The sequence below is a fragment of the Ovis aries genome, chromosome 10, assembly GCF_016772045.2.
Source record: "Ovis aries strain OAR_USU_Benz2616 breed Rambouillet chromosome 10, ARS-UI_Ramb_v3.0, whole genome shotgun sequence".
Lineage (NCBI taxonomy): Eukaryota > Metazoa > Chordata > Mammalia > Artiodactyla > Bovidae > Ovis > Ovis aries.
The window spans coordinates 63,633,219-63,705,307 of record NC_056063.1 but is presented as its reverse complement, the minus strand read 5'-3'; positions in this window follow the sequence as shown (position 1 = coordinate 63,705,307).

Sequence of the window (72,089 nt, the reverse complement as noted above, 5' to 3'; positions counted from 1 at the left end):
CAGCCGCTGTGCTTTGCTGGAGCAGCCGTGAAGATACCCCATGTCCAAGGTAAGTGAAACCCAAGTAAAATGGTAGGTGTTGCAAGAGGGCATCAGAGGGCAGACACACTGAAACCATAATCACAGAAAATGAGTCAATCTAATCACACTAGACCACAGCCTTGTCTAATTCAACAAAACTAAGCCATGCCTGTGGGGCCACCCAAGACAGGTGGGTCATGGTGGAGAGGTCTGACAGAATCTGGTCCACTGGAGAAAGGAATGGCAAGCCACTTCAGTATTCTTGCCTTGAGAACCCCATGAACAGTATGATATTATGGGTAGTTAACATGAATATGGACACAGATAAAACATAAAGAACATTTTAACTTTACTTTTATGGTTTTTTTCACATGATTTTACATTTTTATGTTAACCAAAAATGATATCCTATTAAATTTATATAACCCACTAAGTTTTTTTAATCAGAAAAAAAACTCACAAATAACATTTGTATGGCATTCATTTGTAAGTTTTAATCTCAATCTGTCAGTTCAGTTGCTCAGTCATGTCCGACTCTGTGACCCCATGAACTGCAGCACACCAGGCTTCCCTGTCCAACACCAATTCCTAGAGTTTGCTCAGATTTGCTGATGCCATCCAACCATCTCATCCTCTGTCATCCACTTCTCCTCCTGCCTTCAGTCTTTCCCAGAATCAGAGTTTTTTCCAATGAGTCAGTTCTTCACATCAGGTGGCCAAAGTATTGGAGTTTAAGCATCAGTCCTTCTAATGAATATTCAGGACTGATTTATTTTAAGATTGACTGGTTTGATCTCCTAACAGTCCAAGGGACTCTCAAGTGTCTTCTCCAACACCACAGTTCAAGAGCATCAATCCTTCAGTGCTCAGCTTTCTTTAAAGTCCAACTGTCACATCCATACACGACTACTGGAAAAACCATACTTTTGACTAGATGGACCTTTGTTTGCAATGTAATGCCTCTGTTTTTTATATGCTCTCCAGGTTGGTCATAGCTTTTCTTCCAAGGAGCAAGCATCTTTTAATTTCATGGCTGCAGTCACCATCTGCAGTGATTTGGGAGCCCAAAATAAAAATGTCTGTCACTGTTTCTATTGTTTCCCCATCTATTTCCCATGAAGTGATGGGGCTGGATGCCATGTTCTTAGTTTTTTAAATGTTTAGTTTTAAGCCAGTTTTTTCACTCTTCTCTTTCACATTCATCAAGAAGCTCTTCAGTACCTCATCACTTTCTGCCATAAGGGAGGCATCATCTGCTTGTCTGAGCTTATTGATATTTCTCTTGGCAATCTTGATCCCAGTTTCTGCTTCATCCAGCCTGGCATTTCGCATGATGTACTCTGCATATAAGCTAAATAAGCAGGGTGACAATACACAGCCTTGGTGTACTCCTTTCCCTATTTAGAACCAGTCTGTTGATCCTAATTCAGTTCTAACTGTTGCTTCTTGACCTGCATACAGATTTCTCTGGAGGCAGGTAAGATGTTCTGATATTTCCATCTCTTGAAGAGTTTTCCACAGTTTGTTGTGATCTACAGAGTCAAAGGCTTTGGCATAATCAATAAAGCAAGTAAGTACTAGTTGATGGAAAACTAAAAACTATTTTATATTTTCAAACACGAAAAGACAGACTGGTTTAGCATGAATGAATAGACATGAGTGTATGAAAATATCTGCATATATGGCAGAAAGAATCACTGTGTGGAGGTCCCCATGTAACATTTAGGTCAAATTTTTACATTTTTTTTTCTAGGCTTTCCACTGTGTTTATCACCCCTCTCACCACAAATATACTTAGATACAATATACTAGCATTGTAAATATGCAAACTATTATTTTAAGTAGTGAAACATAAAGTTACCTCAACCTCAAAATCTATTAAATCAGCAGTTAGAAACATTCTCACAATTGAGGTAAAGGGGAAGTGCCATTTAGAATGACACAATTGCTATGTTCTTCCTTTCTTATGATTTCACACATTAAAGCCAACTTCAGTCTTTTGTTGCCACACATTTTCTTTTGAAGTCTGACTTTATGCTACACATTCCTACACTGACTCCGAGAAGATTTTTCATATTAAGTCAGGCACATCTATTTGTTTCCAGAGTAAGTTTGAAAAGACAATTTTACTATATTTTCAAATGTTAGACATCAAGTTAAAAACAATGGCCAAAAACCACATCTGACTGCACACAAATATTTTTTCCCCAATTTGAAATTACAGTTTCTATCAAGGATGGGTTTGTTTCACCTGAGTTTTGAAATTCATCTTTTAGACAATTTTAGAAATAATCATTTACCTGGGTATCAGTCTTACTTCACTCTGACCACAATTGTAATACAAAACATTAATTTCTATTCTATTCAATTTACTACCCTGGCTGATAACAAAGCACTGATTTTCAGCAGGATAATATTTGCCACATTAGCTGATCATTTTCCTTTGAATGTCCTTTTCATTTCCTCTTCCATATAGAGTTTGCTTTTATCTTCTCTCTCTCAATAGATCAGTAAATGGATAACATGCTAGACTACAAAAGGATTCATTCTTAATTTCTTTTACTGATAGAAACCTTTGGTTTAAAATGGTTTCTCAATATTGAATCCAACATACTGAACTACAAGTAAATAATTCATGCTGTACTTAAACAGGGGGTGTATCACAGGCTGGAAGAAAATTAGAGGAATGTTCCAGTGGGAAACTGGAGTATGTTCCTGATGAAGAGAGAGAAATCTTCCCTGATCTGTCCCAGCCTATGGGATGCAGAGAGGAGTCTGGGAAAAATATGTATATCAGGCTAAAACAAAATAAGAAATGGGGGGATGCATATTGAAATACAACAGTGTCACCTGTACTCCTGGAAGCATCCTGGGGAAACAGCATGATTGAGCACTCATTATGTCTCAAACAACAGAAGTAGTAGAGTTGAAAGTGTATAAATATCCTCATATGTGTGCAGCTATTCCCCACATATCCCAGGGACTAGAGCAAATGCATGTGGATAGGACTGGGAGTGGGGAGGATGTGAAGTCTGCAAGTGAAGTGAAGATTATCTAGAAAAGAATTTCCCACCAATGTCACTAGATAACAAACAAGTACAAAGACTCACATCCTCACACCTTCCAAAAAGAAAAAAATAAAACATGCAACTTGATTCTTATTAATGGGTCCACTGGTTATTATATCTCAAGGAGATGAGGAAAGATTCTGGATTCATTGAGACTAAATTTCTAAGAGGAGCCTCTAAGTAGAATTCAGATTAATTTATTAAAAAACAAAGTAATATTTCTTCCATATCCATGTTCATGAATATGATTTTAACTGCTAGATGTACAAATTTAGGATTTTGATCTCTAAATGCTATAATGACAATATTTATATATTTATAAAATACTCTGATAAATACATTTGAGTACTGCATAAGTATGGCATGATGTATGAGGCATACAAAGCCAAGTGTTATAGATACATTAACTTTTTTCTGTTTTATCCTTGCTTACTATACAATGCTAAGAATAATTTCAAGCTCACTCTTTTTTATCTTAAAAACAAAATATTTTAAACTATAAATTTAAATTCTTACTCATTTCCATTTATAGTTTTGTTTTTACCAAGCAAGCAGATCCAAGTAACTATGACTATGTATACTATGGAATGTGTTAAAAATAACTAACACCCACTGAATTCACTGATGTTTACAGAATATATAAATAAAATGTCAGTTGTAATAAACCTAAAAAAATTAAAATGCTATATTTGCATATTTTATTTCACTATCTGTTCATGTGGGCTCCCCTTGTGGCTCAGCTCGTAAAGAATCTGTGTGTAAGCAGGAGGCCTAAGTTCCATCCCTGGGTTGAGAAGATCCCCTGGAGAAGGGAAAGGCTACCCACTCCAGTATTCTGGCCTGGAGAATTCCATGGACTGTATAGTTGCAAAGAGTTGGACATGACTGAGCAACTTTCACTTTTCACGTGGGTTAGTATAAGTTTCATATACACTTCAACTACATATTATTCAGGTTCTAGTCTAGGCTTTGTTGCTGTCAGCCACTAAGTCATGTCAGACTCTTTATGACTCTTCATGGACTGCATGTAGCCTGCCAGGCTTCCCTGTCCTTCATTATCTCCCAGAGTTTGCTCAGACATATGTCTGTTGAGTTGGTGTTGCTATCCAACCATCTTGTCCTCTGTTGCCCCCTTCTCTTCCTGCCTTCAATCCTTCCCAGCATCATGGCCTTTTCCAATGAGTTGGCTCTTCACATCAGGTGACCAAAGTATTGGAGCTCCAGCTTCAGCATCAGTCCTTCCAATGAATATTCAGGATTGATTTCCCTTAGGATTGACTGGTTTGATCTATGCTGGTATATTTTAATTAGGAAAAAAACACCTTATTACAATATATTTTTACCAAAATTATCCTTTAAAGATTTTGTCTGTGAACTAATTGTTTGGTTCACTGTTCTAGTTGGATTTACCCTAGAATTGTGATGAGGAAACAGAGTAGAGTTAATATCCTAAAATTGTACCTAAACAAATACCTATATCTTATCAATGTCCATACCTACCGTCAACAAACATCTCTACTTATAAGACATGGGTACTTTGAAAAGATGCATATTCTGGTGTTATGATTTATTCTATCTATATTCTAAGACTGAAACAAATGAACAATAAGTTATCTAAAATATAAAAATCTATATAATAATGTCCATTTCCTTATTGAATGGAATATTACCACTGCTGGCTTTTCAGCCTCCACCACTGAGTTTAAAGTCTTGAACTAAATATACTTTAACAGACTCATGTATAATTTGCATCCATATATAATCTAGGACAACATTCTTGAAATATTCATTGAGGTTATTATCTAACAATTGTCATATTTCAATATGTCATTTTGTCCTAAAAATCAGTTGTTTTTATTTGCTTTTAAAACCTGTATATCATTTTGCCTCATCTCCAAAATTTTAACCCTAAGTATTAGGAAGAAATATTATTACTTTTCTAAGTAGCTAAAATGACTGTAGTTTATAAGCCTTAGATTACCTTTCAACCAAAATGTCTGATGTTATCTTGGGAAAGCAGTTTAAGCATGGGTGTTAACAGTATCCTCTCCACACTCAAACTACCCAAGGACAAAACCAGACCATCCACCCTTGTGTTTGTCAGTGTGTTAGTGGTCTCCTCTCTAAGCTGTTTACACTAATAGTACCTGCCTCCTAGCACTGTTGTAAAGATTAAATGGGTGATGTATGTCAAAATACTGCCTGGAACATAAGAAATACAAATATGTCAGCTACTTTTTCATTTGTGGTATGAAATGACATCATTGTCATACGTAGCAAATATGGGCTTAGCTTTTAGAAACTTGTCTCTTGTTTGAAATATGTCTGAAAGCCATGCACACTGAGTATATATGACTAATTTATAGCTATGTATATACATAAATGAGAAAGAAAACAAACCACACTCTCCACTTACCACTGTATGCATACTATTTATGCACAGTAGTTCACCTAAGCTATGACAAATATGTTCCAAGACTCCCCTGTGGATGCCTGAAATCATGGAGAGTACCGAACCCTATAAATACAGGTATGTGTGTGTTTTCTATACCTACATACTACATAAATTCAGTAACTTAGTTAATTCTTGTTTAAAAATTAGACAGTAAGGTATTAAAATAATAACAAATAGTACAATTATAACAACATGTTTTAAACAAAGTTTTATGAACTGTTGTGTTTCTACTCATCAACTTCTTTAGCTCTGAAACGTGGCAGCAGACTCTTCCTTTGTAGATACAGCCTCTTAGGTAATTTATATATACTTATAGTCTAAACCTATTCCTGAATATGTGTAACCATCCCTTGTGTGGTTTAGTCACTAAGTTTTGTCACTAAGTTGAGCCTAGGTTGCTAGGCTCCTTTGTCCATGGGATTCTCCAGGCAAGAGTACTGGAATGGGTTGTCATTTCCTCCTCCAGGGGATCTTCCCAACTCAGGAATCAAACCCAGGTCTCCTGCATTGCAGGCAGATTCTTTACTGACTGAGCTATGAGGGAAGCCCATATGTGCATTAACCATCCTTTACATGCAGCAAATTGCTTAGTGTCACTCCATTTAGGAGATCCTTTTCTGAATCCTTCGCATTGGTTCCAGGCTTTCTGGTGCAACAATTGCTGTCAATGTTTAGAACATGTTTTCCACCTCAAAGATTAAAGACTTTTCCATCTCAACTCAGCACTTATCAAACACTGTGGCTCTAAGTTTGGCAGCTTGAGGTGCAGCAGCAAAACCAGCATGGATTTCTTTTCTCTTCTTCACAATTCTAGGATGAGAAGATTCATACTGTAGATCTTAGCAACGTCAGCATACAATATTGTTTGTTTGTTTGTTTCTTTCCTTAGAGCTTTCCTGGTGGCTCAGATGGTAAAGAATCTGCCTGCAATGCAGGAGACCCAGGTTCAATCCTCGGATTGGGAAGATCCCTGTAAAAGGGAATGGCTACCCATTCCAGTATTCTTGCTTGAAGAATTCTGAGGACAGAGGAGCCTGGCTGGCTGCAGACCATGGGATCACAAAGAATCAGACATGACTGAGTGACTTTCATTTTCACTCTATCTTTTAAATTTAAAGGAAACACTTCAAGGCTTCTCTTTGGCATATCTGTATTGCCAGCCTCACTACTCTTATGCTTTGCAGCCATTATTAAATAAAAGGAAGGTTATTTGAACACAAGCACTGTGATACCACAACACACAACAGTACATCTGATAACCCAAGAATATAGGAGTAGGTCACCTTTCCCTTCTCCAGAGGATCTTCCCGACCCAGGAATTCAACCGGGGTCTCCTGCATTGCAGGTGGATTCTTTACCAGCTGAGCAACCAGTGAAGCCCCTCTGATAATCCAAGCCACTACTAAGTGACTAAAGGTTGGGATCAGCTGAGCAGCGATGATTCACATCCCAGGTGGCACCAAAAGGGACAGTGTGAAATTTCATCACTCTCTAAGAATGGCAGGGAATTTAGTCTCCAAATTATGTTCCACGAATTTTCCATTTACTGTTCTCAGACCACAGTTGGCCATGGGTAACTGAATCTGTGGAAAGTAAAACCATGGATAAGAGGGTACTACCATGGATAATGTGTCTGATTTTCAGAAGGGTAAGCTGTACTCTCAGGGTATAAATTAGTCATGTTTAAGATTACTTAAAATTTTACAGTTTCAGTAAGGTTTGTAGTTGTTGTGTGTATGTAAAGTTTACTTGTATTACAGTATTCCTTTTACAGACAAACTTATTAGATACTTAAAAAGCTTTTCGTGCATTTATTCCAATCAGTGTTTGTATACTGACAGACTAAAACCTTGAATTAGTTAATGGTTAACTTGCATCATGTCTGTTATTTCCTTAATAAAAAATAGTCTTTGAACCTCTTTTTCATATCTGTCCTTCTTGTTTTGAATAATAATTGTTCGTCATTTTATACCCAGTTTCACCATTTCTCAATATCCATCTAAAGGTGAACTTTTTCGTAGAGTCACTGGCTCCTTCATCTCATATAGAGTGATGAAATCTACTGCACCTTCAGCGTGTGGTCTGCACAACACGGAAGACAATACAAAAATTACAGTAATATTTTGCAAAATTTATCTACAAAAATATGAGTAATACAAGTATTTTGGTTGCCAATAATGAAAAGGAAAGAACTGAGACTCATTGGTTTAAGTACATGATCTGTCAAAAATGAATCATAGGCAATTAAACCTGACACTTAGGGAAATGTCCTTTTAACATTTCTCAAAAAGCAGAATGAGTCCAAATTGTTTATTTTTTTTTAACTTAAAAGACAACAATTTGGACTCTAAGGTATAAAGACAGCTTATAAATATGTATGGTATAAAAATGTATTTAAGTTTTGCACATTTTAAAATGTTCATATTATAACACTCAAATACAAACTACATTTGTCATGAGTTACCACAAACCATACTCATATTTACTACAACACACTGATAAAATACTGATTAATAAAGAAGCTGTTTCTATATTACACATGTCTGAGCACATAAAATACCCTTCTGTTAAATGGATATTGATAAGAAGGACAATATAAAAGCTACCTATCTTCAATTTGCTGCACCACTACTCAAAGGGACTAAGACCAGATTTTTTTTTTAAAGAAGTTATAGAATAATAAAAGATTAGAGTTGACTTAGCCGCTGTTTTTTAATCTAATATAACCTTGGCATTTCACAACTGAATCCAATACCCCTAACTTACTGCCTGTCAGAGATTAGGAAGGTGAAAAATGTTTGTTGAATGAAGTGGGTTGTTCTTCGCAGTAACACAAAAGTACTGACTGGAAGATAAAAACAACACAGGTCTCTGGAATGCTAAACATTTTCAGGAAGGGTATACAACACTACAGTCAAATAGTCTCTGATAATAACTAATTTGTGCATGTGGTTACTAGGACTATATTTAAAAACACACATACATATACAATATGTACCTAACTCCAAGGAGACGAAAATAATTTTAAAAGTTTTCTGATCAAGGTTTAACCTCAACCAATATGCAATATATTTTACTACTTGAGCCAACTTCCAATTGTACTTAGTCACTGCTTTTGAAAGACAGCAGTGAGCAGAATTTTTTTTTCTGAGTGTTGCATATCACATGTATAATTTTAAAACGTTTTTCAAAAAGTATACTTGATTTACATCAACTTTACATCTATGTAAGTTGACTTACATCATTAGTTTCTGCTGTACAGAAAAGTGAATCAGTTATATATACTCATATACCCACTCTTTCTTAGACTATTTTCACAAATAGGTCAATTATAATTCTTTGCTTTTTTATTTCATCTCTGAAATGTATCTTCTCTATCATTTCAACTATACTTCACCATAAGTATATATATGCATATATATTCATCATATATATGTCTCTATCTACAGCTAACATTTATATCCATAGGCAGTTATTAATGTGATTTTATAAAAAGGGAAATATTATAAGTTATATCTCCATATGGAATTTTTACTCTATGATCAGTTTAAGAACAAATAGTTTTTAACTTTAAAAAATATATATTTTTGCATTCTTCTTAAATTTATACTATTTTTTTAAATTACTTATTTTGCTCTGTCAATTTATAATGTTTTATGGGCTTAATCAGGAAATTATCTCTAAGATCCCTTTTAAAAGTGATGAATATTAAGGAACAATCTCTTATTGATTCTTTAAGACAGATGTATTGATTAAGCACCACAGTCATTTTTCACCCTTTTCTACTTACTTATAGCAGATATGACAATCATAAAAAAGCAGTTATAGAATACAAATGCATGGAAAAAACAGAGAACATCAGGAAAAATAAAAAGTATATGTTGGGGCTGTAAGTATAAAGAGACAGAAAAGGGGGAAAGGGAGAGACAGAGAAAGGGAGAGAAGGAGGAGGAAGGGAAGGAGAGAGGAGAGGACATGAGAGAGAAGGGGAGAGACGGAGGGAGGGGAGTTTTTCTTAAATTCCATTTCTAACTAGTACAACTGCTTCCCTTCCATTATGAAGTTTTACCACTGACATGTGTTATGTGAAAGTTGCTCAGTCACATCTGAATCTTTGCAACCCCATAGACTATACATACAGTCCATAGAATTCTCCAGGCCAGACATAATGGAGTGGGTAGTCTATCGCCTCTCCAGGGGATTTTCCTGACCCAGGAATCGAATGGAGGTCTCCTGCATTGCAGGCAGATTCTTTACCAACTGAGCTCTCAGGGAAGCCCAGTCCTTCACTTTTCTTACCACTTTTAAGTGTTGTAGAACATACTAAAAAAGAGTTAAATGTGATTACACAATATATAACTATCTTTCTAAATTGTACTACTGATTATATGAAATTAGATGTCCAACATATAAAATTAGAATTTGCATAATATTTCATGCCAGTAAATTATCTCAAAGAGGAAAATCTCATGTTCTTAGCATTTTCATATAAAAAAGTTATAATAACATATTTATCTCAATCACATGTGAAAAAATCAGATTGAATAACAAAATTCCAGTATTCAGATATCTTCAGGGATAAATGAATATGGAGCATTTGGTTTGCAACAAAGCTATCTAACTTGGATATAAGTTTAAAATACTGATTTGTAAAAGAAAGTTAATCAAATACACTTGTTTCTCTTTTTTATGAATTATAAGTCATTGCATATTCATTTGCTCAGGACTTACACTTAAAAATTTGAACTCTCACTTGATACTTTAAGAAACTATAGTTTAAGCTTAAAGTGTACTAATGTTGCTATGTTTATGTTTTGAAGAGAATATTTTTACCAATATATATTAAATTTTCTATAGATGAAGTCAGACCAGAGGGAAGATGGGTGAGAATATAGGTAAAGCAAGATCAGCCATGCATGGATAGTTTTTAAAGCTAGGTGATTCATATATAAAGTTTTATTATATGTGTTTCTAGATACTTTTATATACATTTGACTTTTTATAATTAAAAGTTTTTTAAAATTAAGCTGTTTAATTGTTTTTAATTCCAAGTTCTTTTGAAGCATATTGTATAAGAAGTAGATGACAATCTAATCCTGACTTTCTTTTTTTTTTAATCCTGGGGGATTTGTGTTACTAATTGCCTGGATCCATCCCTGCCTAGTGGATGGATCTTCCATTAAAGTTCTCAATCAATTTTGATATGACAGCTCTTCCATCAGAAAAAGAGGTAAAAATTATTCTATAAACTGGAACTGTAAGGAACTATAGGAAGCAGGGATATAAACTTGTGCCTACACAGGAATCAAGCATATCTGGTCACAAAGGATGGAATGCAGGTCCATCCTGTAAGTAGTAAATTTTCAAGAGTAATTTGAATGCTTCTGTATCACTCAGCTTTGGCTGCCATAACAAAATACAATAGACTTGGTGGCTTAAACTGCAGAAATATATTTGTTCATAGTTCTGGAGTTTGGAAGTCTGAGTGTTAGGTTTTGAGGAGGATTATCTTTCTGACTTGTCAATAGCAACCTTCTCCTTGTGCCCTTGGAGAGGGCAGAAAAGGCTCTCTCCATTGCCACTCTAACCGACCCCCCCCCCCGGCTCCCCCCGTCCCACCCCGCCACCCTTTCCTCCTCTTCTTAGGGAGCTGACTAATCTCATCATGAAAGTTCAGCCCTCAGGATCTCATCTAACCCTAATCAGCTCTCAAAGTCTCCACATTCAGATATCATTGCATTAGGACTTCAACAAATGAATTTCAAGGGAATACGTTCAGTCCATAGAGCTGTTCTAGGTTTAAAAGGGAGGAGAAGTTTGAAAGTATTTTCTGCGAGAAACACAACATATTGTATATCTTAGGAGTGTTCTCAGGATCTGTTTTCTCAACTCAGATCAGAGCCAAAAGTTTGTTGGCAAAAGTGTAAGAGCTTCTACAAAATAATAACAGAGACCAAGGAAGACCAACATATCTTCTAAAATGGCAAAATAAAGATAGACAGTGATAAATTTTCTCTACTTCTACTTAAAATTCAGTATGTGTTTAGTCACTTCAGTCATCTCTGATTCTGTGGGACCCCATGGACTGTCACCCTCCAGGCTCCTCTGGCCAGGGGATTCTCCAGGCAAGAATACTGGAGTGGGCTGCCATTTCCATTTCCAAAATTCAGTATATGTTGACTAAAATGAGAGGTCTGTTGCAGCTTGGACGTTAGATATTCCACAGCTTATAACCTTGGCAAGACATCTTTCCCAGTGACTGCCCCAACATTAGGGGCAGAATCTGCTTAAAAACGCCAAGGGAACTAGGAGTTGCAACTGGAAATCTGTTCATGAGATTCATAAGGGTGGATCTCTCGTCCACAAAGATGGAGGAAGACTGAGATCGTATTAGATAGATACTCCCAGCCACTAAATGAGCCTTTGGAGCAGGGCTACAATTCTTGAATTGCATAGCTGGAGGCATAGTACCAGGATTGTCAGTTACCCCTGTGATTGTGATCACACTAGTACAAATGCCTGTTTAGCTCTGGGAGAGTTCTGTTACATACAGTGTATGAAGTGCAGAAAAAATAAATAAATCGCAACCTGGCTATACTAATGCAAATCAAACATACACAAAACACTTTAAACATATTTTATATATTGAATACAGTACATGTCACTGATGTATCCTCACAAAGAGCATCATATAAAATATTTTAAAATAAAGTTGTGATAGAATATTAATAGACAGAATATCCAGGTTATATGCCATCTCTTGCCCAACCCCATCATCGCCTTCAGCCTCTGCTCAGGACAAGGATTGAGCTTGGTCATGGGCAACATGACACCTATTAAGGCAGCAGCTACAATAATACTAGCACCCATGGTTAGTTCAGTTATAACCATGAAGTCTATGCTTTCCCCAGCAGTGGCCAGACAGAGCCAGTTAACACAGTGCAGACATGTAGGGGTATTGAGCCCTATACATTAATTTTGAGCAATGAAAGACACATGAACTGAGAGAAAGCCAAGATAAATTTTGACTTTCCTTTTTTCTCACCCTGATAGACAATTCTGGGCTTCCTTGGTAGCTCAGATGGTAAAGAATCTGCCTGCAATGTGGGAGACCTGTGTTCAATCCCTAGGTTGGAAGATCCCCTGGAGGAGATCTGGTTACCCACTCCAGTATTCTTATCTGGAGAATCCCCATGGACAGAGGAGTCTGGCGGGCTACAGTCCAGGGGGTCACTGAGCTGGACATGACTGAGCAACTAAGCACAGCACACCACAATATACAATTCCAGACAAAGTAATTCCATATACCCTCTTCAGAGAAGCATTTTTGCCTGTATTCCCTTGTGAATTTGTGGTAAGCATGGTTATCCACAAACTTCTAGGTCTTTCTCTCCTTCCCTAGAGCAGCCCTCATACTGTTCTCTCAGTCATGTTGCCCTAGTAACACAGCAACCCTGCCACCACCCCTCTAACCTCCAAAAAAATCTATGAAAGATTTACCATATAAGCTAGACCTCTGGCTGAATTTTCAAAAAAATTTGGACTAAGACCATTGGTTACAACACTGGTCCTATAATTAAACCTCCAGAATGAGAATTCAGACTTGCATTCTCACTGATCTGACATCAATACAGATACAATATTTTTGTGGATAATTAGGGTGAGTAATAATCCTTGGCATGCACAGGTATCATACTTACTAAGGCTTTTAGAAATGTTTAATTAGGAAAAAACTTGGACGGAAGATGAAGAGTAGGGAGGTAACTGCTGCACTTAATTAGTATAGAGGTGATAATAATTATAAGAAATTTTATGTGAGATTTCTGCTTTGGCCAAATATGGGGACTTTACATGCATGCACAGATACATGTAGGCTCAGGACTAACTGATCCTAACCTTAAGCATGCTGTGAAAAACCTCAGAAATTCTCAGGTCATATTAGATGCCATTCTTAAATATTTTCAGCTACAAGGAAGAGTACTGAAAACCAAGTCCACTAAAAGGATATAAGGTTGTAAATGCTACAACCAACAGCAAATATGCAGCCTTGATACATCTTGACCCTGATAAGGAAAAGTGGGGCCCTGAGATTCATGGCGATAGGTGTATGAATGAGAATAAAATATATTGAAAATCTATGCTTTCCTGAACCCTGCGGGATAGAAGAAGGAGCCACTTTCTGTTTTGCTAAGAATGGCTTCATTCAATGATCTGGTCCCTAGCAAGTGCCTCCAAAGATGATGCTGTTCTCCTCCATAATTACCACCGGTGTATGTTAGCCTCCAAATTTACATTTTTTTTTCTTCATGTGAGCCATTTTTAAAGTCATTATTGAATTTTATATAATATTGCTTCTGTTTTATGTTTTGATTTTTGGGCTGCAAGCAATGTAGAATCTTAGCTCCCTGTCCAGGGGCTGAATCCATGACTGCACTGGAAGGCAAAGTCTTAACCACTGGACTTCCAGGAAAGACACGAGCCTCCAGATTTCAAAGGGTCAGATCTCTGTCAGATCAAGTGAGAATGTAGAATCCCAGCTTACAAAAAAGAAAATTGTCTACAAATCATGAAATTTCATGAGCGAGGTAATAAATAGTGGCAGACAAAAGGGGATCTGCAGAGTTCAGCCTGGAGTAGTTCAGTTCAGTTCAGTCGTTCAGTGGTGTCCAACTATTTGCAACCCCTATTTGCACGCCAGGACTCCCTGTCCATCACCAGCTCCCAGAGTTCACTCACACTCATGTCCATCCAGCCATCTCATCCTCTGTCATCCCATTCTCCTCTTGCCCCCAATCCCTCCAAGCATCAGAGTCTTTTCCAATGAGTCAAATCTTCACATGAGGTGGCCAGAGTATTGCAGTTTCAGCTTTAGCATCAGTCCTTCCAAAGAACACCCAGGACTGATCTCCTTTAGAATGGACTAGTTGGATCTCCTTGCAGTCCAAGGGACTCTCAAGAGTCCTCTCCAACACCACAGTTCAAAAGCATCAATTTTTCAGTGCTCAGCTTTCTCCACAGTCCAACTCTCACATCCATACATGACCACTGGAAAAACCATAGCCTTGACTAGATGGACCTTTGTTGGCAAAGTCATGTTTCTGCTTTGGAATATCCTATCTAGGTTGGTCATAACTTTCCTTCCAAGGAATAAGTGTCTTTTAATTTCATGGCTGCAATCACCATTTGCAGTGATTTTGGAGCCCCCCCAAAAAAGTCTGACACTGTTTCCACTATTTCCCTAACTATTTCCCATGAAGTGATGGGACCAGATGCCATGATCTTTGTTTTCTGAATGTTGAGCTTTAAGCCAACTTTTTCACTCTCCTCTTTCACTTTCATCAAGAGGCTTTTTAGTTCCTCTTCACTTTCTGCCATAAGGGTGGTATCATCTGCATATCTGAGGTTCTTGATATTTCTCCCGGCAATCTTGATTCTATCTTGTGTTCCTTCCAGTCCAGTGTTTCTCATGATGTACTCTGCATATAAGTTAAATAAGCAGGGTGACAATATACAGCCTTGACGTTCTACTTTTCCTATTTGGAACGAGTCTGTTGTTCCATGTCCAGTTCTAATTGTTGTTTCCTGACCTGCATATAGGTTTCTCAGGAGGCAGGTCAGGTGGTCTGGTATGCCCATCTCTTTCAGAATTTTCCACAGTTTATTGTGATCCACACAGTCAAAGGCTTTGGCATAGTCAATAAAGCAGAAATAGATGTTTTTCTGGAACTCTCTTGCTTTTTCCATGATCCAGTGGATGTTGGCAATTTGATCTCTGGTTCCTCTGCCTTTTCTAAAACCAGCTTGAACATCTGGAAGTTCACAGTTCATGTATTGCTGACGCCTGGCTTGGAGAATTTTGAGCATTACTTTACTAGCATGTGAGATGAGCGCAATTGTTTGGTAGTTTGAGCATTCTTTGGCATTGCCTTTCTTGGGGATTGGAACGAAAATGGACCTTTTCCAGTCCTGTGGTCACTGCTGAGTTTTCCAAACTTGCTGGCATATTGAGTGCAGCACTTTCACAGCATCATCTTTCAGGATTTGAAACAAGTCAACTGGAATTCCATCACCTCCACTAGCTTTGTTCGTAGTAATGCTTTCTAAGGCCCACTTGACTTCACATTCCAGGATGTCTGGCTCTAGGTGAGTGATCACACCATCGTGATTATCTGGGTCATGAAAATCTTTTTTGTACAATTCTTTTGTGTATTCTTGCCACCTCATCTAATATCTTCTGCTTCTGTTAGGTCCATACCATTTCTGTCCTTTATTGAGCCCATCTTTGCATGAAATCTTCCCTTGGTATCTCTAATTTTCTTGAAGAGACCTCTAGTCTTTCCTATTCTGTTGTTTTCATCTATTAGCCCTGAGTAATAGGATGTTAAAAAAGAAGGCTGAGGTTCAAGTTGCTATACAGTTAGGTGCATACCTCAGGAAACTGGATGGTACTCTAGGTATCCAGGAAGGATAAGGATACTGATCAATGACTCCGGAAATGTCCAGCAAGAAGTGGAAGATGCCTAAGGTCCTGCATCAAAGCCAAACATTACAAGAGTGAGTTTTCTAGGGAACAGAGAGTAAGACATACTTTGCACATGACTTTTGTTTTCTCTGGATTAAATTATCCACTCTGGCATTGCCTTTCACAACCATCAGTCTTATTGTAAGACTTCTGCAACCAATCCTTCAACAAAATTTTTAGGAAGTTCATTAACTACAGTTTCAATTATTTAATAATATATTTTATAATTTATTGATAATATCTATGCCTCAGCCAAGTAAATTATTTAAGTCTTTAGATAAATGTGATAAATTAATAAAATTAGTTTTTGTCAAAACCTTGCTTGCTAACTTTCAACTTAGAGCATGTGATGGCATCATAATTATCACATTGTACCTAATTTAAAGAAAAAAATATCTTTTCAGAAACTCTCTTACTCATTCATTCATATTTGTGACTTATTAGGTATCTATACATATGACTTACTAGGTATCTGCACAGACCAAAGCCTTAATATTTGGGGAGGGATAGAAGACAGACCTTGTTACTTCCATTTGGAAGAACTCACAGTGCACACTGCCAAGGTGCACAATTCCCATTTAAAATAACATGAAAATATTTCATCCTAGAGCTATACAATGATCCCTGCATCTTGGATATTAACGTTTGTATCATGTCAAAATAAATGAAAGTGTTAGTTGTTAAGTTATGCCCTACTCTTTGCAACCCCATGGACTGTAGTCCATGAGGCTCCTCTCTCCATGGGATTCTCCAGGCAACCGGAGTGGGTAGTCATTCCCTTTTCCAAGGGATCTTCCCATCCCAAGAACCTAGGTCTCCTGAATTGCAGGCAGATTCTTTACCATTAGAGCCATCAGAGAAGCCCATCAAACATACAATAAACAAGTGAGATGACTTTAGAGAACAACCAGCTTGATGAAAAAGGAAATTAAAAAGCCAATGGAAGACTAGTGAGTATGTGGAAAGAAGTGTGCTTTATCTAGAGAAAATATCCTGTGATCCAATTCAGCTCATTTGAGAAGATCTAGCAAAAGGGAGATCTAGGGAAGAGCGTTGTGAACATAACTAATTTCCAGTGTAAAGTTTACAACAAGTTTGGAAGGTTTGGAGATGAAAAAAATAATAATAATGCTATTGAAGATTGGGAACCAGGTGACAGTATTGCCACATGAAGACAGACAAGTAGGTAAGGCCTTATATGTCACAGAAGGGATCTGACTTTTATTTCAATTGTGTGAAAATTCATTGATGTATTTAAAGCATGTTACTGACATGATCTGATCCATACTATAAAATGTTACCCTGCATGCAATGAGGAGAAGAAACTCTGAGGAGTATAAGAACTGAGAGTGTTCAGGAGTTCTCAATTCTGAGCAACTGGATGATTACAGTCATTAAATGAGGTGAAAATGGCTGAAGAGAGATACAAAAGGTAAGAATTTGGTTTTCCTTTTAGAGCCTCGAAGTAACGTAGCCTTGCCAACACTTTGATTTTAGCTCAGTGAGACATCAGACTTCTGATGTGAAGTTTAATATAATGCATTTGCTTTAAGTCACTATTTTTTTTTTTGAGGTATAACTGTCATGGGCTTCCCTGGTGGCCCAGTCAGTAAAGAATCCACCGGCAATGCAGAAGACCTGGGTTTGATCCCTGGGTTGGGAAGATTCCCTAGAGGAGGGCATGGCAACCCACTCCAATATTCTTGCCTGGAGAATCCTCATGGAAAGAGGAGCCTGGAGGACTGTAGTTCATGGGGTCGCAAAGAGTTGGACATGACTGAGTGAGCATCCACCTCCCCCTGACTAAAGCATTGTATTAGTTTCAGTTGTACAATATAATGATTTGATAGTTAAGTCACTAGCTTGTCAGAGCAGCAATAGAAAACTATTACAGTCATGCTATCCAAAATTACAATGTCCCCATAAAACTTTATATTCATTAAAAAAATAAAAAAGCTTTTATTTTTTCATAGCACTTGTAAACATCTGAGGCTATGTTTACTTATTTAACTTATTCGTCTAGAATTCTTCTTTTTATTTATTAAACATATTTGAATATAATATACATAAGGCTACAATTTAGGCCTTCATTTGTTTCTGAAGTGTGAAGTGTTAGTCACTCGGTAGTGTCTGACGCTTCGGGACTCTATGGACTGTAGGCTGCCAGGCTCCTCTGTTCATGGAATTCTCCAGGCAAGAATACTGGAGTGGGTTGCCATGCCCTTCTCCAGGGATATTCCTGACCCAGGATCAAATCCAGGTCTCCTGCATTGCAGGCAGATTCTTTACCATTTGGGCCTACAGTATTCATTTTAGCTAACTGCTAACTTCATCAATTCCCAGTTTAACTTCATCAATTTCCCACCTACACACTAACCACTAAACATACCTCTGCAGCTAAGAGACCTGTTTTCTGATCTCCAGACCACTGTTCAAATAATTTCTAAACATTCCTTTGGTCCCACAAATGCATGTAAAAGGTTCTTGCCCATTGGGAACAGGAGAGTCTGGACACGATTCTATCCTGCTAGTCAGATGGAGAGAATGCTTTTACATTATTTAGTCCAAAATTTATAAACCAATGAAGTTTTGGAGTCAATGCAGGCATTTTACGCTTGCACTATACTAAGATAATTTTCACAGAAAATGAAAACCTTGTGCTGTGCTAAAGTCAGGGCTTTCCCATGTGATTCAATAGTAAAAAATCTGCCTGCCAATACAGGAGACTCAGGAGCTGCCTGTTTGATCCCTGGGTCAAAAAGAGCCTCTGGAGAAGGGAATGGCAACCCACTCCAATATTCTTGCCTGGAGAATTCCATGAACAGAAGAGCCTGGCAGGCTACAGTCCATGGAGTCGAGAAGCATCGGACACAACTGAGTAACTAACACACATGCATGAACACGCATGCTAAAGTCAACTGGGTTTAACACCAGTCTGATAAGGGAGTAATAAAGTCATCCCTTTCTCCAAACACACTTTCCTCTCTAACATGCAGACCAGAGATCATTTTACCGTTCTCACTCTCAGCATATTCACTGTTAATGGAGATTAAGAGAAAGGAAAGAAGTTTCAGTTCAACTAATCTCTTCCATGTGAGGCATATACGTTTATTGAAACTGCCAGTTGAGGTGATTTTTCTCCTTGGCTGTCAGATCTCTTTCCTTGGCTTTATGTCTCTGGGTTAAATGACCATTAGTTCTTTGGATGCAACCTGTCACTAATGTCAGGTTATGCAGTGAACTACTAACTCAGGCACCCTGCTGGTGGATATCTCGCAGTACTAGACCCATTTAGAGGAGGAATTAACAGCACTCCTTAATGTAAAGGAAGTGGCATGGGAAGAAAAGCAACACTGAAATACAATAAAACAGTTTATAAATTAGAAAGCACAAATTAAAAGCTTCTGCACAACAAAGGAAACTATAAGCAAGGTGAAAAGACAGCCTTCAGAATGAGAGAAAATAATAGCAAATGAAGCAACTGACAAACAACTAATCTCAAAAATATACAAGCAACTCCTGCAGCTCAATTCCAGAAAAATAAACGACCCAATCAAAAAATAGGCCAAAGAACTAAATAGACATGTCTCCAAAGAAGACATACAGATAGCTAACAAACACATGAAAAGATGCTCAACATCACTCATTATTAGAGAAATGCAAATCAAGACCACAATGAGGTACCATTCACACCAGTCAGAATGGCTGCAATCCAAAAGTCTACAAGCAATAAATGCTGGAGAGGGTGTGGAGAAAAGGGAACCCTCTTACACTGTTGGTGGGAATGCAAACTAGTATAGCCACTATGGAGAACAGTGTGGAGATCCCTTAAATAACTGGAAATAGGACTGCCTTATGACCCAGCAATCCCACTGCTGGGCATACACACTGAGGAAACCAGAATTGAAAGAGACACATGTACTCCAATATTCATCGCAGCACTGTTTGTAATAGCCAGGACATGGAAGCAACCTAGATGTACAATGGATAAGAAAGCGGTGGTACATATACACAATGGAGTATTATTCAGCCATTAAAAAGAATACATTTGAATCAGTTCTAATGAGGTGGAAGAAACTGGAGCCGATTATACAGAGGGAAGTAAGCCACAAAGAAAAACACCAATACAGTATACTAACACATATATATGGAATTTAGAAAGATGGTAATGATAACCCTGTATGTGAGACAACAAAAGTGACAGAGATGTATAGAACAGACTTTTAGAGTCTGTGGGAGAGGGAGAGGGTGGGATGATTTGGGAGAATGGAATTGAAACATGTATACTATCATGTAAGAAATGAATCAGGAGTCTAGGTTCGATACAGGGTACAGGATGCTTGAGGCTGGTGCACTGGGATGACCCAGAGAGATGATATAGGGAGGGTGGTGGGAGGGGGGGTTCAGGATTGGGAACTCATGTACACCCGTGGCGGATTCATGTCAATGTATGGCAAAACCAATACAGTATTGTAAAGTAAAATAAAGAAATAAATAAATAAAATAAAGAGAAAAATAAATAAAGAGAAAAAAAATAAAACACATTAGATACTATACACTATCTCCTGCTTCTCAGTTTTGGATGAGATGACTGAAACTTAAATTGGTAAACAGTTTTCTTTAGGAGACATTGTTTGATAAGTAGAATTTCAATTGAATTTTTTTTTTTTTCTAAGTGGAATGATCCCTCAGTATTTTGGAGCAGTGAGGAAAGAACTCACTCCTACATGAGCATGTGAATACTGGGGTTGTAATAACAATCATAAGACTTATTAAGCACACTGTGCCAGGCTTGGTGCTATACAGTCTCTCTGTTTGTTCTTATTTAAATTCTGTAAAACAAAAACAATAGATACATTCATATTACTCTTTCAGAGATGAGAAAAAAGGAGGCATGAAGAGATGAAATAACTTTTTAACGATTGCACTGTAGTTAATGAGTGAGATATGTCCTGGAAGTAGGGAAACATTCTCAAAAAGGGCAGGTCATGTGGGCACTATGGTCATTAGGGCTGTTCTGTTGGTTACTGGAATTTCAAGAGGAGATGCAGAGACTTCACTTCAGTGTCTTCACCTTTCAAAGTGAGTCATAAATACCTATAACCCAGACATTTCCTCTGGGGATAATTAAGGGTTGCATCAATGCATACTTGCCTGTCTGAGAATGCAAGCAATACTTCTAGAGGGGAAATGACAGGTATAGGAGAAGTATGAGTGTGTGTCTGTGTGTAGGTATGTGTATTGGGGTGTGTAACTTGGACCTAGTAGGAAGTGCCCAGGCTTTTCCTACCATCTTCTGTGAGGGAGCTTTTCTTTCTCCATATTAAGACATGTCTGGAAGTGCGGCCATGTTTCCTCTTTACTCTCCTTGACACAACATGGCAGGTCACATAGAGCCTAGTAAACAAACCTCCTTCTACTCCAAGGTGACTCAGGAGAGGCATTAAAAATATCTACCTCCCCTCATTTTAAATCCTCTTAATTGAAGCTTGGCCAGTGAAAAGTAAAAATCTGAGACTGAAATTCTCAGACTAGATGATAGCAACTGGGGTATTAAAACCAAGAGTAACCAGAAGACTGTAAAATCTGTTAAGGTGACACTGAAACACTGTTTATCATGTTGTGATTCACAAAACAATAGTGAGTGGTAAAGAGAAGAGCAGCTGAAGCCAGAATGTAAATAAATATGTTGTTTTATTTTTAATATTTTGGTTAATGTAAAATATTAAAATGATTTAAAAATTCAGTATAACAGGCATTAATGGTAAAAAAAATAGTTATGCCCATACATCTGCATAATAGAATGCTCCAGAGGTCATTAAGTACACTGGTTTATCCTGTGCAATTCTGGTGGTTACTTTAATGCTTTTACATATAATGCATGTGTTTAATGTACATGTATATTTATAAATATATGTGTACATCTATGTGTTTGTAATGTGACAGAACCTTTAATGAAAAGATATATATATTTTAATGGGAGCCACAGTGTAGAAAACAAGCAACTTGAAAACATTAAAATACATTGTCAATTATTTCCATTTCGAATCTCCTAGATTGAGTCTCTTTTTATACATATTTTATTATTTCTATATATTTTGAAATATTATACCAAATCTGTTTTTCAACAAAATCTATTATATTCTAATTTGGGAAATTATGTTTTAATATTTCTAAAGCCATCTCCTCTTACATTACTCTGTTTTCATATGTTAGGTATTTAGAATAGGAAAAAGGAATTCAGAATGGCAGTGGCTAAAAGACAAGGAAGGAAAAAGCCTGTGAAAATAGAACAAAGGAAGATCCGAGGACAGAAGTGAGGATCTCAGGTAAAACAAATAGCACTCCTGGCTAGCCCAATTTACATAGGGCAGGCCCACGGGGAGGACAAAAAACATAAAAAGAGGAGCCAAAGGGCCAGGGCTCTCTATCCCACACGCGGGCACACATGCATTCTTTTTCTTTCTCTCTCTCTCTCCTCTTCGTGTCTTTTGGGTCAGCATGCCCCCAAGCCTCAAGTATGTATTTTCCTCTATTTTCTAAATACTGATCTGTCTGAGAACTATAACACAGACTGTCTGAGAGCTGTGATGCACCGAAGTCTTTAACATCCGTACCTTCAAACTTGTTGTGACAATACAGAACCGAGGAAATTACACTCAAGGCTATGGTTTTTCCAGTCGTCATGTATGGATGTGAGAGTTGGATTGTCAAGAAAGCTAAGCACCGAAGAAGTGATGCTTTTGAACTGTGGTGTTGAAGACTCTTGAGAGTCCCTTGGACTGCAAGGAGATCCAACCAGTCCATCCTAAAGGAGATCAGTCCTGGGTGTTCTTTGGAAGGAATGATGCTAAAGCTGAAACTCCAGTACTTTGGCCACTTCATGTGAAAAGTTGACTCATTGGAAAAGACTCTAATGCTGGGAGGGATTGGGGGCAGGAGGAAAAGGGGACAACAGAGGATGAGATGGCTGGATGGCATCACCGACTTGATGGATGTGAGTTTGAGTGAACTCCAGGAATCGGTGATGGATAGGGAGGCCTGGTGTGCTGCAATTTATGGGGTTGCAAAGAATCGGACACAACTGAGCGAATGAACTGAACTGAACACATACAATTATTTTCACTATGAATATAAGTTCAGTTCAGTCACTCAGTCATGTTCAACTCTTTGCAACCCTGTGGACTGCAGCATGTCAGGATTCCCTGTCCATCACCAACTCCCCAAGCTTGCTCAAACTTGTGTCCATCAAGTCAGTGATGCCATCCAACTGTCTCATCTTCTGTTGTCCCTTCTCCTCCCATCTTCAAAATTTCATAGCAGCAGGGTTTTTTTCCAATGAGTCAATTCTTCACATCAGGTGGCCAAAATATTGGAGCTTTAGCTTCAGCAACTGTCCTTCCATTGAATATTCAGGATTGACTGGTTTGATCTCCTTGCAGTCCAAGGGACTCTTAAGAGTCTTCTCCAACAAACACTACAGTTCAAAAGCATCAATCAATATGATATAAGCTTATTGTAAATTTTAATATTTGACATTTTTAATTGAAACTTCTCGTTCATCAACACCTACTTTTTATTTTAAGCCAGTATTTTTGCCTTTTTAATATTGATATTTTGCTTTTAATTTCTATATTTTTTCAAATAGCTGATGACTGTTTTGTCTTTTCATGGCTCTTGCCTTTGATAAGTACTTGTACCTAGTAAGCAGTAAACACGGAGTCCTTTAATATTATTATGTTTCTTGCAATAATAAGAAAAGCTTAGTTGCATCAAGATTTTTCTTTACAGTGAGCATGAGATGAACTAACCTGTGTATTAGGGATTATCCAAAGTCAGAATAAGGAAGCCTATTCTTGAGTCAACTTCATCCATACTAACTGCCCATTATTTCCTTGGAGAGATTATATAATGCATCAGAAAAGAATCCTACATCTTTTTCCCCCTTGTGGCAGGCTCCTAGCTGCCCTGAAATCTCTAAATAAAGTCAGGGGTGGGAAGTGTGAATGCATAATATACTGTTATGTAAATGACATTAAAAGCTTCAGTTAGAACTTTTGATTTCTGCCTCCACCTCTCACTCCTTCCCTCTGATATACCTGCTGTCTCCAAGTCCAGAGCCCCTTTAGTTTCAAAAGCAGCTCAGCTTCTTTGTTCTTCTCAGCATCTTCCTCCATATGTGTATGGGCTGTGGCTTTCTCTGCTTTGCTTCCTCAATAAATAGTATATCATCCACTTTTCAAATTCTAGAAGTTGATTAAAATTTCCCATACACTGAGATGCTCCTGTAAATGCTATGAAATCATGCTTATTAATTACTAGTATATTGATTTAATATGATTGGGAAATAAAAATGATATGAAAGCATGAATTTAGACTTTCATTTTACTGTGAAATCCACTCTAAAAATGTATGTTACTTTTTTTGACTTAATATATATATATATATTTTTTTTTAATTTAAATTTTATTTCCTTACTTTACAATACTGTATTGGTTACTTTAAATTTCTATGATTATATTTCTATTTCTTATGGCTTTCAACCCTGGGCAATAGAGTCCCAGAAAGATCATCTCTCCAAATCTCACAAATAAAGAAGATTGGTAGTAACAGTAGTAGTTAGATGGGCTAACTTCAAAATTGTAACAATTTTGAACCCATTGAAGTAAAAAGGTCACCGAACAACCAACTGGTATGGGAACTTTGAGAGATGATGTATACACTGAAAGAAGAAAAATAGAGACCAGTCATTTGGTGAAGACGCAAAGCTACAAGTATAGTTAGAATAGTTCTAAACTGATGAAAGCTGAGTGCACTCACAGAAAAGATTGGGGAAAAAATCCCAAGAGGCATTCACATGCTGGATCAAGACCTGGGCCAGTAGAAAACCACTGTGCAGGAAGGGCAAGAAACTCCAGCAGGATCCTCTTCACTGTTCACTAATGAAGAAAACCTTACTCTTTGGGAATGAAAGGAAAGCAACTAAGAACTGCAGTCCCCATGGCATTGGTGAATTCCACTGACAGAATAGATCAGGATTGAACAACAAGCCAAAACTATTTCTTGGGAAGGAGCCCACAACTACATCAGACGACGTGCAACAGGTCTCAAAGTAACTATAACCTCAGACCAAGAGACATGATTTCAGGTTAACATTGAGTTAATTGGAATATCAGAGAATGCACTTCTAAGACCACACCCATACCATTATGGTATAGGCTTCCCTTGTAGCTCAGTCAGTAAAGAATCTGCCTGCAGTGCAGGAGACCTGGTTCAATCCCTGGGTTGGGAAGATCCCCTGGAGAAGGAAATGGCAACCCACTCCAGTATCCTTGCCTGGAAAATCTCATGGACAGAGGAGCCTAGTGGGCTGCAGTCCATGGGGTTGCAAAGAGTTGGGCACAACTGAGCGACTAACATTAAGTACAGAAGTTTCAAATAATAAGTAAGTACAGAATACTGAGAAATAGGAAAAGAGAAAGAGCATGCAGAGACTCTGAGGTATGCCACAGGGGAAGACCTAGTACTCAGCAAAGAGAGACATTGATCTAAAACACCAAATTCCATCTAAATACAAAGTACTTGTATAGGAATTGAAACCTGCAGTACAGTAATGATAAGTATACCAACCACACTGCAAACCTAGCCCAACTCAACTATATTAAAGGTTTAGTGAAGAATTGTACCGACTTGCAAGCATACATGTTATCTACCTCAGTTTCTTCTTTCCTACATGTGATATCAGCATTAAAGTACAATATATTGTATATGTGAAGGTAAGAATAAACACACTTAGAATAGACAAAGCAACAATCTGAGCCAGACTCAGGTATGACACATGACACCTGTTAGAACTGTCTGACATGTAGTTTTAAATCACTGTAATAAAACTGCTAATTAGAATGCACTGTGGCAGGGGAGACTCGGTAGGGAGACAGACACTCTTGACTCCACTCTTCCCTGGTATGCCATGATCCATGGAATGACACAAAATTTGCCCCCTGAATTAGCTCCCTTGGATTTTCTTCCACTAAGAACTCCCAACACAGCACCAGCTGACCATCCTGAGTCAAAGGCAGCCTCTTCCACCATGATTAGCCTAGGTTGCTTTGTCAGGAGGACTTCCCAGGTGGCACTAGTGGTAAAGAAGTTGCCTCTTGATGCAGAAGACATAAGAGATACAGGTTTGATCCCTGAGTTGGGAATATCCCCTGGAGGAATGTATGGCAACCCACTCCAGTATTGTTGCCTAGAGAAACCCATGGACAGAAGAGCCTGATGGGCTAAGTCCATCGGGTTGCAAAGAGTCAGACACAACTGAGCATGCACCCATGCACAGCTTTTCAGGAAACCAATGCCATACCCTCCGATGAGGTCTTGGCTGCTTTATTTTGTACCAAGTTCTGGAGAATGGTGTCAAGTTCTTGGTAGTCTTTATAGTTCCTATGCTAAGCTCCCATCTTCTCCCCACGGGGTTCACACCAACTCTTTGAAGCCACAGAGCACAATCAACAGTGGCATAGTAAGAGGAAACTGAGGGCTCTGGGCCTACCTGGCTCCAGAAAGCAGTTGGGGTGGATAAAACTGTCTTTCCTTGTGTGCTGTCTCCACTTGTCTCAACTCCGACCACACCTCACCCCATTCCCACCAAAAAGTAAAAATCATCAGAATGTTCTTTACTGTCAATTGTGTTGTGCTGTAACAAACAATCTGCAGTTAAAACATGTTCAAATTAGAGAGATGAACAACATGTAGATCAAATGAGTGATTTCAACAGAGGGGTGAAAACTATAAGAACGAATAAGACAGAAATGGTAGGAAAAACACACATGAACGTACAGCAGCCGAGATGAAGAACATCTCTGATACACTCATCAAAAATTTGATGCAGGTAAGGAAAGAATCAGTGAACTTAAAGAGGGAAACAATAAGTATTGAAACACAAATAAAAAATTTTTTACAAATAGAGAATTTAAGATCTGTGGAATGATATTAGTCACTCAGCCAGGTCCAGCTCTTTGCAACCCCATGGACTGTACCCCACCAGGCTCCTTTGTGCATGGGATTTTCCATGCAAGAATACTGGAGTGGGTAGCCATTCTTTTCTCCATAGGATCTTCGTAACCTCAGGGTCAAACCCAAATTTCCTTCATTGCAGGCAGATTCTTTACCACTGAGCTACCAGGAATAGTCTAACAGCATAGTTGGGATCTTAGAGGAAAAAAAAAAAAAAGTAACAGAAAAAAAATACTTAAAAAAAAAACCACAGAGAATTTTCCAAGATTAAGGACAGACAATATAGCATATATCTAAGATTCTCAGAGGAACAGAGCAAGAACAAACAATTATCCTAAATATACCCTATTCAAATGTCAAAAAACAAACATAAAGAAAACCTTAGGAGCAGCCAGAAAAAAATAAATACAAACAGAGGAACAAATTATGAAAAAATTATGCAAGCCAGATAAAATAGAGGGACATTTTAAAATACTTAAAGAAAATAATTTAATGTTCTTACCTAGAAATCTATACTCAGAGAAAGCATCTTTTAAAGATGAAACAGCAATTAGCCTTGCTTGGAGAAGCAAAAACTCACAGAATTCACTGCCAACATACTTTCTCCATGAGAAACGTTAGAAATGTTCTCCAAGCAAAAATAATGTGATGTCAGAATAATATGTGAATCTACAAAAAAAGAAGAGCTCTGGAACGGAATAAACAATGGCAGAAAATTACTTGTCTTACCATTAAATATTATTAAATATAACTGTTTATATTTTTGCAGAAAAAGTAAAAGGGCAATGACAAAATATTAATATCAAGAGATGGAAACAAGGATTAGTAATAATCTACAGAAGATTTTTCACTAAATATGAAGCAGAAAATTATTAATTAAAAGTCAACTCTTTTTATATGTAGGTGTATATAATCAGAAGATGCATATAATCAGCACTGTAAACGCTCATTCCTTTCTGTGATTGGCTTATTTCACTTTGCATAATTTTCTCAAGCTCCATTAGTGTTGTCACATATTGCGGGTTCTCTTCAATAATGCTGGGTGATATTGCACTGTGTATATAGGTCATACTTTCCTAACTTTTATCTACTAATGTGCATTTAGGTTGTTTGCACATCTTGGCTACTGTGAATAATGCTGCAATGAACCTGAGAGTACAGATATTTCTTTGAGATCCTCATTCCAATTACATGAGTTATCTAAAAAGGCAAATTCATAGAATCAAATAGTGGAATAGTGGCTGCCAAAGGCTGAGGGGAGGAGGAAATGATGGATAACTAATGATCAACATAAACTTTCAGTTAATCAAGACAAATAAGCTCTAGAGATCTGCTGTATGTCACTGTACCTGAGTCATCAATAATGTATTGTACACTTAAAATGGTGTTGAGAGGTTAGATCTTATATTAAGTGTTCTTAACATAATAAAATAAAATATAAAAAGCATATATATCTAATACTTTGTGTAAAATACTGCAATTATCAGAATTGATTAAAATAATCCATCTAAAAATTTCACTTTAAATCTGTAATTAAAGATAAAAGATGGGAAAGATATACCATGCAAACACACACAGAAACTGTAATACCAATATTAACATAAACAACTGTAATTCATAACAAGTAATATTATCAGAGATAAAGCAAAATATCACATAATGATAAGGGAAATTATATCTTTAAGAAGACATGCAAACTCTAAATATGTATTCATCTGAAAATAGAGTAAACAAATTCATGAAGCAAAAAGCTGTTAGAAATGAGAAGAGAAACAGTCAAATGTACAATTACACATGGAAACTTTAACATCATCTTTTCAGTAATTAACACAATAGGCAGAAAATCTGCAATGACAGAGAAAACTTGAACACCACCACCAACTAAGTAGTCCTACTAGGCTGATACAAAATATATCAAGTGAACACAAAATAAAGAATATCCACTGAGAAAGATTATAGTCTTGATAATTTAAAAAAATCCTTCAGATTTAAAATAAATCAAACTGTGATTTGTTTGACACAAAATATAGTTGACTGATAAAGGCCCTTCAATTTTTTTCCCATGTATTAATATCTGTATGATAAATGCTTGATAGCATTAACTTTGCACTTCTCTGGACCATATGTATAATCTCTTATGCTTCAATTACTAGAGTAAATGGTATATATGCTACATAATTGTATGGAAATTATTTATATGTAAATATAAAATTCTGTATTTGTGTATATATTCAGGCTCCCCAGATGGATCAGTGGGTAAAGAATCTGCCTGCAATGCAAGAGACACAGGAAACAGCTTTGACACCTGGGTGGGCAAGATCCCCTGGCGGAGGAAGTGACAGCCCACTCCAGCATTCTTGCCTGAGAAATCTCCAAATTATAGAATTTTGTATTTGTATATGTATTCTAGGTAAACATAAACATTTGCCTCTCCCAGACACTACAACAAAGAGTAGCCTCTACTCTCAGCAACTAAAGAAAAGAGCAATGAAGACTCAACACAGCCAAAAACAGATACATAAATTAAATATAAATTTTATTTATAAATTTGAAAGAAAATTTGCCTCAAAAGATAAGTATAGAGAAATAGTGTTCTTGAAGCATTTAGTATTTCATTCATTCAATGAACAAATATTTCTTAACCACACAATCTCCGAGCAATTCTCTAAGCTTTGAAGATACATCAGTAAACAGAGCAGTAGTTTTTTTTTTTTTTTTTAATTTCGTACGTTTTTGTTTTAAAGGGGGAGAGTAAAAATAAAAATAAAAAAATAGAATGATATATTTAAAAGTGATACTTAGAAAAGTATGAAACGGTTATAAGGATTGTAGCAATGTGCTAGAGATTGTTTTTGTAATTTTACTTAGCATGGTTAGAAAACGCCTCACCGAGAAAGGAACTTCTCAACAAGGACAAGAAAAGTCAGAGAGCAAGCTGTGTGGACATTTGAAGGCAAGCTTTGCCTACAGCCAGAGGAACAGCATGTTGTGGTTGAGCCAGGAGTGTGGGGGACATTTTTTCGAAAAGTTGTTCCAAGAGAGAGGCAAGTAGGATACATGATATCACAGAATTAAGGCTTTGAGGGGAGAGAGCTGACAATATAAGGCCTTTAAGTTTTGTAGGCACTCAAAAAATCTGGAACATCTCCTTCAGCCCTAAAAATGTAAAGATCAAGAGGAAATATACAAATGCCCAAAATGGTCTTTCAAAGGGAATGTTACATAAACAGCCTTCATTTACATATTAATGTCCAAGAGTGGATACCGATAAATTATACTCAAAAGAGTAGAAAAAAAGCAGGTAGATCTGAATTAAGTTTGATAACTAAAGCACAGATGTCTTTGTTGACAGGGCTACTACAATTAAAACAAGAAAAAAGGAGATTTTTAAATTTCTCTCTTTAAAAGTGTCATGTAAATTTTAAGTAAAACACAAGGATACATAGGTAGAGATGTTTTAAATAGACTAAAGGATTCTAAGAGGCTCCCTGGTGGCTCAGACGGTAAAGCATCTGCCTGCAATGCGGGAGACCCAGGTTCAATTCCTGGGTCGGGAAGATCCCCTGGAGAAGGAACTGGCAATCCACTTCAGCCAGACACGACTGAGCGAAAAGGATTCTAAAATTAATTTTATTAAAAATATTTGTTTTCGTGCTTTGAAATCCTCATGGTGAATTAATAGTGGATAGAATATACTGAAGTGACTTAGCAGCAGCAGCAGAATATATTTTCTCCAGTATGGAATAAACTATGATCAGAATTTTTCAGGCATGGATTGTGACATGAAAACTGGGACAAGTATGAACTGGAAATTATTGAGGTTAGAAAAAAACAGGTTAATATCCCTTAAATATCATGCAAAGTTAGAACTTTATATCTCGAGTATCATGCAACAGTTAGAACTGGACATGAAACAACAGACTGGTTCCAAATTGGGAAAGGAGTACATCAAGGCTGTATATTGTCATCCTGCTTATTTAACTTATATACATAGTACACCATGTGAAATGCCAGGTTGGATGAAGCACAAGCTGGAATCAAGATTTCCGGGAGAAATATCAATAACCTCAGATATGCAGATGACACCACACTTAAGGCAGAAAGCAAAAAGGAACTAGAGAGACTCTTGATGAAAGTGAAAGAGGAGAATGAGAAAGCTGGCTTAAAACTTAACATTCAGAAACTGAAACTCATGGCATCCAGTCCCATCACTTCATGGCAAGTAGATGGGGAAACAATGGAAACAGTGTCAGACTTTATTTTTTTGGGTTCCAAAATCACTGTAGATGGTGACTGCAGCCATGAAATTAAAAGATACCTGCTCCTTGGAAGAAAAGCTATTATCAACCTAGACAGCATACTAAAAAACAGAGACATTACTTTGCCAACAGAGGTCTGTCTACTCAAAGCTATGCTTTTTCCAGTAGTCATGTATGGATGTGAGAGTTGGACTATAAAGAAAGCTGAGTGCCGAAGAATTGGTGCTTTTGAACTGTGGTGTTGGAGAAGATTCTTGAGAGTCCCTTGGACTGCAAGGATATCCAACCAGTCAATCCTAAAGGAAATCAGTCCTGAATATTAATTGGAAGGACTGATGTTGAAGCTGAAACTCCAAAACTTTGGCCACCTGATGAGAAGAACTGACTCATTGGAAAAAACCCTAATGCTGGGAAATATTGAAGGTGGGAGGAGAAGGGGAAGACAGAGGATGAGATGGTTGGATGGCATCACTGACTCAATGGACATGAGTTTGAGGGATCTCTGGAAGTTGGTGATGGAGAGGAATGCCTGGAGTGTTGCACTCCATGGGGTTGCAAAGAGTCAGACATAACAGAGCAACTGAACTAAACTGATTATGCAAAGATATTTAACGTTTATGGTGAGTTGGTAGAAAGTACACTAGTTCAATAAATGCTCAGGGAGAAAAGAAGCATTTAGTAGCCAGAAGTGTGAGAATTCTTCCTCTGACTTGAAAAAAGAGTAAGACTTCTAAAATGCAAATCGACTTTGTCTTTAAACATTTTTAAAAGGTCCCTTTGACCTTAAAATACAATTAAAATTGCTTAATATGGTTGTGTAAAAGTCCCATAGCCTGTTTATCTTGCCTGTCTTATTTTTCCCCCATCCCCCTCACCCCCTCACATATTCTAAGCTACAGTGATATTGAAAATCTCTCAGCAGCAAGCATAAAATGTTTTCTCTACTTTGTAGATTCTCAAACAAGCATTTTTCCTCTGTCTCAAACAATCTTGGCCTTTCTACTTCAGTTATCAGATTAAATGTAATCTTTCCTGACCATCTCTTGACTGGTGTGGCTCGATAATATTTTTAGATATAATTTGGGAAGCTTTTTTCTTCTTGTCTAACCGCATTTTCTTCTTTCTCTTTCTCCATAGTTCTTGGAATAGCAGGTCTCATGCTTTCTGCCTCCGGGGAGTTGTCTGCCAGGGGTAAAAAATAAGTAGTACAAGTCAGCAGGACTCCTGAGCTTCTGTCTTCAAAATTTTAAAATCACGAAGGAAAGATGGGTTGCCAGTAAAAAAAAGACTATATGAAAAAGTGAGAGGGGAGACAGTAATAAGCCTTGTCAATAATTACATGAAAAAATTATACCAGGAAGTGAGAAGCACAGAAGCAGTGTCGGGTCCCTAGCCCTCAGCACTGGGATGCTGTTCTCTGCCACTGCCCAAGTCAGATCAACACTGGAGGTGGCTTAGGTCCTGCAGTATCTTTGGGCTACAGAACATACAGAAACTGTTAACAGGGCTCATTATAGATACTTAAGACATGTTATTTGGGGGATGACTGTACCAGAGTATAAAGCCAGAGCATGATCCTCCTAGAATTAATGAGACAATATTTACTAAGGACCCGGAGGCACAGAAGGCGGGTAGAAAAATTTTAACTATAGAAAATAAAGTGACAATGTGTGACAATGTGTCACAGCAACCTATTATTATTATAAGAAAATTCACCATGTTTTATGTTGATGGTTTAATTGTGTTTATTTTCCTGTAGAAAGGGGTCTATGTTGCTTTACATTTTATTCCCAAATGTCTAACGCTAAATGGGAATTAAAGATCTTATGCTTAAAGAAATGGATATAAGACTATGAATTATCAGTTTGGCCTCCTGGAATGATTTCCATTCAAATGACATTATTGTTACCAGAAATATTTAGAAACCATCTGATTCAGTTTTGTATCTCCTATCTAATATTCTCTTCATTCTCTGTAGCCCACTCCCTTCCTTTTAAATCTGCTGTCACATACTGTGATGGCAACGGCTTTGTAAAACACTTAAGTGGTACATACATACTATTTACTCTCATCTGCAGTAAGGAAAATGTCTCTTTTATCAGATTTCAAGCCTATTAGAAAGTAAACAGGCAGATGTGAAGATCAATTTAAGAAGATGACTTAAATCTATGCATAAATGGGCTTCACAAAATGCTAACATCACTGTGGGGATTCTCACTTCTACCCTATAATACTTTCAACTGAGACATGGAGAGGTATCTGCATTGCTGGCAATCAGATAACTAAGAGAAAGTTATTGAGCCAGGGATTTCTTGTTCATTATTCCCAAATAACCAGTCATATACATTTGACAACAGGCTCATCTTACAGGCAGCAGGTGGAATTCATTCTCATAGTGTGTGCATAAGAATGACACTTTCAAGATAGCTGTTAGCAGCTTGGAAGAAAATCTCAGAGACAAGTGATGTACTATCTTAATTGTGGTAAGTCAACTCTCTTGATGTTCCAGATTATATTTTATAGAGAAATATGAACACCAATGGCTTTGAGAAATTTTGGACACACCTTAATCCGTTTATTTAATATATATTCTACTTCTATATGTGTACAAAAGAATAACACATAATATATATCTGGGTCTAAATACACTTGAACAAGTTTTTCCCATAAGCATAAAACAAAATGTGACATGGTCAGAATTTTTTTCCATAATTGCATCTATATTGTTTTCTATTAATTAATGTCTCATAAAATAATGGAATACCTTTCAGCTAATGGCATCATGCATTAGAGGAAATATAGTTCATTAAAATAATCTTGTAATTGACTAGTCAATATCAAGTGAGAACAAGTGGGAGTAGTACTTATTTTGTATTTCAGAGATAACCAACTCCAGGCTCTTTTGACCAACTGACTATGGATATTAATTTAATTTAGATCATTGGAATTAATAAGGCAATACAGAAAATTCTATTTGAATCAAGATTCATAAGAAACATGCTGGACATTTAGCTGTTAATAACTTAATAGGTATTCATTTCCTTCTAAATAAATCCTGACTTCCAAAACTCAGTACTGTTTTCCAGAAGGAGAAAGTGTCAGAATCCATTTTATTCTCATTGCCTTTTTGCTGTGAAAAAGTAAGCTTTTATTAGACTAGGCAGGCTTGTAGCAGTAATCTTGGCTACTGAATCCAGATTCTGTTATAGATCTCTTTTTTATGATAAAAGATTTACATGGTCTCTTTTTTGACTAATCTGATTTCAGACTCTGGCTTCAACTTCCTTAATTTCTTGGTCCTTGGTGTGCACATCTTGACTTTAAGCTGTTTTCTGTGGCTCCCAGTTCTCCTTCTCTCATATTTCAATTTTACTCTTGTGTGCATGTAATAAATTCTGTATTATCTACCACAGACATTCCTTTTCTATTATGACTCAGCCCTAACCCTGGGTAAAATTTTTTTTCAGTGAGCTTCTGGACCCACAGCTCTAGGAGACAATCCTCTGTCTTCCCGGCAAATAGTACAGTTTCCAGGGCATGATCCATCAGTGCTTTGGGTTTAAAAAATCACCAGTCTCCTAGAAGCATGAACACTACCTCAACAAACTTCTCTTGTTTCTAGTCAGCTTAATTTTTACAAATAAAATGAAGCTTTTAGAATCTGCTAGAGGATGTTCCTAGCTGTATGCACTACATCTTTTAAGGCTCCAGAACAACACAGTATCAATTCATGTCAGTTCTTTGGTTTAATACAGGTTTGTTTAAAAAGACAAACAAATTGAACCTCCTTTAGTATAAGTACTTGACTTGAGTTCAGTTCAGTTCTGTTTTATCCCTCAGTCCTGTCCAACTCCTTGTGGCCACGTGGACTGCAGCACGCCAGGCCTCCCTGTCCATCACCAACTCCCAGAACTTGCTCAAACTTGTGTCCATCAAGTGATTGATGCCATTCAACCATTTCATTCTCTGCCATCCCCTTCTCCTGCTTTCAATCCTTTCCAGCATCAGGGTCTTTTCCAATGAGTCAGTTCTTTGCATCAGGTGGTCAAAGCATTGGAGTTTCAGTTTCAAGATCAGTCCTTCAAATGAACACTCTGGACTGATCTCCTTTAGGATGGACTGGTTGGATCTCCGTGCAGTCCAAGGGACTATCAAGAGTCTTCTCGAACGCCACAGTTCAAAAGCATCAATTCTTTGGTGCTCAGCTTTCTTTATAGTCCAACTCTCACATTCATACATGACTACTGGAAAAACCATAGCCTTGACTAGGTAGATCTTTGTTGCCAAAGTAATGTCTCTGCTTTTGAATATGCTGTCTATTGGTCATAGCTTTCCTTCCAAGGAGTAAGTGTCTTTTAATTTCATGGCTGCAGTCACCATCTGCAGTGATTTTGGAGCCCCCAAAAATAAAGTCTGTCATTATTTCCCCATCTATTTGCCATGAAATGATGGGACTGGATGCCTTGATCTTATTTTTCTTAATGTTGAGCTTTAAGCCACTATTTTCATTCTCCTCTTTCACTTTCATTAAGAGGCTCTTTAGTTCTTCACTTTCTGCCATTAAGTGTGGTGTCATCTGCATATCTGAGGTCACTGATATTTCTCCCGACAATCTTGATTCCAGCTTGTGTTTCATCAAGCCCAGCGTTTCTCATGCTGTAGTCTGCATATAAGTTAAATAAGCAGGGTGACAATAATATACAACCTTGATGTACTCCTTTTCCTATTTGGAACTAGTCTATTTTTCCATGTCCAGTTCTAACTGTTGCTTCCTGACCTGCATACAGATTTCTCAGGAGTCAGGTCAGGTGGTCTGGTATTCCCATCTCACTTTCTAACACCGCACACAAAAATAAACTCAAAATGGATTAAAGATCTAAATGTAAGATCAGAAACTATAAAACTCCTAGAGGAGAACATAGGCAAAACACTCTCAGACATAAATCACAGCAGGATCCTCTATGATCCACCTCCCAGAATGCTGGAAATAAAAGCAAAAATAAACAAATGGGATCTAATTAAAATTAAAAGCTTCTGCACAACAAAGGAAAATATAAGCAAGGTGAAAAGACAGCCTTCTGAATGGGAGAAAATAATAGCAAATGAAGCAACTGACAAACAACTAATCTCAAAAATATACAAGCAACTTCTGCAGCTCAACTCCAGAAAAATAAACGACCCAATCAAAAAATGGGCCAAAGAACTAAATAGACATTTCTCCAAAGAAGACATACGGATGGCTAACAAACACATGAAAAGATGCTCAACATCACTCATTATTAGAGAAATGCAAATCAAAACCACAATGAGGTACCACTTCACACCAGTCAGAATGGCTGCGATCCAAAAATCTGCAAGCAATAAATGCTGGAGAGGGTGTGGAGAAAAGGGAACCCTCCTACACTGTTGGTGGGAATGCAAACTAGTACAGCCACTATGGAGAACAGTGTGGAGATTCCTTAAAAATTGCAAATAGAACTACCTTATGACCCAGCAATCCCACTTCTGGGCATACACACCGAGGAAACCAGAATTGAAAGAGACACATGTACCCCAATGTTCATCGCAGCACTGTTTATAATAGCCAGGACATGGAAACAACCTAGATGTCCATCAGCAGATGAATGGATAAGAAAGCAGTGGTACATATACACAATGGAGTATTACTCAGCCATTAAAAAGAATTCATTTGAATCAGTTCTGATGAGATGGATGAAACTGGAGCCGATTATACAGAGTGAAGTAAGCCAGAAAGAAAAACACCAATACAGTATACTAACACATATATATGGAATTTAGGAAGATGGCAATGACGACCCTGTATGCAAGACAGGGAAAGAGACACAGATGTGTATAACGGACTTTTGGACTCAGAGGGAGAGGGAGAGGGTGGGATGATTTGGGAGAATGACATTCTAACATGTATACTATCATGTGAATTGAATCGCCAGTCTATGTCTGACGCAGGATGCAGCATGCTTGGGGCTGGTGCATGGCGATGACCCAGAAAGATGTTATGGGGAGGGGAGGTGGGAGGGGGGTTCATGTTTGAGAATGCATGTAAGAATTAAAGATTTTAAAATTTAAAAAATAAAAAAAAAAGGGAAAAAAAAAAGAATTTTCCGCAGTTTGTTGGGATCTGCACAAAGGCTTTGGCATAGTTGATAAAGCAAAAATAGATGTTTTTTTTTTTTTTTTTCTGTAACTCTGCTTTTTTGTTGATCCAGCAGATGTTGGCAATTTGATCTCTCATTCCTCTGCCTTTTCTAAATCCAGCTGAAACATCTGGAAGTTCATGGTTCATGTACTGTTGAAGCCTGGCTTGGAGAATTTTGAGCATTACTTTCCTAGCGTGTGAGATGAGTACAATTGTGCGGTAGTTTGAGCATTCTTTGGCATTGCCTTTCTTTGGGATTGGACTGACCTTTTCCAGTCCTGTGGCCACTGCTGGGTTTTCCAAATTTGCTAGCATATTGAGTGTAGCACTTTCACAGCATCATCTTTTAGGATTTGAATAAAATCTTACTTGGAGCTCAAACATCCATCTTTCTCTCTGATCACAGTTATAGCAGCATTGTTCTTCTATTCCTACTATGTATTTAAGTCATATCCATGAAACACATTAAAACTAACACAAACTATTCTTCTGTTTTACCTCTGACTTCAACATTGCATACATTTCCTTTCTAACCCAAGCTATAATCCATCCAGGAATTATATTAAAAATGATATTCCACAGCCTTAACCTGGAATGGTAGCACCAAACTGACACCAGACAATTTCCAGAACTCTTATCTCATAGTTCAAAATTTACCCACTGCTCTTTGGTGTGGCCACTTATATGTTATATCAAATTTGTATAGATGCACACATGGTTTCTGGGCTTTGTTCTACACCCTTATAATACTCTGCCTCCTCTTGTATAATATCACTGTCTTAGTTATCCTATTTTTATAATAAGGCTTGAAATATAGAATGGCTTGTTCATTTACAGTTTAAGGACCTTTTCTGATTTCCCCATAAAATGCAAAACCAGCTTGTTAAATTTCACTAAAAAAAAAAAAAAACACGCCTCTTTGTATTATGAAAATAACTGCATTTTATCTGTACATTAATTTGGATACACATTTCTCTGTCAAATAGCTCTCCTTTATCTCTCTTTGCCTCCTTAAATCTTAATTCAGAAATATTTCATCTACTAGCATTCAAAATTCTTGCCCTATCTGAGGGACTGAGCAACAATATAGTGACTAGCCTACATGAAGCCATGAATGAAGAATGTCAACTTTCCAGACAGACAGGGCAATGTGACATTGTGCCATGGATCTAGAAGGTTTACCTATTCAATTCAGTTCAGTTCAGTCACTGAGTCATGTCCAACTCTTTGCAACCCCATGAATCGCAGCACGCCAGGCCTCCCTGTTCATCACCGTCTCCCGGAGTTCACTCAGACTCACGTCCATCGAGTCAGTGATGCCATCCAGCCATCTCATCCTCTGTCGCCCCTTCTCCTCCTGCCCCCAATCCCTCTCAGCATCAGTCTTTTCCAACTCTTCGCATGAGGTGGCCAAAGTACTGTAGTTTCAGCTTTAGCATCATTCCTTCCAAGGAAATCCCAGGGTTGATCTCCTTCAGAGTGGACTGGTTGGATCTCCTTGCAGTCCAAGGGACTCTCAAGAGTATTCTCCAACACCACAGTTCAAAAGCATCAATTCTTCGGCGCTCAGCCTTCTTCACAGTCCAACTCTCACATCCATACATGACCACAGGAAAAACCATAGCCTTGACTAGACAGACCTTAGTCAGCAAAGTAATGTCTCTGCTTTTGAATATACCATCTAGGTTGGTCATAACTTTTCTTCCAAGGAATAAGTGTCTTTTAATTTCATGGCTGCAGTCACCATCTGCAGTGATTTTGGAGCCCCATAAAATAAAGTCTGACACTGTTTCTACTGTTTCCCCATCTATTTCCCATGAAGTGATGGGACCAGATGCCATGGTCTTAGTTTTCTGAATGTTGAGCTTTAAGCCAACTTTTTCACTCTCCTCTTTCACTTTCATCAAGAGGCTTTTAGCTCCTCTTCACTTTCTGCCTTAAGGGTGGTGTCATCTCCATATCTGAGGTTATTGATATTTCTCCTGGCAATCTTGATTCCAGCTTGTGTTTTTTCCAGCCCAGCGTTTCTCATGATGTGCTCTGCATATAAGTTAAATAAGCAGGGTGACAATATACAGCCTTGACGTACTCCTTTTCCTATTTGAAACCAGTCTGTTGTTCCATGTCCAGTTCTAACTGTTGCTTCCTGACCTGCATACAGATTTCTCAAGAGGCAGGTCAGGTGGTCTGGTATTCCCATCTCTTTCAGAATTTTCCTCATTTTATTGTGATCCATACAGTCAAAGGCTTTGGCATAGTCAGTAAAGCAGAAATAGATGTTTTTCTGGAACTCTCTTGCTTTTTCATGATCCAGTGGATGTTGGCAATTTGATCTCTCGTTCCTCTGCCTTTTCTAAAACCAGCTTGAACATCAGGGAGTTCACGGTTCACGTATTGCTTACCTATTAGTAAGCACTTTTCTCAGCGGGGAAAACTACAACCCAGGTTCTACATTTGAAAAGTGAATACAAATTTGATAACATCCTCATATAGGACAGTTTAAACTTCTTACTCTGCAATAATTAAGTTCTGGTAGCTTTTACTGCTTTCTAACCTGGAACCAGAGCAGTCATGCTAAATCACAGTAACCTTGGTTACACATCTATCATTTTTTAAAATTGATTTTCTCTCATTTTTAATGTTATATTTAATATTTACTGTTATAAGTGTGTAGTAGAGGGAAGGATACACGTTGAGAACTTAATGAGGAATGGCTTTTTCTCAATCTTCTAAAGCTAAACTTGTTTTCAAATTTGTATTATTTTTAATTGCAGTAGAAATCATAAATTTACCATCTTAACTGTTTTTCAGTGTATGGTTCAGTGTATGTGTGTGTGTGTGTGTGTGTGTTAGTCGCTCAGTTTTGTCCAACTCTTTGTGACCTCATGGACAGTAGCCCACCAGGCTCCTCTGTCCATGGAATTCTCCAGGCAAGAATACTGGAGTGGATAACCATTCCCTTCATCAGGGGATCTTCCTGACATAGGGGTTAAACCTGGGCCTCCTGTATTGCAGGCTGATTCTTTACTGTCTGAGCCACCATATGATTCAGTAGCGTTGTTTATTTTCATTGTAAAGAGATCTCCAGGACAAAATGAAACTCTAAACCCATTAAGGAACAACTCTTCCTTTTCCCCTCCTGCCAGCTCATGGTGACCACATTTCTACTTCCTATTTCTATGTTTTGACTTCTTCAAATACCTCATTGAAGAGGAATCATGCTGTATTTGTCTTGTGACTAACATTTTATTTAGCATAAGGGCCTCAACGTTAATCCATGTTGTAGCATGCCACAGAATTTCCTTAAGGGTACATAATATTTCTTCTTACATATACATGCACATACATACCACATTTTGTTCATCCATTTGTCTGTCAAGGGACCATTAGTCACAGCCAACAAGCAGGTATATAATAACATATCTGGCCATTTCTACATACACGTGAACAACCAACTGCACTGCTCCATGCCCTGACCACGAGAATATCCCTTCATCACTGTCCCAGGGATGTCTCAGAAAGGGGTTATAATGCAGCACTTTTGGCAGTCCCCGCATATTGTTTAGAATCACCTGTAAACCAGGCTTAAGTCTTCTCTTCCTCAGTTAACTGATCACAGGAAACTCCCCATTTAGTCACAGGTTCATGCTTAAAGAGGGAAGGCAATGGAGCAAGAACAATGACCATAGACATTCGGGCCCATTCTTTATGTACTTTACCTGTGGCTTTAAGGCCTGCTCAGCCCCAGTCTTAGAGATATATACATATATCGCTTCCATTGAATGAGGGAGTGCTGCTGTATACAACCAAATATATGCCTTGGTGGGCCTGAGAACGCCCAGAACATAATGGGTAGCTAGGTCCCATGACAACCTGGTACCCCATGGTTAAACAATCAGTCTCTACTAAGGCCCAGTAGTAGGCTAAGCAATGTTTCTCCAAAGGCAAGTAGTTAAACAATCCAATTAAAAAAAGGGCAGAGGATCTGAACAGACATTTTCCCAAAAAGACATACATAGGGTCAATAGGTACATAAAAATCCTCATCATTAATCACCACCTAAACATTGTATTTTGATTGGCAACTTCAATCAATTCACATTTAAAGTAATTACTGATATTAAAGGACTATTTTCAATTTACTCATTGTTTTTTGCACATCTTGTACTTTTTTGTCTTTCCTTTCCTGTCAGCCTTCCTGTGTTTTTTTTTTTAATGTTTTTTTAGTAGTGATATGATTTGATTGCCTTCTCATTTTCTTTTGTGTATGCGCTATAGATATTTTATTTTTGCCTGTCACTGTAGTTATTTAAAAATAAAGCTTCCTATATAGCTCCACCTATCACTTTATGGTAGAGTTTCACAAATTCCATCTTTACACATTTTATACCATTTAACATAGGTTATTTTTCTGTTTTGCTCCTTTTAATTCTATGTAAAAATTAAAAGTGAATTTATGCACCAAATTTACATTAATACTGGCTACTACATTCATCCATTAATTTACTTTTATCATAGAACTTTATATTTTCATAGGGTTCCCAGTTGCTCTTTAGCACCTTCGCTTTCTTCTTGAAGGACTTCATATTTCTTACAGAGCAGGTCTATATTGAGTACCCTCAGCTTTTGTTTATTTTGGTGTTACTTTCTCCTTCATCTTTGAAGGACATTATACCATATACAATATTCTTGGTTGACAGTTTTTTGTTTTATTTTTTGTTTGTTTGTTTTTCCTAGGTACTAGCATACCATTCCTTTGTGCCCGGCAAGACTTTCACTGAGAAATCTGCTGGGAATCATATGGAAGCTTTCTTGTATGTGATATGTCACCTTTTTCTGGCTGCTTTCAATGCTGTTTCTTCGTCTTTGTCTTTAAAATTTTGATTATAATATGTTTCAATGTGAATCTCTCTGGATTTATCTAATTGGAGCTCTTTGAGCTTCTTGAACTTGTAAGTCCATTTCTTTCCTCAAATTTGAGAAGTTTTCAGTCAGTATTTTTTTTTTTTTTTCAAATTTCTCCTGCTAGAACTCTCATAAGGCATGCATACATAGTAAGTCACTTCATTCATCCATGACTGTTTGTGACCCTATGGGCTATAGCCCACCAGGCTCCTCTGTCCACCAGATTCTCAAGGCAAGAACACTGGAGTGCATTACCATGCCCTCCTCCACGGGACCTTCCCCATCCAGAGACTGAACCCTTGACTCAGTCTCCTGTTTTGGCAGGCAGGTTCTTTACCACTAGCCACCTGGGAAGCCCCATAAGGTATGTATCAGTCCATTTAACAATGTCCCATAAGCTCAGACTGTAAAGAACCTGTGTGCAATGCAGAAGACATGGGTTCAATACCTGGGTCAGGAAGATCCTCTGGAGAAGGGAATGGCAACCCACTCCAGTATTCTTGCCTGGAGAATCCCACGAACAGAGGACCCTGGTGGGCTACAGTTTACAGGATTAGAAAGAGTTGGACATGACATAAGTTCTCTTCCCTCTTATTTTTTTTTAATTTCTCTGATTTATTGATTACAAAAGACATATTTTTCCACTTAACAGGTTCTTCTGCCTGAGCAAATCTGCTGTTAAATCCACTGAGTGAATGTTTCCATTCATTGTCATTTTTCAGTCGGGGATTTTCTGTTTGGCTCTTTTTTATAGCTTCTACCACTTTGTTGACATTCTCTTTTTTCTCAGGCAACATCTGCCTCCTTTTGTTTGGTTGTCTATTTGTGTTCTCTTTCAGCTCATTGAACATCTTTAAGATAGTTATTTTAAATTCTTTGTAAGGCAGCTCTTACATTTGCATTTCTTTAGAGCTGGATTCTGAAGTCTTACTTTGTTTCTCTTGATTGAGTTATGTTTCCATTTCCCTTTATTCCTTGTGATGCTTTGCTGAGTGTGCATGCCTGCTTGCATGCTCAGTCATGTCCAACTCTTTGTGAAACTACGGATTGTGATCCTCCAGGCTCCTCTGTCCATGGGATTTCTCAGGCAAGAATACAGGAGTGGGTTGCCATTTCCTCCTCAGGAGATCTTTCTGATCTCATCCTTGTCTCCTGCATTGGCAGGCAGATTTGTTATCTCTCAGCCACCAAGGAAGTCCATTCTAGGTTGTTACTAATTTGATTCCTATGAGAGATAAAGAGGGTCTAAAGCTTCCCAGTCAACAATCTTAGTGATGTCACTCTCTTGAACTGAACTTTCACATGCCTTGAAGTCTGTGTTGTCATGACTTAACATAATTCACATAACATAGACACAATCCCATTTTCACAGATCACTGTCCTAATGGGAATAGTTTAAATGGTTCTGCCTCACAAAACAAGAATATTATCCTTCTGTTTTAATTTAATCTTTGAGGTGTACTTGACATACATAGCAGAAAATAATACTACCAACAGTGTACATTCACCTTAAACATAAATCAAAACCAGACAAAGAATATTTTGTAGCCTGGCCCTGGAAAATCATTCTGTGGTTTTATTTCAATAAATACTATTAGAATGATTAAAACACTGTGCCCTCTCTCCTTGACAAATATGTTAAAAGTATAAATTTAAATTAAAGTCTTCATGTTAAACAAACTAAACAAAGATTCAATGAAAGTCAAAAAGGAATAATTGGTTTCTTTCAAAGAACACGAACAGATTTAAACAAATGAAGGGGAAAATTCAAACACTAGAGATCCTTCAGCATTACCTATGTTAAATATCTGGGTGAAAATTCATTTAAAACAATGAACTAAATCATTTTGTTCAGCTTTTCATTTTATTGGAAAAACATTTTAATTCATAAATTAAAGATGGTTAAATTTTACATACTACCATGTTCACAGCAATAATTTACAAATTATTTTTATTATGATAAAAGGCACATGAAATTCACCATTTTAAGCATTTTAGAGTGTACAATTCAGTAATATTTAGTATATTCACAATTATTAAATATCTAGTTCCAGAATTTTTCTTTACCCCAAATGAAAGTTGATACCAGTGCTCCTCCCAAATCCTGGAAATGACTATGGTTTTTGTCTCTATGTATTTGCCTATTTTGGATATTATATCAGATGAAATAATACAGCGTGCAGTCTTTTGTCTGGCTTCTTTTACATAGCATAATGTTTTTAAGGATCATTCATGATGTTGCTTTTATCAGTACTTCATTTGTTATTTGTGGATGAATATTATCCCATTGCATAGATATACTGTTATTTTGTTTGTTCATTCTTCAGGCAATAGAGTTTTGCACTGTTTATAAGTTCTGACTGTTGTGAATAGAATAATGCTGCTATCAACATTTACGTGTAAGTTTTTGTTTGAATACCTTTCTTCTATTGTTATGGATATATATGTAGGAATGGAATAGGAGAGTAATATGGTATTTATATTTAACTCATTGAGAAACTGTTAAATGAATTTCTGTAGCAGCTGCACAACTTTACATTCCCATCAGCAATATATGAGAGTATTAATTTATCTAGATTCTTGCCAACACTTATTTTAACCTTTTTCATTTTTGTTATACTTGGTATGAAAGTATTTTTTCATTGTGTTGATTTGCATTTCCATGAACATATATGATATTTAGCATTTTTATTTGCTTGTTGACCATTTGTATATCATCTTAAAAATATCCATTTGAGTCCATTGCCTACTAAAAAAGTTAAACAGCTTATAGAAGTACAATAAACACATCAGACAGCTCACCCACTTAAAGTATATAATACGTTTCCATTATTAGTCATTAACAATGCTGAGTAACTTTTTATTTGCTTATTTTGCATTTGCATATCTTATTCAGAAAAGTGTCTACTCAGATCCAATGCCCATTTGAAAAGTTGAGTTGCTTTTTAATAACAGCTCTAATAAGTTTTCATATATTCCAGGCACATGCTCCTTATCACGTATCAGATTCTGTACACATTTTATCTCATCCTATGGGTTGTCTTTTCCCTTCATTGAGTATGTTTTTTGGAACAGAGTTTTGTGGTTGTTTTTTTTTTTTTTTCCTTTTTAGGGTCCCTTGTATTTTCAGATTCATTTTAGAATCAGCTTAACAATTTCTATAAATAAGTCAACTGAGAATCAGATAGAGATTGGGTTGAATCTACAGATTAGTTTTGGGAAGATTCTAATCCATGAAAATGAGATGTCTTTTCATTAAAATCTTTGGTATTTTTCAACAGTGTTGGAAACTTTTCAAAGTATAAATTTGGAAGTTTGTTTGTTGGTCTTAAACATTTTTTGGTGCTTTATTATTTGTTTTTGAATGGAATTTTTCTTGTTTATTTTTGGATGGTTTGTTGCAAGTTTATAGGGATGGAATCGGTTTTGAGATATGTATCTTACATCTGAAAACTTGAATTCATTTTTTTTTCTAATACTTTTATGCATGCATGCTAAGTCACTTCAGTCACTTCCAACTCTGTGCAACCCCAAGGACTACAGCCTGCAGGACTCCTCTCTCCATGGGATTCTCCAGGCAAGAATATTGGAGTGGGTTGCCATGCCCTTCTCCAGGGGATATTTCCAACACGGGTATCAAACCCGCATCTCTTGCGTCTCCTCTTTGGCAGGTGGGTTCTTTATCATTAGCGCCACCTGGCAAGCCAGGTGCATATTTAAGATTTTCTAAATGATCATGTCATCTGCAAACAAATATACTTGTAATTTTTCTTTTTCAACATTAAAGCTTTTTGTTTTTATTGCCTAATTGCTTTGACTGCAACTTCTATTAAAATGTTGAATAGAAGTGGTAAGAGTGAACATCATGTTTTTGTTCCATGTCTTATAGAAGAAAATCTTGTCTTTTGCCATTAAGCATGATGGTGAATGTGGATATTCCACTGAGGAAATGCCTTTTTATTCTTAGTTTGTTGACGGTCTTTTTTCTTTGTTTTTTGGGCATGGAATGGCATTGGATTCTGTTAAATGAATTTTCTGTGTCTGTTAATAATCATGCAAATCAAAGTATATTCCATTGATGTGTTATGTTACATTAATTCATTTTTAGATATTAAAATGAACTTGCATCCTCAAGACAAATCACTTCATCATGAATATTCATTTTTTTCATTTCTTTTTCTGATTCTTAGACCAGCTAATTTCAATTAACCTATTGTATTGTTTTGTGTACTGATATTTTTTTCCTACCTACTCACCTCTGCTGATGAAATTCCATAGTAAATTTCTCATTTCATTAAATTTTACTTTTCAAATCCAGATTGTTTTTACTTCATGCTTTATAATCTGTACATTTATTTCTTATTATCTGTTTGATGAGATGTCAATTTAGGGGGATCTATATTATAATAAATTTGCTGCTACTGTATTAATCCTGAATCTCATTATGTATTATATTAAATATGCTGGCTCAAACATTGCCAGGTAGATACTTAATAAAGCCCATCATTTATGATTAATCCTAGAATATTAAGACCTATTAAACATTTCAAAATTGAACATTTTTTAAAAGTATATTATATTTATTTCTGGTAAATAAAGGTCATATAAAATATCTTCTGATTTTCTGAATTATATTTTTATGAATAATATTTTATGAATTATAAACCATGGCATATAAGCACAGCATATAAACTATATGTTATATATGTATAAATTATATATTATATTTTATATAAATATAAAGATATTTATTTACATGAATTGTATGAATTATATTTTATATTATTTATAAAGTATATTATACATGATATTATATAATTTATATATTTAACATAAATATACTATATATAATTATGTTATATATAATATTATATGTTATTTATATAAATATATAGAGAAGGCAATGGCACCCCACTTCAGTATTCTTGCCTGGAAAATCCCATGGATGGAGGAGCCTGGTAGGCTACAGTCCATGGGGTCATTAGGAGTCGGACAGGACTGAGCGACTTCACTTTCACTTTTCACTTTCATGCATTGGAGAAGGAAATGGCAACCCACTCCAGTGTTTTTGCCTGGAGAATCCCAGGGATGAGGGGGCCTGGTGGGCTGCTGTCTGTGGGGTCGCACAGGGTAGGACATGACTGAAGCAACTTAGCAATAGCAATAGCAATATAAATATAAATTATTAAATTATAAACCATAGCATATAAACACAGACGTACATGGATACACATAGCCTTGTGGATCCCTTGATGCTATTTTTTACCAGTCAAAAATAATTTCTAGAAATGCATTCAATGCTGTAATAATTATCACAACTCTAAAGTGATAACAGAAAATTTAAAAAAAGTATGTGAATGTGATAATATTTTTGTGAACTTGTGTTATCATATGGAAGATGGGATATACAAATACAGAATGTCTAACAGCAAAGAATCCTATGCATATAGAATAAAATTTGAAGTGCAAATATGAACACATACTTTCTATATATAGCCAAAGAGAGAGTCTTGAAGTAAAGTCACCCGGATAAAATAATCACAGGGAATATGCATGTTTGGGGTTATTATTTGATCATGCACTTCAGAAACTGGGCATCTTGAATAAGAGACTGATTCAAGAGCTAGCACAGGAAAGGACGAGTCTTAAGCATCTCACATTGTCATGTGAGAAAACAAGTTTTCCTCTTTAAAAATAAAATTTCATATAATTACATGTGAAAAAGACACAAGAAACAAATCTGAGATGATTTGAGTATTATAATAATTAAGAGCAATAATGAAATCTTAATGAATGAAACAGAAAGAAAAGAAGGAAGGAAGGAGGGGTGAGAGGGAGGGAGGGAATGGGGAAGAGCAGGAAGAGGGAGGTAAGGGAGGAGGGGAGGGGCTAAAGGGGGACAGTAAGCCATACATAAATTTATGATGGTGATAGTAGGAATTATTCTTACAAGACAATGGTGACAAATCAATTTACAGAAAAAGTTGGGAAATCATTTTGCAAGAATCATAGTAAGACTGTTCAGGCATAAATAATCAATGGATGCTAAATCAGGGAGAGAGTGGGGAGAAGATATAAAGAGCAGAATAGCTCTTGTTTTAAATAACTTTCCACAGACTGCTTGTCCCTTCACAAGGAGAATACACATTGCAAAAGCCAGAGAACACCTGGAAGAACTAGGAAACAGTGAATTCTATTCCTTCATTGTAATTTACTTTTCCTGCTCCAATATCCTGATATATTTTCTTCATTTCTGAGGTTTAGTATATTACCAGAATAAGTTTTGATTTGACTGACTTACCTAAATTTTCTTGAAAAATGGTGATACTAATAAATCTATAGATTCAAGCTTTCATTCTTTACAATTTTGAATGGCTTTCTCTCTAATATAGGGAACCAGCTATCTATATTTAATTTTATAAACTGTTCTTTTCTTTAACATTTATTCTTGTATTGCATTTATTTTTCTTTTTCCCTAACATTCTGTTCATTTTTTAAAAGCTCCATTCATTTCCAGTTTTCCTTTAAGTAAATTCCATATATTCTTAGGAGTCATAAGCAGATGGTTTTCCATAATATATATGCCAGTTTCAATGTTTATCAGCAGCTGGTAACAGTATCAATCTCCCAACATTATCACCAATAAATGTATTCTATCACAAAGTTTCTAAATTAGTCTTTGAGGCACTATCTTACTTTTATTAGTGGTGACACAGAGAATCCTCATATATACATATTAATTTAGTTGAGTAACACCAGATGGTTTTCCATAATATATTCCTCAATGTTTATATAACTCAATCTCCCAACATTATCACCATGTATTCTATATTTCTAAATTATGAGGCACTATCTTACTTTTACTTCTTTTCCATGATATATTTCATATTTGGCATGCCATCTTCTACCATATATGTATTTTGTATTAGGATTTAAAATGAATTTTTAATGATTTGCAGTGGGTTCACTTGATAAGAATTTTAATCATAGTGTAGTTTATTTTACAACAGTTTTGGTCCTCTTTCATAGTTAACACGGGGCCTTATTTGGCGGTTCAGTAAAAGGATCCTAGGCATCTCTAATTTTTTGTGGCTCATTTAGTGACAGCATTATGACAGAACAATGACAAAGGATAAAACCATTTAAAGTCTAAGAAAACCTTCAAACTGTCTTACCTTCAAACTGTCATGGATAATCATGAATTAACTATACATATAATGGTGTTGCTATACAAAGTTCCATAGAGGATCATTATTTCATTCAGTAGTGCAAAGTTACTTTCAAAGTACTATGAATTACACACTACAGAGAGTTTCTAAAAGAACAAGATTAACTTAGGAATAACAAGGTTTTAAATCTTGGTTGGAACCCTGAAATCCCTGTAGCACACTAAAAATATAGTTTCATATTCACTGGTGTACAAATACATAAATCATAAAGGTTTATGCAAGCAAAATAATATAGATGGAATAGAAAGATATTCCTATGTACAAGATAAACTACTTTTTTGGTGTTTAGACTTTATTGTCTCACTAAAATTTCTAACCTATTGGTATAAAAGCATTTTGAAATGATAAACTTTGATATATACTCAAATTATAAATGAAAAATTATTTGTGACCACAAAAATTTTATTGTACACTCTGTTGATATTATTCCTGTCATCTTCTTGAGCTTTTTCAGGAAGTTTAGGATAGTTGGCTTTCCCAGTGGCTCAGTGGTAAAGAATCTGCCTGCAATGCAGGAGACACAGCAGAAGTTGCAAGTTTGATCCCTGGGTTGGGAAGATCTCCTGGAGAAGGAAATGGCAACCCACTCCAGTACTCTTGTCTGGAAAATGCCACGGACAGAGGAGTCTGGTGGGCTAAAGTCCATGGGGTCACAAAGAGTCTGACATGATCAGTCAATTATAAAGGATATCAACCCTGAATATTCATTGGAAGAAGTGATGATGAAGCTGAAGCTCTAATACTTTGGCCACCTGATGTCAAGAACTTACTCATTGGAAAAGACCCTGGTGCTGAGAAAGACTGAGGGCAGGAGGAGAAGAGGCAACAGAGAATGAGGTGCTTGGATGGCATCATTGACTCAATGAACATGAGTTTGAGCAAAGTCAGGGAGATAGAGAAGGACAAGGAAGCCTGACGTGCTACAATTAGTCCATTGGTCACAAAGAGTTGGGTACAACTGAGCAATTGAACAACAACAATAACCCATCCTTTGGACTCCAGAAATATTTATTACTCATATATACCTCTATAACTCAGGTGATTTACCAACCCACATCCCTTGCTGCTTGTCAATGAACTGACACTTTTAAACATTCTTGCCTTCATGTTTCTCTTAAATCTCTCTGAAATCATTGGTAATCTACTTGACACTCTGTCTTTTCTGTAGTGTTTCAGGTATACTATGTACATATTGATACAGTTAGAATTTATTAACAGACTTTTTGATGCTGATATCATTCAGCAAATTTAATCAAAAAAATTACATATCTATTGACCATCAATTACATGATAAGAACTGAGCTAATTTGCTGAAGTTGCAAAGTTGAATAAGGCATTAACTACTGGTAAGCACACAGTATATTAACCGAATTAGATAACTAAACAGTAACTGTGGATAAAGTATGTATAACAAGTGCCAAACCCAAGCAAGTGTACATTTAGTTCAGTATGGATGGCTTAGACATACATACGTTAGATATTTACAGGTGTGAGATATTTATAAGTTGTCATAACAAAAATATGTAAGAAGGCCTTCTATATATAGACAGAAACATGAATGAGATAATCTAAAATTAAACTGAGCCCAATAAAAATTGACCAATCAACAGGCTTATTTGATTCTAATATAATTTAGCAATTGCCAACAGGATGTCAAGTTAAAACTTGGCCAAAAAAAAAGTTTCTATCTCAAGTCTTCTGGGAAATCTGTGTCAGTGTATCCAACTTAAAACAACACATCTGCGTCACTGAAAGAAAAAGTTAATATATTCATATTTTAAAAGATTTTGGTAACATTATGATAATGTGAACAGCAAATTGCTAATTGAATTTCCTAGAGAATATAAAATGATCCTAAGTGAAAGAAATTGCATTGTGCTATAAAATGCAGAGATAAAATCTGTTTTCAAAAAAAGAATTGCATAAGTAACAGAGTATCATGAAAATAAAAGTGGTGTCTAAGACATAGACAAAGTAATATATCAATATAAAATAGTGCTGTAGGTAATGAAATTTAGACACAGGACTCATGGTACACCATATCATTGAAGATAGGATTAGAGATGGCAACTCCATAAAAATGCCACCTACAGTATTGAATTTACAATCACTATGATTCCGTTTTCATTTTTTTGCTTGCTTATTTTGTTGTAAATAACTGAAAAAGAAACATTCAGTTGTAATCTGACATCTCAGACTCCAGTGGTACAATTAAGTGGTTCTTTTGCTCTGCTTCTAGTTGTAAAATAGTTTACAAGTTAAGGATATGCTTGTTCAATTATATTATTTTAATTATATGTATACATATATAAACCTATATGAAAACATATGTAAGGAGCAAAAGGTTAATTTAGTACTGATGCTATTACTTTTAAAAAAATGTTGAATTAATCTATAGGAAATGTATATAAAACCATTCCTGTACTACAGCATATATCTTAGTACGTTTTGGAGAATGTACAACTTTTTTTCACTCACACATATGAAATCTCAAAGTTAATGTTTAAATTAATAATTAAAAGACCTAAGTGAAATGATGAGAACTGGAGAGAACTCAAGTGAAGTCTGAACTGGCTGTTTACATATGTACAACAGTGAAGAATAGCAATGAATGTATTAAAAATGAAAAGTGAAACCATCTATTTTCTATCATATAATAGCAATTTTGCACTATAATAATTGCATCAGTTACAGCATCAAAGTTACATTGACTTGTGTTTGATGAGAGAAAGAAGGAACGTCCTTTTTTTTTTTCTTTTTTCTTTTTTTAATCTGTTCATTTAACAAATGACATGGTGATGCTAGTGGTAAAGAACCCACCTACCAGTGCAGGAGATATAAGAAATGCGGGTTCGATCCTTGGGTTGGGAAGATCCCCTGGAGGTGGAAATGGCAACCCGCTCCATTATTCTTGCTGGAGAATCCCCACGGACAGAGGAGCCTGGCAGGCTACAGCCCATCAGGTCGCAAAGAGTCAGACATGATTGAAGAGACTGAGTACACATACCCACATGCTCCTTAGAGAATAATAATGAAATAAAAGAAGAGTTTGCCTAATAAAGTATGGTTGAGGAATAACTCCTCTCAGAGCACAAAGAATAACTGAAGCAAGGGAAGAGAAGCAGGAAAACAAAGGGTATATTTGACCATCATAATAAGATGTTTAGAAGGTGTGTTCTCAGATGTAAACTTATTAACACTGCAGCAAAACCTATGACCAGCTCAACCATAAAAGTACATAACAACAACAGATTCTTGTCCTCAACAGACCTTCAAGAGATCGTTACCTGTTTGAATTACATACTGCTGTAAACAAGCTCAGTTCAGTTCAGTCGCTCAGTCACATCCGACTCTTTGCGACCCCATGAATTGCAGCATGCCAGACCTCCCAGTCCATCTCCAACTCCCAGAGTTCTCTCAGATTCACCTCCATCGAGTCAGTGATGCCATCCAGCCATCTCATCCTCTGTTGTCCCCTTCTCCTCCTGTCCCCAATCCCTCCCAGCACCAGGGTCTTTCCCAATGAGTCAACTCTTCGCATGAGGTGGCCAAAGTATTGGAGTTTCAGCTTTAGCATCAGTCCTTCCAATGAACACCCAGGACTGATCTCCTTTAGAATGTTACAGATGATAATGGAAGAGCTGTGATTAAGGTCACACTACACAGTACTGTGAAAGCAAAATACTCCATGAAAATAGTCATTTTGTTCTTGTTAATATGAAAACACACACACACACACACAAAAAACACAACAACATGCTTATACACTAACTTTCTGATATGATCCAGCTACCAATATTTCCTGGAACCACTCTAATTCAGGAAGGTTGTAGCTCATGTTATGAGGAACCTAGTGAGAGGTATGAGACATTGCATACAGTTAAAGCGCCCGTTTCTCCTGAGATGTTCTCAAGAAGTGATGTCTGGGAATAAATGTCATGGACAACTAATTCATATATGACTCACTGGTGAACTTTTCAAAAACATGCAACCTTTAAATTATTCCTGGACTGACCATTCCTGCAGAATATACTAATTAAATCTTAGGATCTTTACATTATGTTAAAACTTTACAGTATGAAATAAGAAAATTTATCATGAAGTTAAATCACAATATTGGTTCACTGACATGATTGTGATGGTATTTTTATGAGTATGTTAATGAGGAGATAATTTTCTCTCCCCTTTTCCCTCTGCTCGTATTGCTACATCAGCAACCAAAAAGGTAAATATATATTGGTGAACTATGTACACCAAGAGAAACTTGAAATGAAAGATATGCCTAGTTAAATCAAAAGAACATCTGTAAGTCTTTCAACATATTTGAAATTGACACACAATCTGCTCATAAGCTCACCAGTCCAAGTTTAATGATTTATTCAGATTTGCTGGATGAATCTATCTTCTTTCGTAACAAGGAATTACAAACCTTGTTCGATATTGAATCTATTTAGCTCTAACTTTTGTGCTCCATTGCCTGTTAGTCATGCTGACTTAGTCATGCTGACTCTGCATCTTGGTAAAAGACATTACGTAGTCTCCAATATACCAGACAGCCCTTTGCATCTTGGTATCAGGCTTGCCAAGGGAAATATTAAGCAGTTAAGCACCAGGCAGGACAAATATTTTAATTACACAGAGAAGAGATGGAGCAAGATCAAGTTCAAAGGTATGCATAGGTCCTCAATGGCCAGGGGGATATATTTTGGTGATTTGCCTATGCGTTGTACTCCTCTTGTGCCCCAGTGAAAGGAACCTTATGCTTCTCAACGTGAAGACAGAATTAACAGTGGGGTTGGTCAGGTTCCATATAACACTAATGCTTTAAGCAAAGACAAAATAGTACTCAATGAACATGAAACAAGACCAGATCTTCCTAGACAAAGTGATAAGCCTGGTCTAGGCTCTGTGGTTGTTTTATCTCTTGGTAAGGAAATATATTCCAGGCCCAAGACCCATTCTTATAAGGCTGAGAGAGAGTCAATGCCTGTACATGGGACAGGCAGTTGAATAGGAAGGTTAGGAGGGATCATTTTTTTTCCCCTTCAAAGATGTTATATTCTAGGATAATTATAACACTATAACTTTAAAAATAAGATATAACATGGTAACGAACCTGAAAGTTATATAAATTGTTACAGTGACCTAAAACGAAGGAGTCACAGGTGGTAAAACTGCAGAAGAGTACTCTTGCAGATGACATTCAACTTAAGCATGAAAGAAGGGAGAGGGCAAATGGAGATGTGAGGAAAAGCCTGGAAACCCTATGAAGGACATAGGGTTCTTCATCAGTTCTTAGTAATGTGAAAAGATACATCCCTAGAGGAAAATTAATAATAACTTCAGAGGCAGGATACAGTTGTCATTTTGATTAGGTATTTTCATTGTTGTTGTTCAGCTGATAAGTTCATGTCCAGCTCTTTGCAACTCCATGGACTGCATGCAGCACGTCAGGCGTCCCTGTCCTCACTATCTCCTGGAGTTTGCTCAAACTCAGGTCCATTGAGTTGGTGACGCCATCTAACCACGTCATCTTCTGTCTCCCCCTTCTCCTGCCCTCAATCTTTACCAGCATCAGGTCTTTTCCAATGTGTAGGCTCTTCACATCAGATGGCCAAAAGTATGGGGGCTTCAGTTTCAGCATCAGTCCTTCCAATGAATATTCAAAATTGATTTCCTTTAGGATTGACTGGGTTGTACTAATTGTAATATCAAACATTTGCAGCTGAAAATGTTATGTTGTCTGTCAGATTTGCATTCATTTAGAATTCCAAAATGGCACTATCAATGTCCCTTTTCAAATGCAAATAATGTCCCCATCTGAAGGTGAATATGAGGTCAAAGATTAAAAAAAAGAAGTTTATTAATGGTTAAAAAAAGTGTAGTGCCAAGCAATTATACCTTAATCATCTTTCATGTCAACATAAAAATTAGACTGCTTTTTGAGTTCTTTCATTTTGCTAGATTTTTCTAAAGTTTGCATGTGGAAAATAATTTTAATCATTTTGATGTTTTAGCAAGATATTACATACATCATATTCTATCAAGGAAATATTTTATTGGAGATACTTCTAATCTCATACCTGGCCATCTATGATTCTTCACTATTTTTTCCAGGTTTATTTAGATATATTTGACATAGCACTTTATAAGTTTAAGTTGTACGGTATAATGATCTGACATACATATATTGTAAAATGATTACCACAATAAGTTAACATCCATCATCTCATAGGGCTACAAAAAATTAAAAGCTAATAAGTCTTCCTTGTCATGAGAACTTTTAGGACTTACTCCTAATGACTCTTCTATATATATCACATTGCTGTGTACCTACACTCATCAAGTCATGCGTCACATTACTGGTCCTTATTTTATCTTCTCGCTGGCAGTTTGTACCTTTTCACCACCTCCAATCAGTTCCTTCTTCCTCTACATCTGTCTCTCCTTACTTTTAGTGATCACAAATCTGATCTCTTTTTTTCCCTATGAGTCAGTCTGTGTGTTTTAGGTTCCACATGATCATATAGTATTTGTCTTCCTCTGAGTTATTTCACTTAGGATAATGCCTTTGAGGTCCATCGATATGTTCTTGATTGGCAGAATTTTCTCATTTTTATGGCTGAATAATATTGTACATATATACACCATAACTTCTTTTTCCTTGTGTTGTTTCTATGTCTTTGCTATTGTAAATAATGCTACTATGAACATGGAAGTACAAATATCTCTTCAACACAGTGTTTCCATTTCTCTAGGATATATTCACAGAAGTGGGATTGTTGGATCCTATGGTCATTCTAGTTTTAATTTTGGGGGGAACTTCAATAAAGTTTTCCATAATTGTCTGTACCAATTTACCATCCTTCCAACAGTGCACAGTCTTTTCTCTGCATCCTCATGTATTATTGTCTGGTGTTTTTTTTGTTTTTTTTTTTTCCATGCTCATCATTCTAAGCAGTATGAAGTAATCTCTCACTGTGATTTTGATTTGCATTCCCCTAATGATAATGCTTGGAGAAAGAAATGGCAACCTACTCCAGTGTTACTGCCTGGAAGGTCCCATGGAAAGAGGGGCCTGGCAGGCTGCAATCCATAGGGTTGTGAAGATTTGGACACAACTCAGCATGCTTGCACACAGTGATAATAATGTTAAGCATCTTTTCATATACTGGTTGGCCATTCATATAGCTTCACTGGAAACTGTCTATCCAGGCCCTTTGCCAATTTTTATATTCAGTTGTTTCTTGCTATTGAGTTGTATGAGCTATTTATATATTTTGGATATTAACCCCTTATCAGATACATTGTTCATAAATATTGTTACCAAACCATAGCTTGGCTTTTCATTTGGCTGTTCCTTTCACTCTATAGAAGGCTTTTAGTTTGTATAGTCCCATTTATTTTTTATTTCCTTGCCTGTGCTTTATGTATCATATCCAAAAATTATTGCCAAGACCCATGTCAAAGAGCTTTTTTCTATATTTTCTTCTAGAATTTTTATGATTTCTGGTCTTACATTTAAGCCTTTATTTTGTGTTAATTTTTGTGACTGCTGTAAGGTAGGGGTCTAGTTTCATTCTTTTACCTGTGAATATCCAGTTTTCCCAGGAGCGTTTATTTAAGGGACTGTCTATTCTCCATTGATTTTTTTTGCTCCACTGTCAAATACTAGTTCATCTTCTATGTGTGGGTTTAATTTACAGGCTTTTGATATTGTTCCATTGTTCTACTTCTGTTTTTAAGTAGTATGAGACTACTTCAATTACCATAGCTTCATAATACAGTTAGAAATTAAGAAGCATGATGATCTTCATTATTACTGTATGATATTTCAAAATGCAAGTAAAATTACCATGTTTCCTGTAAATGATCCACCCAGCTTCTTAGGTTATTCTTTATTCTCTTTTAAATTTTAAAATACTCATTTAAAAGAATTCATGAAATTAGGAGTTGATGTTCAAAAAGTGAGCAGGCATATAGCTTAGAATTAACTATACAACATCTACAATTAAAGAGAAAAGATAAAAAATGAAAACACTGGAGAGAAGAAGAAGGGGAACTTCATAAAACTCACATATTAAAATGGCAGTATTTTTCATTAAAGTTTTACAGGACTTTCAAAACTTTACTCTTATGAAGAGCCTTACTCTGAAAAATATGCATATATCATGCACATAGATTTCTCCTGTATTTGGAAAAACTGTATCTGACTACAGAGGTAATTCAACATCTAAATATACATTTCTTATTTCTCATCATCTCTCTAAATGAAAACATAAGACTTTATATTCCTCCCTTTCTCTTTCAAACATGGACCATCATGTGATTCAATAATTAGATGAAATCATTATTAGAAATCATAAAGAGATTGACTTCTAAAACATGAACTTAACACATACGTATTTAAGCAAACCTGTTTTAATCTCAAACTGTTCCCCTGGGATTTAGTCATATAACCTGCATTTGGAATCTAATGATCTCTGAAATTATCACACATTTAAAATGTCCTACTGAAAATATTCTTGGTTTCCCATAAATATTACACATTTAAGATATCATAGCACAGTAGTCTAAATAGAACCTCACCGACTTCAACATCTAAATACTGCCATGTAATCCTCACTTATACCAGATTTAAATGATCACAAATAAATATTTGAGGAACTATCTATTAGCTACTGCTGATCCTCAGTTAGTCAAGGACAATTTACCCTATTATTCATAGTAACTATGAATTAATTCAATCTGCTGTTATCTCATGAAAGTTTGTAGTCTCAGATGTTTCAGGTTATTCAGTAATTAATGAATAATTAATTGATCATTTAAACTAATTATATTAACACTAGGTCTCAATTACAGGAGTAAAACTATTAAAAATTCCAACATATGGAGGTTGAACAACACACTTCTGAATAACCAACAAATCACACAGAAGAAATAAAAAAAGAAATCAAAATATGCATAGAAATGAATGAAAATGAAAACACAACAACACAACCTGTGGGACACTATAAAAGCAGTGCTAAGAGGAAAGTTCATAGCAATACAGGCATACCTCAAGAAACAAGAAAAAAAAGTCAAATAAATAACCTAACTCTACACCTAAAGCAACTAGAAAAGGAAGAAATGAAGAACCCCAGGGTTAGTAGAAGGAAAGAAATCTTAAAAATTAGGGCAGAATAAATGCAAAAGAAACAAAAGAGACCATAGCCAAAATCAACAAAGCCAAAAGCTGGTTCTTTGAAAGGATAAATAAAATTGACAAACCATTAGCCAGACTCATCAAGAAACAAAGGGAGAAAAATCAAATCAATAAAATCAGAAATGAAAATGGAGAGATCACAACAGACAACACAGAAATACAAGGGATCATAAGAGACTACTATCAGCAACTATATGCCAATAAAATGGACAACGTGGAAGAAATGGACAAATTCTTAGAAAAGTACAACTTTCCAAAACTGAACCAGGAAGAAATAGAAAATCTTAACAGACCCATCACAAGCACAGAAATTGAAACTGTAATCAGAAATCTTCCAGCAAACAAAAGCCCAGGTCCAGACAGCTTCACAGCTGAATTCTGACAAAAATTTAGAGAAGAGCTAATACCTATCCTACTCAAACTCTTCCAGAAAATGGCAGAGGAAGGTAAACTTCCAAACTCATTCTATGAGGCCACCATCATCCTAATACCAAAACCTGACAAAGATGCCACAAAAAAAGAAAACTACAGGCCAATATCACTGATGAACATAGATGCAAAAATCCTTAACAAATTTCTAGCAATCAGAATCACATTAAAAAGATCATACACCATGACCAAGTGGGCTTTATCCTTGGGATGCAAGGATTCTTCAATATCCACAAATCAATCAGTGTAATACACCACATTTACAAATTGAAAAATAAAAGCCATATGATTATCTCAATAGATGCAGAGAAAGCCTTTGACAAAATTCAACATTCACTTATGATAGAAACTCTCCAGAAGGCAGGAATAGAAGGAACATACCTCGACATAATAAAAGCTATATATGACAAACCCACAGGAAACATTATCCTCAATGGTGAAAAACTGAAAGCATTTCCCCTAAAGCCAGGAACAAGACAAGGGTGCCCACTTTCACCACTACTATTCAACATAGTATTGGAAGTTTTGACCACAGCAATTAGAGCAGAAAAAGAAATAAAAGGAATCCAAATTGGAAAAGAAGAAGTAAAACTCTTACTGTTTGCAGATGACATGATCCTCTACATAGAAAACCCTAAAGACTTCACCAGAAAATTATTAGAGCTCATCAATGAACATAGTAAAGTTGCAGGATATAAAATCAACACAGAGAAATCCCTTGCATTCCTATACACTAATAATGGGAAAATAGAAAAAGAAATTAAGGACGCAATCCCATTCGCCATTGCAATGAAAAGAATAAAATATTTAGGAATATATCTACCTAAAGAAACGAAAGACCTATATACAGAAAACTATAAAACACTGGTGAAAGAAATCAAAGAGGGCACTAACAGATGGAGAAATATACCATGTTCATGGATAGGAAGAATCAATATAGTGAAAATGAGAATACTACCCAAAGCAATCTATAGATTCAATGCAATCCCTATCAAGTATCCCAACGGTATTGTTCACAGACTAGACACAATTTGTATGGAAATACAAAAAACCTCAAATAGCCAAAGCAATCTTGAGAAAGAAGAATGGAACTGGAGGAATCAACCTGCCGGACTTCAGGCTCTACTACAAAGCCACAGTCATCAAGACAGTATGGTACTGGCACAAAGACAGAAATATAGATCAATGGAACAAAATAGAAAGCCCAGAGATAAATCCACGCACCTATGGACACCTTATCTTTGACAAAGGAGGTAAGCATATACAATGGAGAAAAGACAATCTCTTTAACAAGTGGTGCTGGGAAAACTGGTCAGCCACTTGTAAAAGAATGAAACTAGAACACTTTCTAACACCATACACAAAAATAAACTCAAAATGGATTAAAGATCTAAACATAAGACCAGAAACTATAAAACTCCTAGAGGAGAACATAGGCAAAACATTCTCCGACATACATCACAGCAGGATCCTCTATAACTCACCCCCCAGAATATTGGAAATAAAAGCAAAAGCAAAAAAAAAAATGGGATCTAATTAAAATTAAAAGTTTTTGCACAACAAAGGAAACTATAAGCAAGGTGAAATGACAGCCTTCAGAATGGGAGAAAATAATAGCAAATGAGGCAACTGACAAACAACTAATCTCAAAAATATACAAGCAACTCCTGCAGCTCAATTCCAGAACAATAAATGACCCAATCAAAAAATGGGCCAAAGAACTAAATAGACATTTCTCCAAAGAAGACATACGGATGGCTAACAAACACATGAAAAGATGTTCAACATTGCTCATTATCAGAGAAATGCAAATCAAGACCATAATGAGGTACCATTCACACCAGTCAGAATGGCTGTGATCCAAAAGTCTACAAGCAATAAATTGCTGGAGAGGGTGTGGAGAAAAGGGAACCCTCCTACACTGTTGGTGGGAATGCAAACTAGTACAGCCACTATGGAGAACAGTGTAGAGATTCCTTAAAAAACTGGAAACAGAACTAGCAATTCCACTGCTGGGCATAGACACCGAGGAAACCAGAATTGAAAGAGACATATGTACCCCAATGTTCATTGCAGCACTGTTTATAATAGCCAGGATACGGAAGCAACCTAGATGTCCATCAGCAGATGAATGGTTAAGAAACTGTGGTACATATACACAATGGAATATTACTCAGCCATTAAAAAGAATACATTTGAATGAGGTGGATGAAACTGGAGCCGATTATACAGAGTGAAGTAAGCCAGAAAGAAAAACACCAATACAGTGTACTAACACATATTGATGGAATTTAGAAAGATGGTAACAATAACCCTGTATGTGAGAAAGCAAAAGAGATACAGATGTATAGAATAGCCTTTTGGACTCTGTGGGAGAGGGAGAGGGTAGGATGATTTTGGAGAATGGCATTGAAACATGTATAATATCAAATAAGAAACAAATCTCTAGTCCAGGTTTGATGCAGGATACAGGATGCTTGGGGCTGGTGCACTGGGATGACCCAGAGGGATGGTACAGGGAGGGAGGTGGGAGGGGGGTTCAGGATGGTGAACACGTGTACACCCGTGGCAGATTCATGTTGATATATGGCAAAACCAATGCAATATTGTAAAGTAATTAGCCTCTAATTAAAATAAATAAATTTATATTAAAATTAATTAATTAATTAAAATTAGAAAAATTAAACCCAGTAGTTCAGTTCGGTCACTCAGTCATGTTGAACAAATCAATAAATTGATTAACTTACTTAATTTCAATTATTTATGATTTATTTCATTTATAACTAATTAATGTTTTAAATATTTTAACCCCCATATTTGCTTAGCTAAGCAACTTCCAAATATATTCTGACCAGTCTATTTCAAAGTGAAGCAAAATATTTATCAGCAAAATCCATAATGAATAACTGGACAACCCTTTTACTATTTCTCTAAAATAATTTTGTACAATTCAGAAAGATCAAGATACTTCAGAGAAAAAAACCCAGGATCTAAAGTAGAACAAAACAGTCCATATAGCTCTTTGACTATAAAGAGTAATATACTATAAGCATTGTCAAAAAATGCTGTGGAAATCTAGTCTGTTTCTACAAATTAAGAAAATCACATTGCTAAAAAAAATATACAGCCTAAGGAAAGTCTATGTTAGGCTATAGTCAGAAGTCAGACTTTTGGACTATATTCTTCCTATGTTTTAATTTGCTTTTAGCAAAGGACTTCAGTAACAGTGAAACACTTCAAACTTCAATACAAGAGTGAACGATAGTATACATGTTAGAATGTCATTCTCCAAATCATCCCACCTCTCCCTCTCCTCTGAGTCCAAAAGTCCATTATATACATCTTGCATACAGGGTCGTCATTGCCATCTTCCTAAATTCCATATATTTACTTAGTCAGGACATGGAAACAACCTAGATGTCCATCAGCAGATGAATGGATAAGAAAGCTGTGGTACATATACACAATGGAGTATTACTCAGCCGTTAAAAGAATTCATTTGAATCAGTTCTGATGAGATGGATGAAACTGGAGCCGATTATACAGAGTGAAGTAAGAGTGAACACTTTAAATTTCAACAAGAATGAACAAAACCCACCAGCCCTCTTGGCTTCACCATTTCTTCTTTCCAGGAGACACTTCTATGATTTTTTTCTTATGGCTTGCAGTGATCCAGTATTTAACTCCTGTCCCTTTCAATACCAACTGTATTAATCTCAGACTCTTAAGTCTCATTTCAGTTATTTTAAATTAAATTATTTAAAGGAAACTTTATTTAGGTATAACCATATTATCCTATGCAAAAAATCAGTTATCACATCACTACTGCTTTCTATTTTATAGAATATCCACTTACCACTACATCACAATTTGTTTCCAAATATGATATTTTACTTTCCTTTCTAAGAAACTTGAAATTATTCTCTCTCTTTTTTTTAATCAAAAGCTTCCTTCCTTCCCACTCAGTCTGACCCTCAATAAAACAGTTTTCACCTGCTGTGTTGTATTTAGACATCTTTACTTCATTCTGCTCTTATCTTCAAGTTTGCTTCTGTTGTTGACATAATCAATCACACCCTCCTATTCTGCCTCCCATTGCTCCATCATCTCCTTGTTCTTCTCTCATCTTCTGTTGAACCTGAGTACCCCTTAGAGACAGAGAAGACAAAATAAAACAGGCTTAAAAAGCTACAGCTTTTCACTGTAGCTAAGTATGACAAAACAACTCACATCTTACTTTTATAAAAAAACTTTTGTAAGCTCAAAATAACAAGCAAAATTATATTTACAGAGAGATATAATTATTTCACTGGAGTAATAAGACATCACCTTTCTGATCAGTATTGTTTGGAGCTAAGCTAAGAAGCCTATACACCTGGGAATAATAAACATTTTTTTCTTTCTTCACTTTACTTTTAATTGGAAAAGTAGCTCATATGTATTAATTAAGGTTTAACCTTGTAAACCAAAATTCTGTAAAAATCTAGTAACAGAGTTTTAAAAGCACCAAATAATAAAATATTCAATATATAAATATTAAATATATGGCAAGGGAAAACTAGTCTCCATTTTCAGACATAAACAGGAAAATTTTACTACAGTGGTTAATACTGAATATTTATCAGTAGGCAGTCTCTCTAAAGGGTCTCCCAGCTAGCAAAATGTTAAATCATCTGCCTGCCAATGCAAGAGACACAAAAGATGCAGGTCTGATCCCTGGGTTGAGAAGATACCTTGGCGTAGGAAAGAGCAACCCACTCAAGTATTCTTGCCTGAAAAATCCTAGGGATAGAGGAACCTGGAGGGCTACAGTCCACGGGGCTTCAAAGGGTCTGACACTACTGAGCAACTAAGCACACAAAAAGTCTCTCTAAAATTAAGAGTTTATTAATATCTTATATATGTATAACATAATTAATATAAATATTACTTATAATAAACATTACATTTCATTATAACAAATCAATTGACTCATAGTCATAAACTGCAGTGAGAATCCATTTAAGTGTTAATTCTCAGTATGTCTGGTGCTAACTGAGTTATGAAATGTACTCTTTACCTCATAAATACTAAGTGTTATGGGTTGAACTGAATTTCATATATTGATATCCTAACCCCCAGTGCCTCAGAAACTGACTTCATTTGAAAACAGGATTGTTGCAATTATTATTCGTCAAGATGAGCCCACAGCAGAAAATGGTGGCCCCCTAATCTAATAGTTTAGTGTCCTTGTTAAAAGGCATAAATTTACACATAGATGCACAGAAAGAACACCATGTGAAGATGAAGACAGAGATCAGGGTAGTGCCCAGAAGTTTTGAAACACCAGATTGCTAGCAAACCACCTAAGAGAATAGCCTGGAGGATATTCTCCATCACAGCCCTAAGAAGGAGCCAATTCTACTAAGCCCTGGATCTCTCACATCTAGCCTCTAGAATTGTGACCTGAGGGAAGTCTATTGTTTAAGCTGAACAACAGGTCCATAAGGTTCTCCTCAGCTGACTAAGTTTAGGCAGGTTTCTTCCTGACCACAGGCCCCTGAGTTTCCTTATTTTAGCATATTTACTTCAGAAATCTTGCAATTATGGATGCCTTCTCTATGCCTTTGAGATATAAATCTTCCTGCCCCTTCTTGCCATTTTTACAAACCAGGAATATCTTTCTCAAAGACCTGGGAGCCAGTCTTCTGTAGTGTAAGCACCAAGAAGAAAGGCAGGTTCCAACATCCCCCGTCTCTGTGGGGGATTAGGAGCCAATATATAGAAAGCACCAACTGACAAACACCGATAACTGAAATATGTTCATCAATCCACCCTCTACTCCATTCTAGTACCTATCCACTAGCTCACTCTGGTGTGGAAGACTCTCCTGCCTTTTGTTTCAACAGAACTGAGTGCAATCTCTCATCCTCATTGCAATAGTCTTTAGTAAAGTCTTCCTTGCCTGTTTAACTCTGTCCTGTGGATGTTTTGTTGATGAAATTACCCAGTTTGTGCTACAGCAGCTCTCACAAACATACACTAAATACTGCTACTGAATGTTTGGCAAATTAATAAGCCAAGGAATATTAAATGCTAGACTTAGAAAGAGTAGGCTTGGAAAAAGCAGGAATCCTATCTCTAGCATTTTATAGCTAATTGTCTTTAACCATCGTTTATACATATTTAAGAAACAGCTTTGGCAGCTATGAACAGTATAAAAAACTACAATGTTATATGGAGACATAAATAAGATATATAAAGAATGTGGTGCAGAGTTCAGCATCAACTTATAATATTATATATACATATATATGTATGTATGTCGGAGAAGGCAATGGCACCCCACTCCAGTACTCTTGCCTGGAAAATCCCATGGATGGAGGAGCCTGGAAGGCTGTAGTCCATGGGGTTGCTGAGGGTCAGATATGACTGAGCAACTTCACTTTCACTTTTCACTTTCATGCATTGGAGAAGGAAATGGCAACCCACTCCAGTGCTCTTGCCTGGAGAGTCCCAGGGACGGGGGAGCCTGGTGGGCTGCCATCTATGGGGTTGCACAGAGTCGGACATGACTGAAGTAACTTAGCAGCACGTATGTATGTATGTATGTATGTATATGTATATAAAGGAGCCTGGTGGGCTGCACTCCATGGGGCTGCAAAGAGTCAGACATGACTGAGCAACTGAATTTATGTATGTGTGTGTGCTAAGTCACTTCAGTCATGTCCTACTCTTTGAGACCCCATGGACCCCACCAGACTCCTTTGTCAATGGAATTCTCCAGGCAAGAATAGTGGAGTAGGGTGCCATGCCATCCTTCAGGTGATCTTCCTGACCCAGGAATCGAACCTGCATCTCCTGTGGCTCCTGCATTGTAGGTGGGTTCTTTACCACTAGTGCTACCTGACAAGTCCATATATCTATGTATGTGTATATATTCACACACACACACACACACACATATATAGACACATAACTTTATATGTTTATACATATATACAAGGTTTTATCTTGTCACCCTGCTTACATCATGCAAAATGCTGGGATGGATGAAGCACAAGCTGGAATCAAGACTGCTGGGAGAAATATCAATAACCTCAGACATGCAGATAACACCACACTTATGGTAGAAAGCGAAGAGGAACTAAAAAGTCTCTTGATAAATGTGAAAGAGGAGAGTGAAAAAGCTGACTCAAAACTCAACATTCAAAAACAAAGATTATGGTATCTGGTCCCATCACTTCATGGCCAATATATAGGGAAACAACAGAAACAGTGAGAGACTTTATTTTACTGGGCTCCAAAATCACTGTAGAGGGTGGATGAGGCTGTGAAATTATAAGACACTTGCTTCATGGAAGAAAAACTATGACAAACCTTGACAGCATATTAAAAAGCAGAGACATTACTTTTCTGACAAAGATCCATGTAGTCAAAGGTGTGGTTTTTTTCAGTAGTCATGTATGGATGTGAGTTGGAACACAAAGAAGGCTGACTGCCAAAGAAGTGATGCTTTTGAACTATGGTGCTGGAGAAAACTCTTGAGAGTCCCTTGGAGTGCAAAGAGATCAAACCTCTCAATCCTAAAGGAAATCCATCCTGAATATTCATTGGAAGGACTGATGTTGAAGTTGAAGTTCCAATACTTTGGCCACCTGATGAGAAGAGGTGACTCACTAAAGAAGACACTGACACTGTGAAAAACTGAAGGCATGAAGAGAAGAGGTGACAGAGGATGAGATGCTTGGACTGCATCACCAACTCAATGGACATGAAGTGGAGAAACCTCTGGGACAGGGAAGCCTGGTGTGTTGCAGACTATGGGGCTGCAAAGAGCTGGAGACAACTAAGGGACTGAACAATAACAACACATATATACTTCAGTCATTATTATTAAATATATATGTTTCAAGCTTCTGTATAGATAAATGTCAGACTTTATATTTTTGGGCTCCAAAATCACTGCAGATGGTGACTGCAGCCATGAAATTGAAAGATGCCTACTCCTTGGAAGAAAAGTTATGACCAACCTAAATAGCATATTCAAAAGCAGAGACATTACTTTGCCAACAAAGTTCTGTCTAGTCAAGGCTATGGTTTTTCCAGTGGTCATGTATGGATGTGAGAGTTGGACTGTGAAGAAGGCTGAGCGCTGAAGAATTGATGCTTGTGAACTGTGGTGTTGGAGAAGACTCTTGAGAGTCCCTTGGACTGCAAGGAGATCCAGCCAGTCCATTCTGAAAGAGATCAGCCCTGGGATTTCTTGGGAAGGAATGATGCTAAAGCTGAAACGCCAGTATTTTGGCCACCTCATGCAAAGAGTTGACTCACTGGAAAAGACTCTGATGCTGGGAGGGATTGGGGGAAGGAGGAGAAGGGGACAACTGAGGATGAGATGGCTGGATGGCATCACTGACTCGATGGACGTGAGTCTGAGTGAACTCCGCGAGTTGGTGATGGACAGGGAGGCCTGGCGTGCTGCAATTCATGGGGTCACAAAGAGTCAGACAAGACTGAGCAAACGAACTGAACTGAATATAACACAAATTATATGTAAAAGCATTACTCAATGATAAAATAATTTAAATTTTTCTCTAAGGGTACATATTAATATATCCTTGAAACTTCACCTGCATATAACTCTTCAGAGAATCCATAATACAAACAGAATGAAATCACTGAACACAGATTCTTTCTCAGATACTTTCATAGCATCAAATCTCACTGCTGCACAGAATTGTGTGATGTTATGTAATTATTCATCATTTTAATTTATACAACATATATTTTAGGTCACCATTCTTTCACTTCTGCTGCCTTCTTGCAGGGAAGCCCTTACCATTTTTCTTTACCTGCTATCAGTTAAGTTCAGGTCAATCACTCAGTCGTGTCCAACTCTGCGACTCCATGAACTGCAGCTCATCAGGGCTCCCTGTCCACAACAAACTCCTGGGGTTTACTCAGACTCATGTCCATTAGTGATGCCAATCAACCATCTCATCCTCTGTTGTCCTCATTTCCTCCTACCCTCAATCTTTCCCAGCATCAGGGCCTTTTCAAATGAGTTAGTTCTTCTCATCCAGTGGCCAAAATATTGGAGTTTCAGCTTCAACATCAGTCCTTCCAATGAATATTCAAGACTGATTTCCTTTAGGATTGACTGGTTTGATCTCCTTGCAGTACAAGGGACTCTCAAAAATCTTCTCCAACACCACAGTTCAAAAGCATCAATTCTTCAGTGCTCAGCTTTCTTCACAGTCCAACTCTCACAACCATACATGACCACTGGAAAAACCATAGCCTTGACTAGATGGACCTTTGTTGGCAAAGTAATGTCTCTGCTTTTCAATATGTTGTCTAGGTTAGCCATAACTTTTCTTCTACAGAGCAAGCGTCTTTTAATTTCATGGCTGCAGTCACAATCTGCAGTGATTTGGGAGCCCAAGAAAATAAAGTCTGCCACTGTTTGCATTGTATCCCCAACTATCTGCCCTGAAGTGATGAGACCAAATGCCATGATCTGAATTTTCTGAATATTGAGTTTTAAGCCAATTTTTTCACTCGCCTTTTTCACTTTCATCAAGAGACTCTTTGATTCTTTGCTTTTTTCCGTAAAGGTCGTGCCTTCTGCATATCTGAGGTTATTGATATTTCTCCTGGCAATTTTGTTTCCAGCTTGTGCTTCATCCAGCCCACATGATGTCCTCTGCATATAAATTAAATATGCAGGGTGACAATATACAGCCTTGACATATTCCTTTCCTGACTTGGAACCAGTCTATTGCTCCACATCCAGTTCTAACTGTGGCTTCCTGACCTGCGTATAGATTTCTCAAGAGGCAGGTCAGGTGGTCTGGCATTTCCATCTCTTTAAGAATTTTCCACAGTTTGTTGTGGTCCATACAGTCAAAGGCTTTGGCATAGTCAATAAAGCAGATGTTTTTCTGGAACTCTCTTCCTTTTCCAGCAAATGTTGGCAATTTGATCTCTGGTTCCTCTGCCTTTTCTAAAACCAGCTTGAATATCTGGAAGTTCATGGTTCACATATTGTTGAAGCCTGGGTTGGAAACTTCTGAGCATTCCTTTGCTAGCATGTGAGATGAGTGCAATTGTGCAGTAGTTTGAGCATTCTTTGGCATTGCCTTTCTTTGGGACTGGAATGAAAACTGACCTTTTTCAGTCCTGTGGCCACTGCTGAGTTTTCCAAATCTGTTGGCCTATGTAGTGCAGCACTTTCACAGCAGCATCTTTTAGGATCTGAAATAGGTCAAAGCTTTGTTACCTCCCCTAGCTTTGGAATTCTATTACCTCCCCTAGCTTTGTTCATAGAGATGCTTCCTAAGGCCACTTGACTTCACACTCCAGGATGTCTGACTCTAGGTGGTGATCACAGCATCATTGCCTGTTCTACTCTTGCTCTTTACTTCAAGAATCAACTCAGGCAGCATGTCTTCTACCAAGTCCCCACTGACAGTGGATGTTGGAACAACTGTCTCAATGCTGTGCCATGGGCTACTCTTGTACCTTTCTCTATTTTTTTAGATCACTTTCTGTATTATATTCAAACGATCATCTTACATGCCTATATTCTGCAAAAGAACTGTTAAATCCTTGAGGACACCATCTAGCACTGTTATTTAATAAATGCTCAATAAATGTCTTTGGAAACAAACAGAATGATCACTTTCTGTTTTTCCTAAGAAATGTTATGGGTGAATAAATGTTTTTATTCACTTACAATAATATCAATATTATTTTTAAAGTTATATCCAAATCAATATTACCTGCAGGATTTTAACACACATCCTTTGGAAACTTATAAACATCGGTAAACTAGTGTTCGAATAAGAAATGACATTTTTTTTTTCCCCTACAAGCTTATAACTTTGTGAGAAGACTCAATGCATTTCAGTTTATTCTCCAAAGTTCTGCTTTCCCATTCCTCCCAGGACTGCTGAAACTTTCAGACTGGTTGCAGCTGCCACTACATATTTCAGTGGTGAAAATATATCATTCAGTTTGCGGAAGGATGCAGACTGAGGGAAAAATTATTAAATCCTATATATTATGGCATTCAAATCTTAGATATTTGACATGATATCACACAGTAGTCTAATATACTAATACCAGTTGTCAAGGTATCTTAAACCCTGGTCACCCTTGTAGCCTCTCACTCTGTGCAGCAAGTGAAAGTGAAGTCACTTAGTCCTGTCTGACTCTTTGCGACCCCATGGACTGCAGCCTACCAGGTTCCTCCATCCATGGGATTTTCCAAGCAAGAATACTGGAGTGGGTTGCCATTTCCTTGTCCAGGAGATCTTCCCAATCCAGGGATTGAATCCAGGTCTCCCTCATTGTAGGCAGACACTTTACCGTCTGAGCAATGAGGGAAGCTCTTGTGCAGCAAGACCATGCTGTAAATCATTAACTAGCATCATACACTAATCAAATTATGGATGAGATTTTCTTCTGGAGCAATGTTCTCAAGTAAATTGATGTTTCCAAATATATCCTCTGACTTTCTAACCAAGACACCACTCCCTTGCAAGGGAATAACTGGAACCGGTTCTTAATGCTTGTCTTTGCCTTCTCATTTCCACTCCAACAATCCATTCTCCATGCAGCAGTCAGTGTGAAATTTTACCACAGAAATCAGATTATGTTATTTTCTTTCTTAAAAACCCTCTAGCTGCAGGCCACTTCCTGGAAATAAAATCCAAACTTCTTCTTAAAGCTAGATGACAGTACAGAGCGGGTCCCTGACTCATTCTGCCACCTCACCTTCTACTTCTGCTCCTCATGCACCAAATGATAGCCTATGAGCCTCTTCCTGATGTTCATACACACCTAGGTTATTTTCTTTCTGTGGTCTTTACATCTGTTGTGGTCTCCTCCTTTTAGAAAACTCTGAAACTAAATCTCCATATGACTGTCTCCTTCTCATTATTCAAACTTTTAATCAGAGTGGGGGACTCTCAGTCTACAGGGTGTCTGTGGTCACTTTTTATCCCTTTGACTATATTCCCAGTGAATGTTAAGCAGTTGGACTTCAGAGGTCAAGAGTTCAACTGCAACACTCTCTTGCTGTCTATGAAAAAAGAAAATGAGTAAGTTTGTATTTTAGACTTTATATTTCATCACTTTATTGGGTATGGTGGGCATTCACAGGAAGAAGACAATTAAATGCTGAATCTCACCAGCTCAGTAAAAGATAAGAAAATAAAAGAGGAGCATTAATGTATGTTTTTCATTAAAGTTGAATGATATCTTAAGTTGGCAGTCTTTAGGTACACACAATTACATGTATAAGTATGAATTAGAAACACACAGGGCAAATAGCCAGCTCTAATGAGAGTTTTAAGGCCATTAACATTAGGTAGTAAAAACTCCTTCCTCTATTGATTATCATTTATATATTCTCTTACTACAGCTACATCCTTAAAACTAAATTAAAAATTAACACAAAATAAATATTAAGAGATAAGGTTATATATATATATATATATATGGTATATGGTATATGCTTTATGTGTTATATAATATATACAGTGTGTATACACACATATATATACACACAAAGAGACACATATGCATGAACACATATATTGCAATCCAACAAGCCAAAGAGGTGCATATTCATTACTCTTTTCAATAACAGCTACTAAAGTGGCATAGGGTGACAATTCAGCAGAGAACAAGCAGTAGTCTTGCTTTCTAGATCTGTAACTCAGAATATATATTTACTACCTTTAGCTTAATGTCTATAATAAGGACAATGGACATTCAAAAGCACCTCTGACCAGATGATAATATAGCTGACATAAAGAATGTAGAGGAAGTGG